The sequence below is a fragment of the Anabrus simplex genome, chromosome 2, assembly GCF_040414725.1.
Source record: "Anabrus simplex isolate iqAnaSimp1 chromosome 2, ASM4041472v1, whole genome shotgun sequence".
Lineage (NCBI taxonomy): Eukaryota > Metazoa > Arthropoda > Insecta > Orthoptera > Tettigoniidae > Anabrus > Anabrus simplex.
The window spans coordinates 761,958,572-762,030,660 of record NC_090266.1 but is presented as its reverse complement, the minus strand read 5'-3'; positions in this window follow the sequence as shown (position 1 = coordinate 762,030,660).

The window sequence follows — 72,089 nt, the reverse complement described above, 5'->3', positions numbered from 1 at the left end:
TTATTGATATGTAATTGACGGTTATTGTCCTTTTAGAACTACGGGATGATGATGATGATGATGATGATGATGATGGTTGTTGTTGTTGTTTTAAAGTATCTACCATCTTGGTCATTGGCCATCACTACTGGTATTGAAGGTTTTCTCTCGACCTCTACTTATTGGTTACTCCTATTTTAACTGGACGATTTTTATTCATTTTCGGTACCCTTTTAAAGTTAAAACATCGTGTATGTTCTCACGGGCTTTGCCAACAGAAACATTATACATTCACAATAGTCATCACTTGATAACAATACATCAATTTCCACGTTATTACTGACAGGCACGTAGAGCCTGCATATCGACATGTATAGAGCCTGTCACATGCAATAATTCTTCATTTGAATCCAATAAAATAAATTTCAACCCTATTATTAGTAAACTTTGCATGATTCGTGTTTTGATGTCACATGGATTTTAGCCCGTATATATCCAGACTCGCCAATCATTGTTAAAAGCTCCGACGGTGGAGGTATAAATTGTTGCTCGGATATTACAAATAAACAGCATCAATTTTTACTTTTTTTCACCCGCTACCAATTTTGCGATTACATCTCACTAAAAGTCATATACGAAGCATAGAAATTCGTAGCATTAATCAGTCTATATTTCCATGATATAGTTCCAGAGGGTGCCAAGAGTGGAAGGGGGCTAGGAATGGATCTGCAATACGCAGACGTTAAAATCTTGTACCGTCGTCATTGGTTCTCATTCTAGGGAAGGAGAAAACGGTTGCCATTTATCAGATTCATTCCGATCTAAATAGAAATCCTTACGTAGGCTACAACAGAAATTCTATATACCGATGTAGATTTTTCTTGTTTTAACAGTTGTTCCACTGGTGTGCATGCGGGATGCATTGCTGGGTCCTGCAGTTGTACGAGAACTCTGCAGTTTTAGCAAGCAATAAATGAGCTATTGCAGCTTATACGGAGTTGCTGGGAGCAAATGCCAGTTAAAACCCTTCATTCAGTCCTATCGACTTCCCCTTCTTACACACTGAAGGATTCTCTAAGCAGAGATATTAATAGATAGGTACATTTACTCACCGCCAACGACATTATTATGATAAAGCACCAAATCCAAAGATACTTCCGTGGCTGGGCAATATTCTAAGCGGGTAGTATGTACTGACTGGCTTTCCACTTCCTGGAGAAGTGAAAAGGTTCTGTCCACCCTGACGCATTTAATTATGCCTGCTCAAGATCCAGTTGATTTCCTAATGCTTAGTCATGGGAAAGACATTGATAACTTCGACCTTAATATCATGTTAAAAGTATTAGCAACCGTGTGAAGAAGGGCAGTAATAATTGCGTGTGGCCTCCGAAGAGGCCTGGAGCAGGTTGACACCTTATAGGTGACCTGCGCGTCTATGAGGATGAATTCTAATGATGAACAGGGCACAAACCCCCTACCCTAAGCCATCGGAATAAACCAATGAAGGTTAAAATTCCCCGACCCGGCCGGGAATCGAACCCGGGACCCTCCGGAAGAAGGCAATGAAAACCTGCTCTTTTGGGGGGTTCTATCGTTAGATCCTTGATATTCATAAATTGCGTAAGTCTAAAATAATTCTATTCCATGCGTTTCGCTCTACGGCAAAAGCAAAGGAAAGCCAAGCCATCTCTCTACAGACCATGAAGGCCTATGGAAGAAAGATAATGGCTTCCACTATCCGTAACCTCGGCACAAAGTGGGATAGCGTAATTATCTACATTCCCGTCCTCCTTTGCTCCCCGGGAATTAACCTGGTGATCATTTATGGCGTAGGCTGAGTGAACCTCAGGGTCATGTGCTTCTCGACAAATGGAAATCTCGTTTCCAGAGCTTTCGATATCGTGTCAAGGAATCAAAACCAGGATCATTCCGGGTAAAGAGAGCGCGCTTTTAACGCCTCGGATAAGCTGATCAGTGCTTTAGGACTCAAAATATTCGACTGATGGGCGATGACTGTTAGTGCTTAACTGTAGAAGCATTGTAAACAAAGGAATCGAATTAAGTAATTTAATAGATATATACTTACCAGATATTGTAATAGGAGTTGAATCATGACTGAGAAATGATATAATGGATGCAGAAATATTCTCACGGAACTGGAGTGTGTATCGTAGAGATAGGATAGGAATGGAAGGGGGAAGTATTCATTCTGGTGTAAGAAGAATTTTTAAGCTACGAAAAAGTTAAGGATGAAAAACATGAAATTCTGGGTGTAAGGCTCATCTCTAAAGATAATAGGCAACTTAATGTCTTTGGAGTGTATAGACCGGGAAAGGGTAGTGCTGATGCTGATTCAGAATTATTTGATAAGATAATCAGCTATGATGGAAATGGTATGGAAAGGAATGTGATAGTAGCAGGTGATCTCAATTTACCAAATGTCAATTGGGAAGGTAATGCGAACGACAGGAAGCATGAACAACAAATGGCAAATAAGTTAATATGGGAAGGGCAGTTGATTCAGAAAGTGATGGAACCAACTAGAGGGAAGAATATTTTGGATGTGGTGCTGATAAAACCAGATGAGCTCTATAGAGAAACCGAAGAAATATATGGTATTAGTGATCACGAAACTGTTTTTTTCGTAGTTAAAAATAAATGTGAAAGAAAGGAAGGTATTAAAATTAGGACTAATAGGCAGTACTATATGGCTGACAAAACAGGCATGCGGGAGTTTGAAAAAGTAACTATGTTCGCTGGAAAATGGTAAATAAAAATGTAAACAGACTCTGGGATGAGTTTAAAGCAATTGTTGAGGAATGTGATATGTTTGTACCTTTAAAGGTGGTAAGGAATGGTAAAGATCCACTATATTATAACAGAGAAGTAAAGAGATTAAGAAGGAGGTGCAGGTTGGAACGAAATAGTCAGAAATGGTTGTGGGAGTAAGGACAAATTGAAGGAACTTACTAGGAAACTGAATCTAGCAAAGAAGTCAGCTAAGGATAACATGATGGCAAGCATAATTGGCAGTCATACAAATTTTAGTGAAAAATGGAAGGGTATGTATAGGTATTTTAAGGCAGAAACAGGTTCAAAGAAGGACATTCCAGGAATCATTAATGAACAAGGGGAGTGGGTTTGCCAGGATCTTCAAAAGGCAGAAGTATTCAGTCAGTAGTATGTAAAGATTGTTGGTTACAAGGATAATGTCCAGATAGGGGAGATGAGTAATACTAAAGAAGTATTAAAATTTACTTATGATGACAATGACATTTACAGTAAGACACAAGCGTTGAAAACTAGAAAAGAAGCTGGAATTGATAAGATTTCTGGGGATATACTAAAGGCAATGGGTTGGGATATAGTACCATATCTGAAATATTTGATTATTGTTTGGTTGAAGGAGCTATACCAAATGAATGGAGAGTTGCTATAGTAGCCCCTATGTATAAAGGGAAGGGTGATAGACATAAAGCTGAAAATTACAGGCCAGTCAGTTTGAGATGCACAGCATGTAAGCTTCGGGAAAGCATTCTTTCTGATTATATTAGACATGTTTGCGAAATTAATAACTGGTTTGACAGAAGGCAGTTTGGGTTTAGGAAATATTATTCCACTGAAGCTCAGTTTGTAGGATTTCAGCAAGACATAGCAGGTAGCCTGGATTCAGGAGGCCAAATGGACTGTATTGCGATTGACCTATCTAAGCCATTTGATAGGGTAGATCATGGAAGACTACTGGCAAAAATGAGTGCTATTGGACTAGAAAAAAGAGTGACCGAATGGGTGGCTGTATTTCTAGAAAATAGAACTCTGAGAGTTAGAGTAGGTGAAGCTTTATCTGACCCTGTAATAATTAAGAGGAGAATTCCTCAAGGCAGTATTATTGGACCTTTATGTTTTCGTATATATATCAATGATATAAGAGAAAAGGCTGTTTGCAGATTGTTATTCCGTACAGAGTAATTAAAATTACAAAATTGTGAGCGGCTGCAAGGCGACCTCGATAGTGTTGTGAGATGCACGGTGGGCAATGGTATGGTGATAAACGGGGTTAAAAGTCAGGTTGTGAGTTTCACAAATAGGAAGAGTCCTCTCAGTTTTAATTACTGCGTTGATGGGTTGAAAGTTATTTTGGGGATCATTGTAAGTATCCCGGTGTTCATATAAGAAAAAAACCTTCATTGGGGTAATCACATAAATATGATTGTTAATAAAGGGTACAGATCTCTGCACATGGTTATGAAGGTATTTAGGGGTTGTAGTACGGATGTAAAGGAGAGGGCATATAAGTCTCTGGTAAGATCCCAACTAGAGTATAGTTCCAGTGTATGGGACCCTCACCTGGATTACTTGATTCAAGAACTGGAAAAAACCCAAAGAAAAGCAGCTCGATTTGTTCTGGGTGATTTCCGACAAAAGAGTAGCGTAACAAAAATGTTGCAAAGTTTGGGCTGGGAAAAACTGGGAGAATGTAGCGGAGCTGCTCGATTTAGTGGTATGTTCCGATCTGTCAGTGGAGAGATGGCATGGGAGGACATCAGTAGACGAATAAGTTTAAGTGGTGTCTTTAAAAGTAGGATAGATCACAATATGAAGATAAAGTTGGAATTCAAGAGGACAAACTGGGGGAAATATTCGTTTATAGGAAGGGGAGTTAGGGATTGAAATAACTTACCAAGGCAGATGTTCAATAATTTATTTGCGATCATTTAAGAAAAGGCTAGGAAAAGTACAGATAGGGAATCTGCCACCTGGGCGACTGCCCTAAATGCAGATCAGTAGTGATTGACCTAGAAGTTAGTCTCATTTCAACAACGAGCATCATAATCAGTTTTAGACAGAAAAAAGAACGACTTATGTGGATTTGGACCTATCTGCGTAACTGAGTGCGCTGCGGTATGAACCTTTAAGGAGTATGAAATTAAATTTGAACGTTTGCGTCGGGCTCAGTTGCTCAGATGGAAGAGGCTGGTCTGAGCTCGAGTTGGCGGATTCAATCGCGACTCAGTCTGGTGATATAAGAAGATGCTCAAATACACCAGCCTCGTACGATAGATTTACTGTCACGTGGAGGAACTTCTGCGGGACAAATTACCGGCACCTTGGCGTCCTGAAAACCGTAAAAGTGGTGAGTGGGAAGTAAAATAAATATTATTATTATTATTATTATTATTATTATTATTATTATTATTATTATTATTATTATTATTATTATTTACCTTTCCTTGAGAACATATAGCAGCTCATACTTTTATTTGCGCTGAAATATAGTTTTAAATTAATTCTGATTCTACGGGGATGAGTAGCACCGTTGTGATTACCAAATCAAAGACATTTAACCGTTTACATACGGTTCGTTTTACTGGAAACAAATGAGTGCTTTGTTTTGTGGATGCTCATGAAGTGAGGAGACAAATGAGTATTCGACAATTGTTGTTATGATCCAGTCCAGTTCTCGCATAATGAGGAGGGTGATCAATATAATATTATAGGCTATGACTACTGTACAGTTGACTACAATTTGCCTGCAGAAAAGAGCGCTACCCCAAAGATAAGAGCAGGATGTTCCCTCGTTTTTAATTACAATCATGATAATACTGTGAATTGGACACAAGGCTGATATGTTCGTAGGAGTACTTCAGTTGATACTTCAGCTTATTATCTAAACCTACGGCGTCAATTCTCAAACAAGCAGCTCCATTTTAGTATGAGGATGTCCTGGTAGTTATGAGATAAGCTTTTTTTCGGGTGTGTGATCGAGTATTCCATGCCCATTCAGCCTCTTTGAGGGGCATCGCATGTTGTGCTCACGTGCGACGTCCAGCTCCATGGTTGAGAAGTGAGCGTATTTTCCGTCGGCCCTTCGATCTCGGGTACGTTTCCCGCCCGAGTCCAGGGAATTTGATACTAAACGGTTAATTCCTTTATCACTACGAATGGGTGCTTGTGCTCTTCCCAGCATTCCTGCAACTCACACACTACATACAACATTATCCTCCACCACATTAACATGTAATATTTCACACCAGGCATATGCCACCCACCCTGGTCTTACAAAGGCTGCTTCTGGCTAGCAATAAACACACGAAATAACAATAATAATAATAATAATAATAATAATAATAATAATAATAATAATAATAATTGCCCACACAAGACTTCTCAGATCTTGACTTCGGAGCTCAGTTTTCGTCGTTTTACTCTACTAGATGGCAGAGAAACCAGAATTCTATTGGGCGAGCTACTGCTGAATTTTAATAACTTTTCTTGGTTAAACAACAAATGTGTCGCCAGACATGCAGCCGTCCTCTGACATGAGGTTGGAAATGCAAATTATTCTGCCCTTCGAGAGTCAGACTGCCTTTGCCGAGTTGGAATTCAGTGTCCTGGTAACCGGAGACCGGCTCTCCATCATTGATCGCGAACATCTACAAGCCTGTTTGCCTAGCGCTCTGAGGTGCGCCCGAGTTGGGAAGCAAGAGGGGGATAGCTATCGTTGAAAATAATTTTATGTTAAAAATGTTATATTTGGCTGTATTGAGATCCGTCTGTAGCCATTCACAACCATCTCGCTAGCAAATGGATCTCCCACGACGGAATACATTTATGCAATTCAGCATTATATTTTTATCGATACTAGATAGCCCTGCGTTTGCTGGCGAGACTTGGTGTTTACAGTGCACTACGTCTTCTGGTTTGAGCCAGAGAAATTTTGTTACTTTCATTGATCTGTCTCAGTCTTATCCTTGGCTTAGACAATATGAAAGTGACGGATGTATGAGCGATACTAGTAATGTCATTCGTTGATGATGATGATGATGATGCTTGTTGTTTAAAGAGGCCTAATATCATTCGTTATGCAGCCAGTCCCTGTTATGACTGGTATGAAAATGTTACTCACTAGGTCGGTTAGTGCATGCATTTCAGTGGGCTTGGCGGACCGATATGTAATAGCAACTTCTGGCTCAGTGAGGAAAGCAACGGGAAACTACCTCACTCCTCATTTCCCTAGTATGCCTCTTCAGCGATACCTAGGCCATCTCTGACAGGTAATGGTGGAGTTATTGAGGAGCCAGCCAGCCTTCGGGCTGATGACTGAGGAGAAAAACGGTAGATAGCATTAATGTCAAAATGTCTGAAGTTCAGCTCACTTTGTTCTTGGATGAGAACTGCAAGTTTAGGTTGTAGAGGTGTGTTCAGTACACCCGGATGGATATGAATTGGATTCCTCGTCAAGGTGTCGAAGATTTTAGATATGAGGCTACACTTCTGTGAAGGCACATGCTCCTCACGTTAACTCAACCTACTTCAGAAATAAGTACCAGCTTATTTCTTGGGGAAAAGGCAGTCGAATATGGAACTAACCAACATATTCCAATTAGGGCCAGAATTACAGATCAAGAAAGCCTTCACGTTCAACCAGTTACGTAAAACTAAAAAAGGAACCCCATGGCGCAACAGCCCCGAAGGGCCTCAGCCTACCAAGTGACCGCTGCTCAGCCCGAAGGTATCTTGTTGTCGACACAACGGATCTGTTCGGCCGTTATTCTTGGCTTTGTAGATCGGGGCCGCTATCTCACGGTCTCCTACGTTGTGATCACGTAGGCTGAATGGACCTCAAACCGGGTAAAAGTCCTGATCCGGCCTAAAATCGAACCTGGATCCTCCAGATAATGGTCAGGCGCGAAACAACTACACCGCGGAGCTGGATACGTAAGACTACGACCTTCAGATTTCAGTTCTCCAGTGACTTCTATGGCCTGTCCGAAAATGTTGCTGCTTTGTCTCTCTCACAATACAGTACGTAGTTTATCAAACACAGAGACTTTCACCTTCTTCCTGGATAACTGCATACTGTACAACATAAGGCACATATTGTTGTCACTCTGTAAAATGAAGCTCCTCTTCGGAGGAGTGGGTGGTCATTTCTCAGTAGCATTTAATAATTCAGTCTTTAAATGCATAATAATAATGTTATCCCTTCAAATGTATAGGGCCTATATTACACTATATTCTACATATTTGGTTCTAGAACCAACAACATGATCATATAAATTAATTGTAGGTTAAATCGTAATAAATTAGTGTATGAACACTCATGTTCATAAAAACCAGAACACCTTGAAAGACTAGAGGTAGGAAGTGCATATCACAGGACATATGCCTTAACATGTTCTGAAGAAATGATTATCATTTGAACCATGTGAGCCCTCAGGTTCAAGGACCACATCGATATCTCGGCGCACCACCACCGACTGGTAAAATGCGAGTGCGGTTCTCGTTGTCTCTATAAACCGAAGGTAATGGATCAGTGTGACATCAGCATACGTGCAAGGTACCTCGCAGACGTACGCGAGAACCGCACAGTGAAATGAGTGAGTTTGAAAGAGGGCGCATTTTTGACTTGAGAGAACGCGATGCATTCATCTGGGAAACTGCTGCTCGTATGGGACGAAGTGTGTCGGCAGTGCAATGGTTCACAGAAGGCCATAGAACACGACGAGATGGGTCTGGTCGCACCACACAGACCACCCCCCGGGAAGATCGACACCTCACCCGAATGGCGTTGCAGGACAGACGTGCGTCCTCCTCGCCTCTGGCGCAACAGTGGAACAGTGTGACACATCGTACACTGTCAGAAGTGACAGTCCGTCGACGTTCATAACGGTCTGGGTTACCGGCGCGTCGATCACTTCTCCGCCTACCTTTGACTAATGTGCATGAACATGCTTGACAGCAATGGTGTATGGAACGACGTCATCGAGGGCAGGATTGGCAGCAGATAGTGTTTTCGGACGAATCCAGGTTCTGTTTGTTTGAAAATAATGGCCGCATTTTGGTTCGCCGCAAACAGGGGGAGAGGCATCACATTGACTGCATTCGCACAAGACATACAGTGCCAGCTCAAGGCCTTACGGTGTGGGGTGCTATTTGTAAAACCACAAATCATAGCTGATGCGTGTTCAGGGCACTGTGACCAGTTTGACCTACGTGAATGACATCCTGTGACCCGTAGCCATACCTTTCCTGCACGACACCCCAGACGCCATATTGCAGTAGGGCAATCCACGACCATATGTTGTTGCACGAACGCGTGCCTTCTTGTTGTCACAGGATGTCAGACTGTTGCCGTGGTCCGTCCGATAACCGGACTTGTCGCCAATCGAAAATGTGTGGGATATGGTGAAACGATAGGTGTGGCTCTGTGACCCAATGCCAACCACCAAATATGAACTGGGGAACCAGGTGAATGCAGCATGCATGGCTATACCCCAGGAAGCTATTCGCGCCTTATACGCGTCGATGTCATCACGCATGGAACAAGTTATCAGTGCCCATGTAGGACCCAGTGCCTACGAGGCAACATGAAGCATGCTGAACCCAGGTGACTGAAGTGCTAATCGTTTCTGCAGAACATACTAATGAACATGTCCTGTGAATATGAACTTCCTATGTCTAGTCTCTCAAAGTGTTCAGTTTTTTTATGAATATGAGTGTAGTATTATGAATAAGCCTTCCATATATAAAGGTTCCAATTTTCATCCCCTCCTAATTAGACACTAAATTAAAAGGTTCTTGGACCTCAATGGAGTGTAAACAATCAATATATTCAGTTTATTCTTTACGTGCACCCCGAGCTGTGATTGTTTACCAGTACTGTCACACGAAATTACAAGTTTCGGCGTGCTTGGTACAGCGAATTTATTCCAGTAAATTTGTTCAGCATACGATGAGTCAAAGTGAAACCCATACACCGCTGTAACTAATATGTGTTTATGAATAGAAATGTGGACAGTAATTTATGTACGTTTTATATGTGTGGAACAATAAAGGTTTGTCTCGAATTATTAAGTCACCACAGGCTAGTTAGCGTATCCCTTGACTTAGCAAGAAATAACAGATTCTTTGTCTATATGTTGGTGGAGCACGTCAACATGAAACTCATACAGTCCTACATGGACAGATAAGAGGGCAGTAGAAATGCTGTTTGTGTTTCGACACCATATTCAGTTTGTTGTGGAGAGTCGTAAAGACAAGTTCCGGTGCTATCATGGGGCGTCGAAGAGGACAATCTTCGAAAGAAGAAAGAATTGATGATTTTTTACCATAGGAGAGGAAAATCACTTCGAGAAACTGGTAAACTTTTAAACAGGAGACATGCAACTGTAGAGTGCGTTATAAATAGATATAAAAGTACACGCAGCATTGAAAATAGACAAAGTAAGTGGAAGAAAAATTTACAACCCCAGGGAGGGACGTTGACAAGTGAAGAAATATCCTGCGATTAGTGCTCCGAAACTGGCTATGATGGTGTAGTAACATAGGAACAAGAGAGCACATCCAGAAACTATTCGACTTACCGTAAGGAAAATTAACAGGCATGGACGAATAGCTAGGAAAGAGACATTTGTTAGCAAGATCATTAGGAAGAAAAGGTTGAGATTTGTTAAGGAGTAAATAGAAAAAGATTTCAACATGTGAAAGGCCGTAATTTTTGCATATGAAAGCAAATACAATCCCTTCGGATCAAATGGAAAGTTTAATGTCTGGAGGAAACCAAATGAGGAGTTGAAACCTAGCAATCTACGTCCAAGTGTCGAACATGGTGGAGGTAGTGTAACTGGCTGGGGATGCATGTCATCTAGTGGACCAGGAGGGTTGACTTTTATTGATGGGACCATGGATAAACATGTGTATCTAAATACACTGAAAGAAAATTTACGACCTAGTGTTCAAAAGCTTGGAAAACTTGTTCATTTAAGTATTACCAAGATAACGACCCGAAGCAGAAAGCTCATCAAGTACGGATGTGACTGCTGTATAATTGCCCAAAGGTAGTCGAGACACCTCTACAGTCACCAGACTTAAATATGATATGAAATCTATGGCATTACTTGGAAGTAGCGATATGAAAACACCAGATTTCGAACAAAGATGGTCTCAAAATGGCCTTATATGATAAATGGAAGAATATAGATTCATGTTAATGCGAAAAGTTGGTACAATCTATGCCTAACCGTTTAAGAGCAGTGAAAAGTACTGAAGGGTATCCAACAAACTGTTGACTGTTAAAAATATTATGTTATTAGAGATCGCTCAGGAACTGCTTGAAGATGACCTGTTTCATGCATGTTTAAGAATAATGTATTAATTTTATTTGTAAGTATAAGAAATAAGAGTTGATTTACTTTGTACCTTAGCAGAGAAATGTGTATTTGTTAAACCAGAACCATGACTAAAATAAAGTAATGGTTATATTTTTTCGTAAGCTGCAAATAAACAAGGTTTACTCTAGTGTATGATTTTCATTTTGACTCACTGTATTTTGACACACTGAACTATTAAAATTTCACCAGAATGAAGAAAATGACTATCTTACATATTCCAAATTTTCTGAAAGCCTTTCCATTGAGCCCTGCTTTGATATACTAATTGGTATTACAGTGATATGCAGTCATTTCAGGACAGTTAAGTTTCAAGATTTATATGTTTTCTAACAAAACAGTTATCTAATATTACTTCCAAGTTCTACAGAAATAATGGGATTATTATTATTATTCCCCGTTTAAAGTAAATATCCTTCTCATTCATATGATTGTTGGATCTCTCAAACAATATGTGACCTTCTCATAGAGGAGTTTGCGTCTGCTGAAACATAGAATAAAATGGCGGATTTCAATTCATTGTAAATGAGACAAAAGCTGATATTGAAGGCGCTTGGAGATTTCAGGGTGAATGATCTCCCTCTCTCTACTCATCCCCTTCTTCTACCCTTTCTCTCCATTCCGTTGCTTTTAGTAGAAAATAATCCGGTTATACAACGCTTTTGAGGTACGAGAGCTTCTCCAAGGAGAACAGAGGACCACTTGAAGGTTCAGACGCTGCAGCTAAATTTAGTCTGACATATTGTCTTTCACTCCGTTGTTCATTTCATTATAAGATACTTCCTCTCTTGCCCTAAGCCTCTGCCAGGTTGTACTTATCGGCTTAGCCACATCGAAGACTGGTTTTCTAGAATGTATTTAATTTTAATAAGCAGTGAATTGCCGGAGTATTGATGTACGTCGTAGGTATGATTGCTATCACTTACCTAATTTTTACATTTTTAATGATAAGTTTCAAAATATCGTGACGAAGTAAACAAATAAACGAATCCTTCATGTTTGGCTCCATGTACGGAGATTATAATAGCACAGTCAACAGATCTGTCTAGTTAGTGTCCGTGTGAAATAAATTTGTAAACCTCTTATTCTGATATTTCTACAGTTGTATGTATTTTTAACTAATTGGAGCTAGAACTGGGAAATGTGTGGCCCCATTCTACAAATTGTACACCATCCCAATGTTTGCCTGTATTTGAAGTGAGAAACCACGGAAAATTGCTCCTCGATTAGACGAGGGTGCAAGTTTATTTCCTCTGTTTGGTCAATTAAATTAAATATGACCCGTTCCACACCCTCAAACACTCCTAAATTTGTGACAAACCCGGGAATCGAATCCGGATAATCAGGAGGGAAGCTACCATGCTAATTCCTTGACCACGATAGTAAGCAAGGATATTTCTCATTAATGTCATGAATCACTAATACTTTTCACAGTAGGGGTTTTCTGTGTTCGTCCAAGATGAGTGTAAAGTGATATTCGTTGCCACTCACCCAGCGATTCTTGGTCCTCTAATGCTACGTGAATCGCAAAACAGATCCTGGAAAACGAATATGAGGGATTAGATCGTCATGAAAAGTGACTAAATTCTAGGTCCTCTGATGGTATGTGTCTTGGAAAGTAATTAATCTGGAAAGCATAAATAAAGTGATAATATTCAGGACTGTGGAAACTTCCTAGATACCAAGTCCTCTAAACGAACATGGAAAATATATTTGGGAAGACTACATAGAGAGATTACATCCCGGACTATAGAAACTTCCTAGATTCCAAGTTCACGGAAGTTATATGAATGCGAAGACAAATTTGAAAAGCTTAAATGGAGTGATTAGATCCCAGGGCACGGAATTTTTTAATACCGATCATGAGTGTGTGTTTCTTCCAGATATTCACTCCAGAAAAATGCTGCGATGACTCCTTATTTAAATTTCCAGTTGTATTCCCGTAACGCCCAGCTAGTTACTGATATACTGTATGACCCTGTATGAGCATTACAATTACACTGAGTTCATATGTGACAAATGGATGAGACCAATTAACACAAGTTCATAGGCTAATGAAGTCGTCCATGTAGATCCTAGCAAGTCTGTAAACAGAACATGTCGTGTAGCGAGGAAATGAATAGTTAAATTACAAATTCCTAAGTGAATTCGATTTGTGGGTGTACAAGTCAACTTTTTAGTTTCCTATTGGTCTGAATGGCGAGTTTAATGTGATAATATATATTTTCAATGGTTCTCTCTCAGACTCGCATTTCTAGCAGAATATCGTTCGTATCTCCAGAATCATCCAGATGGGTGTAAGTGATGTCCAGACCGCATCACTTCATTTGCTGCCTGGCTGGTAATGGAATAAACAGAATTTGATATAGACTACAGTTGGCGATCATACTTGGAAATAATGTCTACTTTCGTATATACCTCCAGTTGTAAACTTAGGGTACTCATGCACGACGGAATGGGGCTCAAATATTTCTTACTAAAAGTGATGTTACCTGAACCTGGTTTCATATGTAGACAGATGAGTCTGATTGAGGTATGGTATAATGGAAGCCATTCCTCTTCATTTTATACTTAATTAACTTAAAACTGCGAGTTTCTTCAGTCTGCTGAAGCTAATTCAGGACAACTTAAATTTAAAAAATGCCTGAAAATGAAAAAATTAATAACAGGTTATATCTGAAGAAAGATAGTTAATACATGTTATTTTTTCATTTATTTTTTACTGAATTAGATTCTATAGACTGGGGAACCTAACATTTATAAATTAATCCTAATTCGTACTAATTCTAACTGATTTAATTTCGTTGTAGTAGTTCTGTGCACAACGAACTGTTTTATTTTTCAGTGGTAAGAAATAACAACGAACGCGCGTTAACCGAGCCTGCCATTCTCATGTTATCAACAGCGCTTTCTGACATGCCCCGAATAGTTGATATGTAGAAGTGGAAAGAATAAATGTGACAGCAGTTCTTGAAGCATACATAATTGATGATGTTTTGAGTGACGTGGAACTTGCCTGTTTGTACAGACACATGGAGCCAACGCAACAGCAAAATACACTCAAGGTTTGCGCTACTTTTTACTATTGTCTTAATTTTCATTCCTGCCTCTCATCAGACACTTCTCAGTAACCAAAACGTCAACGTGTCAGCCTTCTGACTTCAGGAACAAAGGTTTGATGTTCTGTGGCAATGCAAGTTGGGGATTTTATCGCTGAAGTTTACATTGCAGCAATTTTACTAATTTACTATGGCAACCAAATGTAGTTATGCGAAGATTCCATCTATCAGGCGATCGAGGAGTTGAGCTGATCATGTTACCTGTATTTTGTGCACCGAAGATCAAAAGACCTCTTTGGTAAACAAGCCGGAGGGACTGCATTGCCTTTACCTCGTGGAAGGTTTTGTTTTAAGTAAAACTTTAATAAAAGGCGTTTTCAACCGTATATACGTACCTTTCTGAAAACGAGGTACTGTCATTTCACCTTCTTCAACAAACTGTCAAGAGCATGAGACATTTCGCGTCGGTTGCTCTACCAATTGAGCTATGGTGGCCTAGCATGAGACATTTGAACATATCGTCGTTAGAACTACAACTCTGGAAACTGCTGAAATGTTAGATTTGTGGTGTTTGTACACTAAATTCCTAACTTGATGAAGAAATGCTGAATGTTTCTCTCTGTCGGTCGACGAAGTCCTATTTCTGCAGCTTGAGTTTCTCAGAGCACTCCAAGCCAGTGCGCTAATTAATATCCCTCTAACAAAGCTTTCACCTCACTACGCGAAAGTAAAGTTGGTACTCGGCACGTTCTAGTTCTACAGCATTTGTCTCTTCACGCGCAAATGAAGTAATATTATATTATATTATATTATATTATATTATATTATATTATATTATATTATATTATATTATATTATTTTATATTATTTTATTTTATTTTATTTTATTTTATTTTATTTTATTTTATTTTATTTTATTTTATTTTATTTTTATTTTATTTTATTTTATTATTGCCGGCCCCGTGGTGAAGGGGTAGTGTGCGTGCCTCTTACCCGGAGGCCCCGGGTTCGATTCCCGGCCATGTCAGGGATTTTTACCTGACCCGAGGGCTGGTTCGTGGTCCACTCAGCCTACTTGATTAGAATTGAGGAGCTATCTGACGGTGAGATAGCGGCCCCGGTCTAGAAAGTCAAGAATTACGGCCGAGAGGATTCGTCGTGCTGACCACACGACACCCCGTAATCTGCAGGCCTTCGGGCTAAGCAGCGGTCGCTTGGTAGGCCAAGGCCCTTCAAGGGCTCTAATGCCATGGGGTTTGGTTTGGGTGTGGTATATTCTATTCTATTTTATTCTATTCTATTCTATTCTATTCTATTCTGTTCTATTCTATTCTATTCTTTTTTGTTATTTGCTTAACGTCGCACCGACACAGATAGGTCTTATGGTGACGATGGGATAGGAAAGGCCTGGGAATGGGAAGGTATTTGCCTGGTATGAAAAGGGAAACCACGGAAAGCCAACTTCTGGGCTGCCGAGAGTGGGGTTCGAACCCAATATCTCCCGATTACTGGATACGGCCGCACTTAAGCCACAGCAGCTATCGAGCTCGGTCTATTCTGCTTTATTATATTTTATTTGTTTGAAATAACTCGGAAACATTGTTAGTATTTACGTACAAAGGTGACTGAACCCCAAACAATGAGACTGAGGTTTTTAAATGAATATTCGTGCACTTACGGACAGTATTCCAGCTAAAACTCACAGCTGACAGACTGTGATGCTGGTCTGCGCGTACGGGTCTGCAAGAGTCGAACCCGGTAATCTTGTCGCGTATTATCTTCGATAGAATTTTCGTCGTACTTGTGAAAATTGTATAGCATTATGGAACTTAGATAATTTCCAGTGCTTCGAGACGAACGTAAACATCTTACGGTGCTATTTCAGAACCTATAATATTTCTGAGATTCACAAACTTAGTGTTTTTTGTGCTGGAAAGTAAACAAATTCACTTAACTTAGTCATGTGCTAATACTCAAACGTGATTTACTTTGAACTCTTACAGTGAATAACTGAGTGAACATTAAGGCTGTTGTAAGACAATTTAGCTGAATACTAAATTTATTCAGTGGAAATAATCCATAATATCTCTTTAATTGGTGTGCGACGAATACTTGGGAAAATTTGAACTAAACCAGACTTGTGTCGCGAGTGAACTACATTTTACACTTCGCAGCACGATAGTCATTTGAACTCGGTGTGTACATAGTATAAACTGTGTACGATAAACTGTGTTTCGAACTCTGCTTCCAATTAGTCAAGCAATAATTACTTTCTGCTAGTGACTTGCCAACGGCCGTAGCCGTGTTGAAACACCGGGTCCCCTGAGATCTCCGAAGTTAAGCAACATTGGGCGTGGTCAGGAGTTGGATAGGTTGCCACGCGTTGGTGGGGGGTAAGGGAATGGAGGAGCGGAAAGGAACTGGCCACCCTACCCCACGTAAACTCAGGCTCAGGAACACCTCTGCGGAGGTTCGGACCTGCCTTCGGGCAGAATAACCCTTACCTGCTAGTGACTTAACATTTTTGCACTTAGTTAAAACGTGCCAATTTGACACCCGTAACCCATACCATCAGTTGAACTTTCTCTTGTTCGCGAACTGGGGCAAATATTCATTTATAATAAAGAGAGTTTGGGATTGGGATAACTTACCAAGGGAGATGTTCAATAAATTTCCAATTTCGTTGAAATCATTTAAGAAAAGGCTAGGAAAACAACAGATAGGGAATTTGCCACCTGGGCGACTGCCCTAAATGCAGATCAGTATTTATTGATTTATTGAATTCATTAGTGACACCAGAAACCCTGACAGAGTGCCTTTTTCACCCTATAAACCTGATGTTCAAGTCAACGTGGGACTTGTGCTACATCGTGAGATTTAACGTGGTACATCGCTGGAGATGGTATATGGTGAACATCACGACATCCGTTGCAAAGGAGTTCCAAATGCAGTTCGCTGAACCGCATTTTCCAGTTCCAGTTTCAAGACTAATCAGGTGATATAAGTGCGTTTACCAACAATCTTACAAGAGAATCAACTTTTTCTCGAAGATTGAACTGTAAGACAGTGATTTCTTCATTTTCGACGAACTATCATTGCTGATTGGAAGTCACATAATTCACAAAAAATCTCCAAGTGTTGAACAGTACTGATAAAATTTAACACAACACTAGGCTTTGCAAGACGATTAACTTTACGTTCTTTTGAATTCTCATGTGTTAACTTTATAGAAAGACTTTAGGAATTTTGAAATTATAACATTTTAGAGAGACTATAGGATTATTCATTCTCAATATGAAGTGATATTTATTTTCACATAATATTTTACGTTTTTACCAAGACGAACTCTATAAACCTGATGAAAGGTATTATTAATTTTGCATTTCATTTATTAAAAATATTCATTGAAAATTTACGATATTGCTGGAGTCGGGCAACATTAAATTCATCAGAAGATCTTTAAATTTGATTTTATAGTTTCAAATTCAAAATAATAGAGTAATTATTCATGCTATCTACAATTTGTATAAACTTAAAATTTTAAGGTACCATCTATTACTTCGCACTGCCCTTAAGAACTGAACACCCTTTAGTTAAGTCGCATGCCCCTTTTCCTTTTACTTCTCCTGGTACAATATATATAAATAAATAAGGCGTGTGACCTCCGAAGAGGCCTTGAGGACTTTCAAGTTGACCCCGTACAGGCGACCTGAGCGTATATGAGCATGGATGGGTGGGTGGATGGATGGACGGACGGATACTACTTATTATAATGATGAAAACGGCACACACGTACACATTCCCCCCAGCCATTGTACTGAATCAATAACGGTTAAAAACACCTGGCCGGAAATAGAACCCGGGACCCCTTGGACGAAAGGCCAGCACGCTAACCATTCAACCATCGAGCCGGGCTGATTTACAAATTAGTTCACGCTACACGAGACAACTCGAAAGAAACTTGGGGTTATTACGTGACATTATCTGAAAGGGAATATTTAAGTGGCAGTCCGTAAATTGTGTGTGAATTCCTGTGGGAATGCGTTCGAATTGTTATGTTACGCCGGTTGTAATTGAATTGTAATTGACTTGTAATTGAGTAATATCCTGTAAATCTATGGTGAATCCCCCCGTGATGTGGAGAATTTATTACGTTTCACTACTTGTACTGGAATACTTGCAGTTTCCCTTAAATTTCTTCTGAATTCCCACGCGGTTGCTTGTAATCCTTGCTACACGACTTCCAAGTAATTTTTCTTTCACTATAATGTAATTTGTTATTTTGATATAACTTCTTATAATATTTAGTTTTCAATTACTTTTGTTGTTTTGCATGTATTATTATTATTATTATTATTATTATTATTATTATTATTATTATTATTATTATTATTATTATTATTATTATTATTACAGCAAAGAAAAACAGAGACTTGGCATGATATCCGAGAAAATATGGCACACACTGCAAAAGAATTTGCGCCCTTACGAAGGAGGCGTAAGCATTCATGGTGGACTGAAGACTGTGATACGGCAGTCGACTAAAGAGCAATGGCCTTTAAAATATGGTACGCAGACAAAATAGAAGATAAGCTCTCCGAATACAAAGAAGTGCTGAAGCAGGCTGAAAACCTTCCGTAATGAAAAAGAGCCCAAATCACAGAAGAAATCGAGAACATTGGCTCAGATTTCGAAAGAAACAGCGGAAATTTGTACAGAATCTTCAAGCAGCATGCAAATTGCTATCAACTACCAAGTTAGAACTTCAAGAGAGACGATGGGAAACTGGCTGTTAACAATAAAGAAAACTTGGAGATCCTAGCCAAGTACTTCAAGACACTGCTTAACTGCGAGGATCCCAGAGAAAAATGGCCTAGAATAATTCTAGAACACAGAAACAACATGTGTAACAAAGCTGCCGGGGAAGACTCAACCACAGCAGAAATGTTGAAAAGTGGAGGAGAAATTACCATTAATGCCCTAAGTCAAGAGTTGGAAAACATCTGGGAAACTGGAATAATTTCTAGTGATTAGACAACAGCACTGCTACGTCCTCTATACAAAAAAGGTGATAGAACTGACTTCAACAATTATTATCGTGGCATTTCTATCATACCTCATACTTAATAGGTACTCTCCAAATCACTGCAGGCCAGGCTAGCAGAGCAAGTATATCATCAAAATTGCGAATATCAAGGTGGATTCAGGAAAGGGGGGTGCTGCGTTGAGCAGATTTAGCGCGTGAAAAGGCTTTAGAAAATTACGTCCCTAAGGACCTGGTACTGGTCTTCGTTGACTTTAAGAAAGCCTATCATTCGGTTGATCGGGAAGTATTGTTTGAAATCTTGATATAATTTGGAGTGGACTGTAAAACAGTGGAAATTATCGAGCAAACTCTAACACACACATTTAAAAGTGAAATTACTACGAGAGCTATCCAAAGAGTATTTGATTAAAACTGGCGTCATACAACGTGATGAACTGTCCCCAGTTCTCGTCATTTGCATGTTAGAAAAAGTCATCCTAGAATAGGAAAAGGACTTAGCCGGAAAAGGGTTACTGAACAAGGTTCACATTGGAAGCTCAAAGACCGGCGAGAGTAAACTGCCTTGCCTTCGCCGATGACCTGGGAATCCTGTCAAGGAACGGAGAGAAGGCTGTGGAACAAGTAAACATGCTGAAAGAGCAGGCAGAGAAAGCTGGCCTCCACATTTCTTTCGAGAAAAGAAATTACATAACCAATATCCAAACAGCACCTCAACACCTAACAGCGTACGGTAAAATAGAAAAAAGTGGATAGTTCCCTATATCTTGGTGATATAGTCCAGATGAAAACTAGTGAGAAATAAGCTAACAACAGCAGGTGAGAGAAGATGGCCACAGATTTTCGTCGGACGCACGTCCTGTACAAGAAAAAAGCAATCTCGAGGAAAGCTAAACTCAGGCACAGTAACACAGTGATCAAAGCCGAATGTCTGTACGCAAGTGAATGCCTCAGAATGACAGGGAAGGCTGGACTGAGAAAAGCAGAGAAGTATGAGCGCAAGATCCTTCGCAAAATAATGGGTCCTACGATAACAGACTCCGAGGAAGAGACGATTTATACAGGGGTAATAAACGGCTGATGGCGTCCATAAGGAAACGACGATAGAAGTACTACAGACATCTGTTCAGGATGGATGCAACTCGACTAACGAAACAGATTTTTAATGTGTTGAACAACAGATGTAACGTCTAGGATAAATCGTTCAAGGAAGTAAGGAAGGACCTCAGCAGCATGGGAGGACATCTCTAATCGATCAAAATAGAGTTCAGTGATCAACAACTTTAATGGCTTCCACGATGAGCAAAAGCAGAACAGCGGTTGGACTGAAGAGAGAAAACAAGCGGCCAGAGAAAGAATGCAACGGTTTTAGGCTGCAAAAAGGCTTCCAGAAGTGCCTTACAGTTCCTTAACGTGGTTTCTAATGGCCCTAACTGAGAATAATAATAATAATAATAATAATAATAATAATAATAATAATCATAATAATATATAATAATAATAATAATAATAATAATAATAATATTGTAAATGTTTATCCACCAACCCCGACGGAAGTAGCAAGGGATAGATGCACTTACGGCATAGGAAAGAAGTAAAGTAGATGGTCAGTTACTGGACCACGACAAGTGTTGGTGAACATATTGTGTTTGATTTCATTATATTTTCCCTGTCCAATACATAACTAATATTATGATTAGGTTATTGCGAATTTGTGAACTTGTTTCCGAATTTTAGCTATACATAATTTAAAAATGCCCCTTAAATTCCACACCACACAAGTAAATATTCAACAGATTTTTTATTTATGTAAAATACACTGAGTGGTTGTACCATGGCACAGAGAAGAGAACGTGCTTCTCTTGCGTAATTAGACCCGTTTGAGAGGACAGATACCTGGGATTCCGAGATATTCGTGTATGCTGTCGGAGAACTACTACACGTTGGAATTTGCTTTTCAAAAGTACTGTACTTTTATATTGGAAACTGTACTCGATTAAATATTCCTACCCTCTTAAGTCTAGTACACACCAAGCGACAAAGTTGGGGAATATGTGTATCGCGACAAGTTCCAGGGATGTCCTGCGTCATTTTTTTTTTTTTTTTGTGTTTGGGACTGTCGCGATACAAAAGTTGCATGTCGCAGGTCTCCCATTCGAAATGGGATACATAATACAAATGTTGCGCAACATGATGTAGTCTGGACGTGTAGCGAGACAAAGTCCCGTGACACGCCGATGCCAGTCTGCAGGTAGCCGCCACGTGTTGGTGTTGTGTTTCGTGTTCTGTTGTTTTGCGATGGAAACTACTCTAAAAATCATTGAGGATTTACACACCCTCCCTTGTCTTTGGGATGTTATGTCTACCGAGTATTAAAAACAGAGACAAAAGGAGGGAAGCAGTGGAGTCTCTGGCTAAAAAGTTCACTATGTCCATTCACGAGGTGGAGAAAAAGATTCACAACATTAAAAGCACATAAAGCAATTTCTTGCGCCATTTCGCACCGATTCCTGTGGTGCAACTGGCTCTATAGATGTGGACGCGGGACATTGTATCGCAAAAGTCTTGGGACAGTGTCTCGCAACTGCCCCCATACAATGCCCCACGACTTTGTTGCTAGGTGTGTACTAGCCTTTAGCTCAGGTTGTGAACAATGTATAACTTATTACAGGTGCCTGCCAGAACCGACACATTGTTAGAGTAGCTGTGAGATCGCACAACTTCCACTAGTTAAATCAAAGTTAACTTCACGGATCAAGTGAAAACGCGGACTATTGGACGACTTACTCGTAGCAAGACTGAGAGAATGTATGCCTCTTACTATGTAGTCTTCCCTTTGCACTGCATCACCATCTTCTACTTCTCCAATGGTAGCAAAAGGATCAAATAGCACTCTGTTTTTTTTTCAAGTTACTTCACGTCGCACCGACACAGATAGGTCTTATGGCGACGATGAGACAGGAAAGGGCTAGGAATGGGGAGTGGCCATGGCCTTAATTAAGGTACAGCCCCAGCATTTTCGTGGTGTGAAAATGGGGAATCCACGGTAAACCATCATTTTGGCTGCCGACAGTGGGGTTCGAACCCACTATCTCCCGAATAGTGGATACTGGCCGCACTTAAGCGTCTGCAGATATCGAACCCGGTACTCTAATGTTTAGTGTTTACAATAAATTCAAATTTCATTCAAGAGGTAACTGACTATGTATCCGACGTAGACATGGTGAGTAACACCCTCCAGATTGTGTCCAATCCCTAGGCCCAAATCCCTGGAATGAAGATGTAGGAAGCAACACGTTACAACACTCGTTCCCCTTTGGTGTTTTATTGGGTTAACATTGATCAGTGCCAGGTACGTATAAAGCATTGTGCAGCCTGTTCCACGAGCACGCTTGCTGCATGATGAAGACGTACAACTGCAGCAGGAATATGTCCTAGCATATGTTTGTTATTGTGCATGCTCCAGTTCAACAATTTTCCTGCCAACAAAATCGTCTGATGTCTCTCGCATTGAACATACGCGGGGGTCTAAAAATACACTGCTGTTTGGAGAAAGCGAAACAGTCAGAAGCAGTGGTCTGAAATCGGAGGGCATGTAGAACAGTGGAACCGTAATAAGTTCCTTAAATTGTAGAAAGATGGCGTGCACGTAGGCCCAGCTGTGTCGTCCTGTGTGCGACCGGCCAAGTCAGTGTTACGCAACGCTTAGCAGGTGTGGAGACGTCGTACGAAGTGGAAACTAGTACCCAAGTGCCATTATACCGCGACGACATCGCTGGGTGGAATATCAGCATGTGAGTGCGTTCGAACGAGGCAGAATGATTGGGCTCCGGGAGGTGGGTCCTTCATTCCGTTACATTGCGGCTCGTACAGGGCATGCTGCTTCACAGAAAGACGTATGGTAACCAGTGGGGATAAAATGGCCGTACATAGCGCCGACAGGGTACTGGACTACACAATGTGACCACAGCACGAGATGACCGCTATCTTGTCCTCTTGGCCGTAATGGACAGAACAGCTCCATCCACAGTGTTCGCTTGACGTTGGAGCAGTGCAACCGGTGTGGACATGTCTGCATCGACGGTTCAGCGCCCTGTTCTGAAGGCTGGACTGGTGGCACGTATGCCTTTGCGTCGGCTTCTAATGGCCAGCAACCACCAACGCCGCAGACTGCAATGGGCATGTGAACACCGACAATGGCGTGCTGAGTGGCAAAATGTAGTATTTTCGGACAAGTCGCTCTTCAACTTGTCCTACAGTGTTGGCTGCATACGCGCTAGGCGTCGCCATCGTGAATGCAATCGGACAGACTGTATTGTTGAACGGCATAGCGGACAAACGCCAGGTGCGATGGTTTGGAGCACCTCACCTCCCACGTCTTGAGGGCAATATGAACAGCTACCGCTACATCAGCGATACTTTACAGCCCGAGGCACTGCCCCTGCTGAAGTCCGTTCCACAGGTCATATGCCTGCAGGACAATGTCTGGCCGCATGTGGCGAGGAAGGTGCAAGCCCTCGAAGAACGATGGGTACCACTGTTTCCCTTCGTGATTTGTGGAAGCGCCTACAAACCTATTGGCAGAGTAAAACCCAGCAGCACATTCAGGCGCTCTTTAATTCCATGCCACGACGTCTAGTAGCTCTGATTGTAGTGCGTGTTGGCGCTATGCCGTACTGAAGTTCCACAGTCACCGTGCATGTTCAGGTCTGTAATTGTAATCATTTGTGTCTCCTCATGTGCCTAATCTATGGAATAAATTGCATTGTGATCACAGCTCTCGGTCTTGGTGTTTCACTTTCTTCAAACTGGAGTGTACCGTATATACACACTTGGACTTGAAAAAAAGATGCACAATATCGCTCTGGAATTTTTGTTACTAGATGTGTGTAGATATTCAAGGTATTTTTGATTACTTCGATTACTGCAGATGCTCAAAATGTCTACCATTAACTTGCAGATACTTATTACAAATACTTCTGATTTCGACGAAGCAATTTCTTCCAGTGATCCAGGCAATGTGGCTGACTTTCATTTGTACACCACATCCCTCAAGGTTCCCCACGCAGGTAGAGGACAAGGAGTGTTAAGTCATGGAAAAGTGGCGAGGATTTAGCAAAACCTCTTCGTCCTATCCATTGTCCTGGTAGCATGTCATCAAAAAAGACTCTCACGTCACGACGGTAGTGTGGTAATGGGCGATCATGCCGGAAGTAAAATTGCACATCCACACAATGTACATAAATGATCGGTATACCTGTGCAAGTTTCTTCGACTATCTTGACGGTGAAATGAAATGGCGTATGGCTTTTAGTGCCGGGAGTGTCCGAGGACAAGGTCGGCTCGCCAGATGCAGGTCTTTTGATTTGACTCCCGTAGGCGACCTGCGCGTCGTGATGAGAATGAGATGATGATGATGATGAAGAAGACGACACTTACACCCCGCCCCCGTGCCAGCGAAATTAACCGATTAAGGTTAAAATTCCCAACTCTGCCGGGAATCGAACCCGGGACCCCTGTGGCCAAAAGCCAGCACGCTCACCATTTAGCCATGGAGCCGGACATCTTGACGGTTACAAGGTGGTGTATAGACTACAGCCCTCTTTAGGGACAACCAAATAATACACTCTCTCACCATAATTAATTTCGTATTTTAAAAACTTAAATAAATAACGGTCATAGGAATGTGTGTACATTTTTGGACCCCTCTGTATATGAGACGAGATTTGTCGACGTCAGACGCATTTTTACAGATCACGAAGAAATCTTGTGGAATTACGTCGACAGGTAAAAAGTGTCGGATGTTCATAAGATATATAATCGCCTGCATGCTGAATTACAGGAAATTACTGATGCCAGGCAATATACACAGCATTTTGCCATAATGAGTAAATGGTGGTAACCCGAACATGTGATGCTGCATTTTCCTGTAAAGCAATTAATCGAGAAAATCGTTCCTGACTTGTATGAATGAATGAATGAATGAATGAATGAATGAATGGATGAATGAATGAATGAACGAATGGCTAATATAGAAATTTACTGTAAACCACCTATGTTACCTGTAAGTGTAATATAGAATAATTGAAAAAAACATGTTCAAGGTGCTGGACTTCTTTTGGTAGTGTACATAAAGTTCTTTGTATGGTCTGACATGAGATAATTTTGCATCGCGAGATAACTACACATAATTCCCCAGACTCCATAATAATATGGATTATTATGTCATTTGCAATCCAACTGACACAAGAACCAAGAGGCTGACTTTAAAGTGTAATCTTAGTACAAAAAGACGAAATAAAAAACTTAATCTCGTTACAGATATTCTTCGCCACGGTTTCCAGACTTAGGTATACTTACGTCTATACTTATGATGAATATAATTTAGGTATCAGAAATACATATTGAAATATTATATTCAAATGGTCAAGGTATAGTTATTGAATATCACTTTACGTAGACCGTATCTGGGAGCACATTACATCACTCATCCCCTCATCTCACACCCCATTACTGACTATTTGTGTGACCATAGAGGCGCCTTGGATAATGTAAGCCATATATTCTTTAAATGTATCATCTGCCCCTGAGTTTCCCTTCTACAATATTCACATTCACTTCATCCTTTCCTTAAAAGCAACTCTTGTGTTGAGTCAGATACTCCTTTACGGACATCAGTGTGAAGTGGGACGTCAACTGAACTTATGTGTTCCTGTTCTTGTTCTTATTTTATTGCTGATTTTCATTATGGGCCAGGTATATATTGTCACCTGCCACGTATACCAGTATTTAAACGATCTGTCTGACAACCTCCATTAAATGGGACTGAATGATGGTAGCTTGAATTTTAAAAATAGCAATATCTAGGTCATAACTCCAATTGAGGAAAGTGATCTCATCCTTTCAAATATTGAGAATTTCATAAAAACAAGATGGAAGTTCATGAAAAGTGAAATGAGAGGTGAAAAACATGGTCGGAATAGAAAGTACGAAAAATGAACGTACCAATAGAAAATATTTCAGGATATCATTTAGACAAGCACCAGGAACACGGCGTATGCAAGTGTAATATTTTTTGGGACGATGGAATGCAATATCTGTCCTGATATTGGAAATACATGCACTAAAGTACCATTCCGATATATGCCTGCAATGCATGTAGAAAAACATGGAGATAAATTCAAATTTTATTATTTCGCTGGATTTCGATCTTCGAAGGATGAAGCAGTATGATAATGGTTGCCAAATTCAGGTTTTCTGTATGCATCTGTCAACAGGATTTCAAGAGAATAAGGTGATTCTATGATCACATGGAAGTTTTAGAGAATTTGAGCCACAAATACTGAAATAAATCATAAATTCTTAATGTTTTACTCATTTGGTATTCACATTCCGTCAATTCGCTCCCTTCAGACACAGCGTATGTCATAGGAATCGAGATATGATCATCAATACTGCACACACGACAGTTCTCTAAAAAGTGAAAGCTGGATATATTCTTCCAAAAATGTTACTAGGAGTTCCCTCGTGTCACTAATGCTATTTCAAAAAATGGCTAAATGGTTAGCGTGCTGGCTTTTGGCCACAGGGGTCCCGGGTTCGATTCCCGGCAGGGCCGGGGATTTTAACCATAATTGGTTAATTCCGCTGGTCCGGGGGCTGGGTGCATGTGTCGTCTTCATCATCATTTCATCCTCATCACGACGCGCAGGTCACTTACGGGTGTCAAATCAAAAGACCTGCATCTGGCGAGCCGAACTTGTCTTTGGACACTCCCGGCACTAAACGCCATACGCCATTTCATTTTACTGACTACACAGGAATTTAGATAATGGCTTATTGTTTTTTCTTTTATATGAAACTACAATAAAGGAAAGTAGCCTGGTACTATTTCTTAATTTTAGTAATTTCAAGTTTCAAAAATAATAACATTTTATATCCACACACTAAAACAAGATACTGTATTCGAGTGTACTATTTGGTGCTTCCAAACCCAGGATAAAAGTGGACTCCCTTCGCCGGAAAGACATACACCTTAACGGAGAGAGAACATCTGCAGCTGACATTTCCATTCTTCAAGAAGCTTCACTGAATGAAACATTGGCAGAGGGCATGCGTTTGTTTTAGAATTCCTACGCTTTACCGTGCTTTTACAGAGGCAAAGCGTTTGAATTCTGAAACGAAATATGCCCAAATTCTTCTCTGAGAAGAATGAAGAAGACTACCAACACCTTAACTGGAATGATCTTCATTGTTTGCTCCTATAATATGAACTCTCTAGAAATGCGTTACTGAAACTGTTCATAAACAACGACGTCTCCACCGAAATTTAACCAAATACAAATATCTACACTTAGTACATTTTAAATTTCATGCAACCTAATGTTTACCCATGGTGAGGAATTTTAACCGAGTTAAATCGAATTTAGCTGGGCTGAGTGACTTAGATGTTTGAGGCGTTGGCCTTCTGACGCCACATTTGCAGGCTCGATCCTGGCTCAGTCCGGTGGTATTTGAAGGTGCTCAAATACGTCAGCCTCATGTCGGTAGATTTACTGGCACGTTAGGAAACTCCTGCAGGACTAAATTCCGGCACCTCTACATCTCCGAAAACCGTAAAAGTAGTTAGTGAGACGTAAAGCCAATAACATTATTATTATTCATTATTATTATTATTATTATTATTATTATTATTAGCACTGTGTCTTCCGGCATGGACTAGAATAAATGTAATACTTTCAGTGACCTTTGTCAGTCTCATCCAATATGAAAGTAAGTGAGGTATGTGTGATGCAAGTAATGTTATTCCTTATGCAGCCAGTTCCTGCTATGAATGGTGTGAAAATGTCTTGTCATTTTTTATGTACCCAGAATTTACAGTAACGTATAACTGCAAGATTGATTGATTGATTGATTGATTGATTGATTGATTGATCGATTGATTGATTGATTGATTGATTTAATATTTCCTCCTTAATTCTAATGGAATATAATTCTTCACGCCTCTCGTATTCTTACGTACGATATATTTTCGCACATCCATCTCTGATCAGATACAATTGACGCACTTATTAATTTGCTTATTTTCAGTCTCATCCTCGGTCTTGATAATGTGAAAGTAGCAGAGGTATGAGCGATTCCGGAAACGCCATTCCTTCAGAGGCCAGCCCTAGTGATGAAATAAGAAATTGCTATCCATAAGGTTGGCTCGTACATGCTTTTCGGTCTCCTTTGCAGACGGATGCACATTTTAACAGCACCCTCTGGTTCTCTTAGGAAGGCAACGGGAAATTATCTCACTCCTCATTTTTCTAGCACATCTATGGCAGTTAATAGCATACCTATCGCGGATCCTGGCAGCCTCCTAATTGAAGACTCAACATATCCATATAATTTAAATCACTTAGTAATATTTCAAATATATGTTTCAAATCGTTACAAAGACATGTTTTACGTTTAGGATATACTGTATATAGTTTTAAGTAAATAACGTTTTTATTTTGGTTGAATTGTATGGAAAATTATTCAACACTTTCTTAAGTTAACCGAAGAATGAATTGTACACTAGCGAATATTGAGGAATCCACAACGTGGAATGAGAGCAGAGAGGAGAGAAAAGGAGGGTGAGGAGGGGGAGTAAAAAAATCTCATTTCTAGAAGATTACGGAAAGTTGTTACCCTAGAATACGTGCGTGTAGGTTGTTCGTTTCCACAATCCCAAGGGAAGTGAGAGGAGCCAGTTTACTCGCATTCAGCGACACTGCGGAATTCACAAATGCACTTAAACATAATTGCATTGGAATATCTTATCTTGTATATTATATATATACTAGAGTTCCCTGACTATCATTGTAAGCAAGATCAACGTCTGTATTTCGATTTAATGACCGTTATCTTGTTTAAAATAGGGCTTTAAGTGCGGCCAGTATCCAGTAATCGGGAGATAGTGGGTTCGAGCCCCACTGTCGGCAGCCCTGAAGATGGTTTTCAGTGGTTTCCCATTTTCACACCAGGCAAATACCGGGACTGTACCTTAAGGCCACGGCCGCTTCCTTCACCCCCTAGCCCTTTCCTGTCCCATCGTCGCCGTAAGACATATCTGTGTCGGCGCGGCGTAAAGCAAATAGCAAAAAAAAAAAAAAAAAATTAGGGCGTGTATTCAGCTAATATCAGTTTAATCGTAAGTGGTACGACATTCACCAGAACAGGCGAGACAAGGACGAGTGGTTCGTATTCAGCTTAGTGATAAATGTAATACTTTGTAACCTGTGTCAGTCTCATCCAATATGAAAGTAAGTGAGGTATGAGTGATGCAAGTAATGTTATTCCTTATGCAGCCAGTTCCTGCTATGAATGGTGTTGTTTTTATTGTGACTTCGTCTAATTTCACTCCAGTCATATTATGTGATGGTGCCATGCATCAAGTCCAGGTGTATTCATTCGAACCGTATAGACTTGTGGACTTCTGGTCAATCTGAATAAAGTATTTCATGTTATCCCAATTCACTATCCGCTAAAGTTTGGAACATTATCTCTCTTCAATATCAAGACGGTTTTCTTCTCAGTTCTATCAACAATTAGAGATGCACACACCATAAAAGTTAAGCAGGTAAAAATTTATAATGCATTGAGTACAACAGAGCTATTGAAATCAACGTTGCATATCGTTATAATTAAGCCAACATTGTACACTTCTACGATAGGTGACATATTAATTAGTTGCTTACTTACATAATGAGAACATAGGTTCAGCACAAACATTCCACATTAACAGCTACATGGGACTAAATAAAATATTCAGAGCATATAAATGATGTAACAACAATATTAAATCACCAAGCCACACCAAATTCCATGGAACTACAGCCCTGATGGGCCTTTACCTACCAGGTGACTGCTGCTCATGACGAAAGCCTGTAGATTACGAGATTACGCGTGGTGTGGTCAGCGCAACGAATCCTCTCGGCCATTATTCCAGGCCTCCTGGACCGGGGCCCCTAAATCACAGTCACATAGCTCATTAATTGTTATCTTTCAGGCTGAATGGGCCTAAAAAAGCCCTGAGTTATAGGTAAAATTTCCTAACCTGACCGGGAATCGAACGTGAAGCCTCCGTAAGAGGCATGCTCAGTACACCTAGACCGTGGGCCCAGCTATATTACAGTACAACGCCACAAAATTGTTTTTCTATTCCGTATCACGAGTGGCAGTCTTGTAAACTGAGTCAGCGTGGTGTAATATTAAAGTTGGTATCTATAATTGTTTGCAACATTAGAAATAAACAGCTAGTAGAATAGCACTGAATAGAATACTCCCATCCCCTAGTTCCTTCCAGATCGTCTGAAACTGAGAAAAGAGCATTCATTTATTGCAATCGTTGTATTTGTTATATGCATTAAATTAACTTTCTAACAATTATTTGACAATTTCTGCATTAAATATTATACCTAAAGCTAATCATGTTCATATTCTTTCCACAAATTATCCTCCCGTTTTTCTTTTCTTTTAACTTCCCGTTTGTCTTAGATGTCGTACATAAACAACCATAGAGCATTGTCTTGGATGTTTTGAAACATAGGACCAAGCAGTGGTAGGGATAGGTGCAGAAATGGCCGTCAACCGGGATTGAACCATTGGACTCTTGTTAGCTTCTTACTCCTCTAGAGGTCCTGGATGTTGGGAAGTAGATCTATAGGCACTATATTCATTGACCAGTATAAACATGGCTACTTCAATTTATTGTGCTCTGCTTCTTCCTATTTTCTTTTCAAAATGTTCTAGCTAGATCGAAGGACAATATCGTCGCTCGACCGGTAAAAGGTTGTATCCCACAATACTGTTGATATCCATTATTCTCCTTAAGACTGGTCACGCCTCCCAGCCACATATGGATACGCAGTCCATCAGAACAATGTCCGTTGTGTTCGTTTTCCTATGTCGACGATTAAACGAAAATGAACCTTACATGCATTGTACACTAGGAGTGTGTAAATACGTAATGCAAACGTACATTCCTACAGTACGGTACTGTAAGGTTCATTTTCCTTTACACATGGGCATGGGAAAATGAACACAACAAAATTTGTTCTGATGGACTGCATATCCATACGTGGCTGGGAGGCGTGACCAGTCTTAAGGAGAATAATTGATAGGAAGAGCTTTGTGGAATACAACCTTTTACCGGTCGAGCGACGATATTATGAATTGTGTACCAAGCTCATCAATCGTAAGTGTGGAGTTTTGGATGATCTAGAATTGCTTTCCCAACATGTTTAGGTTGTTGTCTGCCATTTTGGATGATACGCTCGTGTTGGTTACCAAACTGTTGAATGGCAAGTACAGGAGTTGGTTTCACAGTAAACAACATTTTCCCTTACTATTTTAACAGACCAAGGACCGTTGTTACAGAAACACAAATTCTCCATTCCTCCAGTACTGTATCACCTAGAACTGAGGAGAAATCATTCATCTATTGACATTCAACTTGTTTTTAATATATGCATTTAATTACCCATATTACAATTAGTTTATATATTTATTATATATTTTTGTTCTAGATGTAAAACCGTGTTATGTATTCTAGAACAAACATACTCACCCTTTATTATTTACATTAGTACTTTTTCACATAGTTTTTAAATACAGAACTGTCTTTATGTCCTTTCCGTTGCGATCCACCCTTTGTTTCATAATTTTACAAATGTATGGGTTTCTGTCTCTTTCCGCTTTTGCCGCAGATTCACTAACCTGATATTTCATCCTATATACTCTCAAAAGATGTGCCTCTTCTATTTTTCTCCACATAACAAACTATGGTTATTTTTATGTTAGAAACGAATTTAATTCCCCGGGTTCCGAGGTAGCATGAATAAATTTTACATTAAAATTAACTAGGTCTAAAATTATGCTTAGAGTAAATCATGGATGGTAAAAACTCAAAACAGGCGTGTTGCAAGAACGAATATCTAGTTATAACCTCTCAATCACTTCTCCAAATAACCGTCTTTCACATTTGAAGAGTATGATTCCGGAATTCGTTCAGTCCATTTTCAAGTATACTCAGGAATATCAATAATAAAGTACAGGCAAAGCTGGATGCTTATCTCAGTTTGAATGATACCATGTATGCTGTCTACTTGAATACAAACAATAGTAGCTATAAAAATGAAATCCTCTAATGCTTTTCATTGAATTACAAGGGCTCAGATTATAGAATATACGCCAAAACTAGTTTAGCCCACGGACTTAACAATTTTTCACACGCACACCACATACAAAGGAAGAATAAAGCATTATACTGCTATTACTTTTTAATACCTGTACATATAATATGGTTTTGTGTTGAACTTATAATAAACATACGCCGTAAAAAGAATTTCATATATCTAGGATACGATGCAATAATAGAGTTACAGGACTCTTCTTATTTTACCACAACCACAACTTGAAAATAAACTTTAAAATCTCAAAGTGTTTCTTCCAATATCGATCTGAAACGAACTAATAATGAAACGGTTACAATTTGTGGGTATTTTGTTTTCTTTTCTGAAGGTTCTCTCTTCTTCACTCCGCCGTAGTACCCTATATGGCTTCCTCTGACACTGTTCAGATGTATGACACACTGTAGCATGCTTGCGATCAGTACATTGACGTCATCTTGAGGAACAAGGTTCCATTCCATCTTGGCAACACTAATGAAGTCTGAGAGTGTCTGTGGATGTTGTGGACGATCGAAAACAGCGATTTTGACCTGCCCCATGCATGCTCAATGCAGTTCTTGTCCGGTGAATTAGCTGCCCAATTCATAAGATTCATATCTATCTCTCTCATGAAGTTCCTCATTGGTGCACCTCGATGAGACTGAGCTTTGTCATCGAAAAAACTGAATTAAACACCGTATTTATCCCTAAAAGTTTATACATATGGTCGAAGATGTTCATCGGTATACCACTGGGAAGTTTACGTCCTTCGAATTTGTATCAGGTGCACGATGACCATTCATCACCACAGCCCAAAACATTACAACACAAACTCCAAATGCATGCACCTCTTGAGAATGCTGGTAGTTTCCACTGCGTCTCCACACCCTTTGTCGTCGTGTATCTGTCCGAAGTGGTATCAGTGTTTCATCTGCAAACATGACATTACGCCATTCACGCAACTCACAATTTAGATGTTCGCTCTCACCGCGATGCCGATTCTCTAGTGGAACACGAGGAATTGGTCGAAATGACCTTTATTTGGCATTATGCAGCCCATTGCGTAGTTTGTGAAGACACACAGACGACGGTTGCGCACAAGAAGTCATCCCGTTCTGTAACTGTTGAGCAGTTGGTCTCCTTTGCGCTGTTACGCAGCTATATCGATCTTGACGCGGCGTTGTCAGACACATCATTGGTCTCACGGTACCTTTTCCACTACACTTGACACTTGACACTACACTTTCAGTAACCTCTAAAATGCATGATACTGCTGCTTGAGTATGCCCACATGAATCATTGCCACAATTCGGGCTCGGTCAAACTGGGAAATACGCATTGCACATAAAACGTAAACACCAGCTTATGGTCGTACTGCACGGTATACACTACTTCTAGTCTTTACCTGAAATGGAAGAGTTCACCCTAGGCCCAACGCAGACCGTAGACAGTGATTTCTGCTGTATTGTGCTCTCTACACTTACAGCAGGACCACGCATGCCGAACCATGTAACTTACCTAATCCCACAATATTCCAATCTCTTTTTAGGTGTGTATAATGAATGCTTTTCAGAACTCCTGATTCACTATACCACTGGTTATTGACATGAATGTATGGAATTAACTCTATTAGGACTTATGGGAGGCACGTATACTGATGGTCCATTTGCATGGTAAAATACTGTGTTGCTATCCTCCTTAACACAGTGAACAAAATCAGGTACAGTTTAGTAAAATCTATCTGCACCATGTGGCACCAGGAAGTAATTCAAAAGATCTTTAACATCTTCAGCTAATGGGAATCCTTTGCATACAGAAGGTTATCACATTCTGTTCTGATATTTTTTATGTTTTACCTTCAATTTGCTACGGTTTTCTAGTACTTCACTATTCAATCAGTCTCGCATTTTAATACCCTTCCATGCCGTTTAATTATACCATAATAGTCAGCTGGAGATAGTACAAAAAACGAGCGCTACGAATGTGCAATTGTCTTAACAAGTTCTGAATTCTCCTTCTCTATTGAGTGAGTGACTTACGAAGTTCAGATATCTGATTTTTAACATCGGTCAAAAGTTGACATTCATAGACAGTCATATGCAGGTCTCACGAATTCTGTCCCAAGACGACTCCTTGCAGTGTGTATCCACATAATTAGTAGAAGGAAACGCGAAAAACTTAGCTTGTTTTTGGAATCATACTCTTCAACAGTCTCTTTTAGGCCTGGTTTTATAATTGCTCCATAATTTTATGTAAGTATTGCACTTAATTTTCTTGAGTATGTCTGTCAATTGAAATATGTTGGGCTGTGGAGCGTAACACTGTCCATTTAATTTGTTGTGAAAAGATCCACAGCAATTAGTGGTTCGTTCTAACGAACTTGAAAATTCCACCCAGACTGCAGGTAGGTATTGGCTGCATGCAGCAATACAAGTGTCGAAGAAAAAGTCAACCATTTCATCTAACCTTAAATGCATGAGTTCGAGGTCCTCGACAAAACACGATGCAGTTTCTTCCTTTGGCAAGGGATAAATTCCAAATAAGAATGTTTACAGATGACCGATTTCTGATTCTTTATGTATTCAGTAGTTAACTCAAGAGATTAAATTATTATCCGAAAAGGAATGTCCAGCATATAATTTTAACACGAGGGAATACTTCGAAGCGAGAACATTCGCTCTCTTCGTGAATACAGAGTTATAATGCTTAAATTTCCACGCTGGAAGTAGCTGCAAGGAATTATGCACGGTAAATATACCCTACCACTTAGAGCAGTGTTTGTTCAAACCCTCCTCCATTCACGCCTTTAATTATTTACATTTCGTTCTCGGATAGACATCCATTCCGAAGACTTGTCTTTTCTGAAGTCTCAGATATCCTAATAAGAAAGTTATAATAAATAAAGTAGACATAATACATATCGCCGTGTTAGTACCGACAACGGACAAACGAATTGAATATACCACTATCAATATTATGCTGGACTCATTCAACCAAGTAGAAAATGGTTGCAACTCTCTTGACTTAAGAGAGGCATGACATTTCAGCACACAGTGGTCTTGGCAGCAAGTAAAACCCTGTCAGTACATTCGAATCATAGTTCTGTATAGAAAACCACTAGGTATTAGAGTGACGAGTTCGTAGATATATTTTTCTACGCAGAACCAAGGCGTAATACATCGAAAGAATTGCGCTGATACCAAAAACGATTCCTTTGACGAAGACTACCAACTGGGGATGTGGTTTGAAGGCCTGAAACACATCTGAGTGGAACGATGTCCGTGGGAAGGGAATCACCTCTTCGGGGTACTCCAGTAGTGATGAAGAAGCTGTGGACAATGCAGTTGAGAGCAACCCCTATACCATTTTACAAGCCATAGCCATAGAAGAGTACGCCGAATGTGATCAAATTTACCATCGATCTATCTTTATTGTTGTTGCTGCTACCACGAGATAGATATAAATGCATAGAAACATTCTGCGAACACCGAGTTTGAACCCCCGAACACAGAACTCAGCGCTGGTCATTAACCATTCAAGAGATTGTTCCTATCCCATAACATTTTAGCGTCAACCTAGCTTCCAATCAGCACGGGGCGTTCCTTTAATATGCGAAAAATGCTTTTATGTGTTCATTCATTACCTCCTTTTTGTTGTTTTATCAGCAATTAATATTTATTTATTTATTTATTTATTTATTTATTTATTTATTTATTTATTTATTTATTTATTTATTTATTTATTTATTTATTTCAAACCATGTACCTATGCAATAACTTGTCAGGTGACAGGGATACATTTTGACGTTAGATTATAAACTGCGGGTTGCATAAATCCGAAGAAAATTGGGCTGCTGATCCAACGGTATATTATTTCGCATTTTGTAATGTCCACGGAAGTTTAAGTATGACAATCGTCAATTTCCATTGGACTACTTAAAAATGTAAGTGACAGAGTTCTCGTGAATATGGTCAACTTTGCTTTCTGTTCAGATATGTGATGGATCAAGCTTAACCCGACACTTCCAACTTATCTTAACTCACGAATATCTTTCCACGCGACCACATAAAGTTTTGTGGAACCTGAACTTGAGACCAGCAAGTACAGTGAGTAAAATTCATGTTACACGAGCCTGAAATTGTAAATGTATGGACCATTTTATGTTAGATACATTGTCTCCGCTTGAAAATAGGCCTGATATGATTTACAGAGTTAAAATACTGTTTCCGAACAATGCATCCTTCAAATGCGTGTGAACGTATGTGCTATATGAGTTTACGTAAATTAAGGCTAAACAGATAAAACTGATAGAATAACTGTATTGATTATTGTTACTTTGTTTTGGAGTGTCACCTGGATTGTTGCGTATTTTCAACTGTATTTCAGTGGGCTTACGTTGCAGTGAACTCGTCCGCTGCACCAATCTTTCAATCCCCCCCCCCCCTTTTCACCTTTGATTAAGTTTTTCCTATGCTTGCAGACAGAAAAATATTACTGTGTGATGGCACTCTGGATATTCTTGTTCTTGTTTTTCTATTAAAGAAACCTCGAAATAGGTCTTCTGTAGTATGCATTTGAAGTCACTCCATTCAAGAATCCAGCGAAAATATAGGGAAATATCACTACTGTCTAATATGATGATTATTATCAGTTCTTGCTCTAAATGATGTTCAAATCCCAAAATTAACTGAATAAACTCGATCTCCGAAGTTCGACTTTGGGAGGAACTCGCGAAATCCGCTGTACGGCGGCCAGGCTGAGTAAAATTCCACTAAGTTTTGCCGGTTCAGACTTTTAAATTCTTGGCACAGCCAGGAATGGAACTCTCGGATCCTTGGTCAGCAAGAGATAACAATAATCCTTAAATAGTGAGAATTAACATTTGAGTCGCCTAAAAGCAAAACGGATAAAGTCCACTTTTTACAAAAAATTAGATAATGGTAGAAATATATCGGTAAAAGATGTGTCTACTGAAGCATGAAATAATATACTAGCAAAATCCATAACATCCTTAAGTATTTCCCCTTTAAAAGCTCAGGTTAGATGCAAAACGGATAAAGTCCACTGCGTTTTAAAAGCAAAATGAGTAAAGGGCACTTCAACCAACCAGAACCTGACTTCTATGGCATGTGACAACAACATATAACATAGCTACGATTATGCTAAAGCTGCATGCTTTCTACTAGTGCTTTATTCCTAGTTTTATATCAGAGATTGCCTGATTTCCATTTTTGAAAATGGAAGTATCACCTTCTGTAGTGTCTCCATCAAAGGTGAGAAAGAAAAGAGTCAATCTCAGTGCGACTAAGAGAGCTTTCGTACAAGAGAACACACTAATGTTGACGAGAGGACGATGATAGCTATGCTCCGAAGGTGACTTCTGTAAGCACCAAGAGACGTAGAGGAGGTACAGTTAATTTTTCCAGTAAGAGGTCATTCCTTCATTCCCCCTGATCGGGTATTCGGTCTCTCTGAAAAAAATTCAAGAAGAGAGAAGAATCGAAGATTCACAAACCTACATTAACATCATTGAAAGATTTTTAACCATTCGTCAACCAGGGATTGACATGAATATATTTAACTGGAAACAAGAGGCAACAGAGCACATGAAACCTATTCAACAATAGCACTTTAAATGCATGCCTTGCAAGTGCTACTTTTTCAGACGATTAAAAACGTCTCATCACATGGTCCTTGTGGATGGGGAGCCGTTTTACTATCATAGAACTGGAACCTACAGATCCCTGGTGAAAAGTAAGAAGAATGTGTTGGCTATAAACCATTCACCTGTTATAAAGAACACTACTTCAGGCAACAAGAATAAAGTGTCAGATGTGAAAAGGTTTCTTGAATTGCACTTTGGCTCTGACTGGAAGTTGAGCCCATCACTGAAATTATACGTTGACTTCTTCGACTCTTGGGAGTGTCATCAGCCGTCAACGAAAATGCTGCTAATGAACTTTGCAGTGCAAAAGAGGAAGCTCCTGAACTGTGTGTTTAAATATCTACCCAGGTCACTCTTAAACCATAGTGAATTAAACATGGATATTATGTCTTCTTGTATTTTGTGCTTTTAATAAATAATAGCAAAACGAGTAAAATCCATACTGCTAACATGCAAAATGAATAAAGTCCACTTCTTAGAAGCAAAATCAATAAAGTCCACTTTTAAAACAACAATAACAGTCTAAATAATAATACTACGAGTATTATTACTTGCTCTAATAATCAGTGATTTTTTTTGTGATTTTATGCTTAATTTTTGTAAGCAACTGCCTTAATGGAAGGTGGTAGTGGTTTTTTGCCATTTTCTCAAAATGTGCTGGAGTGGACTTTATCCGTTTTGCTTTTAGGCGACTCATTTATTGAAAGTCTCAGTGAGCAAGTTGTTCGTGCGGTTAGGGTCACGCAGCTGTTTGCTTGCATTCAGGAAGTAGTGGATTCGAACCCCATTGCCCGCACGCAGCCTTGTAAATGGTATTCCGTTATTTCCCATTTTCACACCAGACAAATGTTGGAGCTGTACCTTAGTTAATGCTGGTTCCTTCCTACGTCCAGCCTATCCTATCCTATCCTATCCTATCCTATCCTATCCTATCCTATCCTACAGTCGCTATAAGACCTATCTGTGTGAGTGCGGCGTAAAGCAAAATGTAAAAAATGAAATGTCACCAAATAAGTTGGCGACATGATAAGGATCTTGTAGCTGTGAGCGTGCATTCGGGAGATGTTCGCTCGAACCCCTCCGCCAGCAATACTCAAGATGTTAGTTTGTGGTCTACCATTTTCACATTAGGTGTATTTAAGCCATGGCTGCTACCTATTCAGACTTTTCACATCGATGCGTTGCGTATAACCTCCATGAGTTAATACAATATTAAACATCAGCTAAAAAACGAATAAAGATAGTTGCTTCTTATGTTTTAATGGAGATAGATTTAGGAAAACTTCTTCATAGAGGGGACATGTTTTCAGCAATTCATTTCCCTTCACACGTTTTGTTTAAACGAATGGTTTCTATTAACAATAAATGAATTAATGCGCCTTCCGTCGGTGATAAATTTACTTACCGCACTTTCTTTTGACTACCTGTCTTGTGAATAAATGTCTCATTCGTCACTACCTACAAATTTGACGGCACATCTGAGCACATATTGGTAACTACTGTATCTTCAGATTCATATCTAGAATGTGATCTGGAACTTTTAAGAACATTATTTGTTCACGCATTCTCCATGTGCCACCCTCACTCACAGAGTTCCGGGACGATTGAAACGAGGCCAACGGCCGTATGAAGGCTAGTTTCGATTCGCATATAAAGTATCAGGGCCTGCGTCATCAACATGGCGATGCTAGGAATGCTCGTTTATTCGTGTCACATTTCCGTTTCCGTTACACGCCCCATGCATTCGAGGGAAAATCATCTCGTTCCCCATCCTGCTCCTTCTTTCTTCCCTCACTTTTTGAAGAATAAGATGTACTGAAATAGAAATAAGAAAGTATATGAAATGCATGCTAACGTACTTCTCCCGACGTTTCAAGATCTTTCATTTACACTGCATTGTGTGAGACGTACCGGTACTTATTAACTTCTATGAATTAAACAAGGATTATCTCTTTTTCCTAAAGAGTTCATGATTTTTGTAATCGTTACAATATTGGCATGATCATCACTGGGGTTACTTTGATACTCGCCTTCCTCCTGCTGAGTAAATACAACACACGTTATCATGCTCTTGGGGGTCTCTCTGAACTCCAATGAACTTTTCGTTTTTGCTAGTGGCTTTACGTAGCACCGACACAGGTGTTAGAAGGAAGCGGCCGTGTCCTTAATTAAGATACAGCCCCAGCATTTGCCTGGTGTAAAAATGGGAAACCACGGAAAACCATCTTCAGGGCTGCCGACAGTGGGATTCGAACCCACTATCTCCCAGATGCAACCTCACAGCCACGCGCCTCTAACCGCACGGCCAACTCGCCCGTTCAGTGAACTTTTGACCTCACTTCTATTAAGTATGAAGAGCAAATGGATATTGTGATGACTCACTGCAACTCCTGTCATTACGAGGAACGTCTGCAGAACTATAGAGATAAAGATCACCGTGATCTTCTCCATCCATGAATGCAGACTGTAATTTATATTCAGTGAAGTCAAACAACAAATTAACCGACAGTTCGAGAGCCCTTACACATATTGTTACAGCAGTATTTACAGTATGCCGCTGAAGAGAATTAATGTGCAACTACTACGTATGTAGTTTTGGTGTTCAGCATGATTTGCAAGATAGCTCAAGATCTTCCATACTAATCACGTATAAGTGTATGTAAGAGTGATTTTATTTTCTCTGATGTTTTGTCTTCCAGAAATAATTTGTCTTCGCTATGGTTTGGGGGCTATCGTAGTATCTTTTCGGATCAGATACAAATTTAACACTAAACGTAAATGATACACTAGTTACTCACTGATCCCTTCCATCTAAATATCAAATAATAATGTCTAATTATTTACAACACACAATGTACCGTCTAAGTCTTATCGTGAATCCCATAAAATTGGAACAACATTAAATCCGAATAAAATTATTCCAAGAAGACGTTATTCAACATTCGCTCAATGGTGAACAAATCCATCTACAACTCAAACAAATACTATTGTGGATCCGAATTACCTCAAGTCCACGGTTACTAAAGAAATTTTAAACAATCCATAATCTTACTAATTATTACTATCAAAATCCAAACTGAGAACTTACAATCTGCTGAATGCAGTTTCGAAGTGCATCACCCCTCACAGAAGTCTGCTAACCTTGACTCACTCCCTTGGGGACGTGTAACGTCAGACACCCGGTTTATAAACGAAAAAGTAAATTAAACATGGAAATAATTTTAAACAAGCATTGAGTTGTACCTTAACATTCGTAATGAATTAATTCCTTCTGTGCTTAACAGTATCTAATTCTTTGAGATCCTATAGCATTCTAGGCGTTAAGAGCTTGAATTGAAACGATATGATGACCATCGGCCAAATACAGTTTCACATAACATCCGAACCATTGTCGTTTCCCCAAATAGCACTTCAGGCATTTCAGTAAATCCACGGGGCATTCCAGTTCTTCCCGGACACAATTCTACCGTCCACACGGCATCCCTAAGCACGTCACAGGGGCCTTGACATCGCAGCTCCTGGATAATTAATTATTTCATCGGAACCTAATACATTTCCCTGCATTCCCCTCTTCGTGGTTTGTTCTCTCTTCATGATTGAACTCTGTCGACTGCAAAATATTTACCATTGATATCAAATCACCTTGAGCTTCCGTGGCTCAGACGGCAGCGCGTCGGCCTCTCACCGCTGGATACCGTGGTTCAAATCCCGGTCTCTCCATGTGAGATTTGTGCTGGACAAAGCGGAGGCGGGACAGGTTTTTCTCCGGGTACTCCGGTTTTCTCTGTCATCTTTCATTCCAGCAACACTCTCCATTCTCATTTCATAGCATCTATCAGTCATTAATAAATCACTTTGGGAGTGGCGACCCCATCGTACTAATAGCCTATATCTGCATCATTCATTCCATCCCTGACCCGGTCAAAGACTGGAAAACAGGTTGTAGGTGTTCATTTCATTTTCATTTTCATCAAATCATCTTAATCATCATATAATCATAAATCATCATATCTCAATGACATTTATAATTAAGATTTATTCATTTCTTTCTTTTTTGGTAGCTGTTGGTGACTATGCCTCACGGCATCGCCGACTCACCGTGTTTTTACTAAACCTCATCTTGCTTAACATGATTACGATCATAATTGTCCCTCTGAGATTTCCAAGTCGTATTTTCATTATTTCATCACTGACGTACTAACATGATTTCACTTCTTACAGATTAACTCCTAACATATTCTGATGTGCAACTCATACTGAATATCTCTGCATGGACAAATATATCTTTGTTTCACAAGTTATCACTCGCGACCGTATGTTTCACTTTTACCGGCGACAATGAAGCTGGCGACCGTCTACTTCCGTAAAAGCTTCCCAGTCTTATAACCGCACCTGGACGTAGAAAAAGCAAAATATCAGATAGAAAAGGGTAATGATCTGTTCGTTGATTAATATATAATTTATACGCGTTCTTCCTTCTACCTGGACAGTTATGCCAGTCCACTGCGACACACAAACTACAACTTAATTGGGTTTATATTTAAAATCTTAACCCATATCCAGGTTAAGTCTCTACAGTTACCTCGACGGATATTTTAACCTGCCACAATCTAGGTTAGTACCACCATATTTGCTCATTTCCTCGTCCGATTGGTTATGCAAATGCCTTTCTGGTCCGCAAAGTTCAAAACTATCGGGCATAACGAATTTTCTGGTCCCATAATTTTCACAATCTCCAAAAGGCCTTAATGACAAAAGTATCGCATGGATGAAAGTGTCACACTATTTCTGATGTAATACCGTGACACTCATCTCGATAAAGTATCCACGATCCTATTGAGACTTCTCCAAACTTACAATTTAAATAACTTAATACGAGTAGAAGTAGTTACATATTATTTGGCATCGCACCGTGTTAATTTTTCTTAAAAACGTTCAATTCATCACATTATTTCCAGAAACATTCCCAGGCACATTTGAAAGTTTCCAAAACATGTCGGATGACTCTCCCCTCAGATATACCATATAGCTGACTTGGAGAAATTCTCTGTTGCTCAAAATGATTGTAAGAACAACTTCTTTCTCACATAGTGTATAGAAAACGAATAAGAAATGGCATATTATTAATCACTTGGTGACAGGGTATTTGCCAAGTTGTGTAGTTAATGGCGCACTATTTCCGTGCGGCCTAGTCATTATGGAATAATTATAATGGGTTTAATAGCAAGAAAACCCACGACAACAAAAGGAGAATAAATGGAAGTACATTAAATCAAGTAACAAGACAAAACCTGACAATTAAAAATGACTTACGAGTAGCGTAAAAACAAGTAAAATCACTCGCAAAGACATGAACGTAAAATTTGCCTAAAATAACTTTAAACATTTCATTACATGCAGCGTAAGAAAATGACAACGCAGTCACTTCAGAAATTACCCGAAATACACAAAATATTTCATTAGAATCAGTATATAACGATAATAGTTTCAAGGCAATCTCATATAAATTCTTACATAACTGAAATATGTCAGTGTCTTAATACTACAACTCACAGTAGATTTATCATCTTCAAATAATATCAAACTAAATCAGAATTGAACCCACCAACTTGGGGTCTGAAGGGCAACGCCTTTCCGTCTCAGCTTTTCAGACCGCCAAGATACAGCAGCACCCTTTATGCCTACTGATGGACAACTTGCTCACAGACTCATCAGTGTGTTCTTTGCTGGCGTTAAATGTAAAAATGAGTGAGATAACCTCTCGTTCTGGCCCTTAATGAGATTGAAGGTTTCAATTGGGTCACTGTCAAGTAGAATTTTGAATAATTTACGGGTTGACCACCTCACACGCCTGGATAAAGCAATGTTACATAGTTAATCGAAGAGATTAACAGAATCGATTACTTCAATGTCTTAAGTGAAATAATCATTCATCCTCATAATCCTTAATATAACATCATCAAATACTAAGACTTCTAGCTTAAGTTAGTCTGAGAGTTACCAGATGGCCAGAATTATTGCCTGGAAAGGGACTTTTCGAAGTGACGTTAAAGGTACCGACATTTTTCTTTCTAATTTAACCTCTGAAGTTTTTCCAGTTATGTCTCACATTATCATGTTCCTTGAAGGAGCACATTACATAGGGTTATTCACCTAACGTGTTACACGCAAATAACTTATAAACCATTAAAGATATCAGCATTCTGTTTTCATATTCGTAAATGGTACGCAAGGTCTTGTAAAATAACGTGCTACTTAGTCTTATGGTATGATTAACAACCGAGATATTGATACTAACTCCATATTTTTAAATGGAACGCCACAAATTTATACAGATGATTAAAAGTTCATCTGCGTACAAGTTCAAATATGTAAGTATTTTCAAAATCGGACAATTACTTTTTGAGATATAAATAAGAATATCGTGCGCGGTTTTGCATGCCGCATCTGACGGCGTGAATTCGGGCAAGGACATATTGAGACGCAAGCTGCTTCCTGGCCGTGATTCCAGCCACAGAACGGATACCAGGCATGTACTGTAAACATAATGTGATGTACCGTAACATACCCTGGCTGTGCTACGTTATTGTATGACTGGCGAACACACAACGGAGAAGGGAGATTAAAGTTGTATTGTTTTGTTTTGACATGTAATAGGCTGTGCTCAGTTTAGCGTTTTTTCTGACGAATGGGAATGGGAAGGATTTGAAAGAAAGTCGGCCGTGGCCTATCACAAAGGTACCTATCCGGTATTTGCCTGGTGTTGAACATGGGACACCATGAAAATCAATGTCAGGTTGGGCGAGGCAGGACTCGAACCTACGCTCTCCCGAATGCACGCTACTACAGTCGCGCTGGAGCTCTGCGGAGATTAATGCGTGTAAAATAAAACATAAATAATGATGTTGCTGCCATCTCACTACGATCAGCTCTGAACATTTTCATTCCTAGAAGGAGCTCTTCCGGTGTTTTGTGTTATGTTTATTTCTCAACTCATAGAGTGGTATGAACTGTACACTAAAACCAGTGACAATTATAGCTTTCTTTATGTTCCTTTCAAGGCAAAGTACCTATTTTAATCGTTTTAAACACATCAACCCTTTCTGTCCTGTAATGTGTTCGCCTGTCATACACACTTTGCAAACCCATCACATGTGTACGAGGTGCTTACATGCCTGGTACCTATTCTGTGGCATGTCCTTGCCCGACTTCACGCCGTCTGATGCGGCATGCAAAACAGCGCATGCTGTTCTTATATCTCAAAAAGTAATTGTCCGATTTTGAAAATACTTACATATTTGAACTTGTACGCAGATGAACCTTTAAATCAGCTGTATAATTTTGTGCCATTCCATTGAAAAATATGGAGTTAGTATCAGTATCTCGGTTGTTAATCATCCCATGAGACTGAGTAGCACGTTATTTTACAAGACCCTGCGTACCATTTACGAATATGAAAACAGAATGCTGATATCTTTAACGGTATAGAAGTTATTTGCGTGTAACATGTTAGGTGAATAACCCTATACTCTGTGGTATACTGCTAATCTATAATAATAATAATAATAATAATAATAATAATAATAATAATGGAATACTACTGGTTTTACGTCCAACTAACTACCGTTATGATTTATAGAGACAACGAGGTGCTGATACTCTATTCCCACATGAGTTCTGTTACGTGCCGGTAAACATAAGGACAGGAGTCTGGAATATTTGAGCACCTTCAGATAACACCGGACAGGACTAAACCAGGATCGAACCCGTTAACGTAAGCGCAGAACCGTAGGCTCTACCGTCTGAGCCACAGAACCCGGCACTCTACGGCTAGTCTCCTGATAACTTTTTTGTGAAATAGTGTTCTTAAACCATACTTTTATCACCAACAATATTGTTTCTATCCTCCGATTAAAATTCCGGTGCCTTATGTCTGGGGTCCGGATTTTAGGTTTTAACCTATTTTTACCTCACTATTTAAAAAATTTCAATATATTCGTTCGTTTCACACTTCCTGGAGCAGAACGTGTGAATTTCATTGCACCAAAAAGATCTAAATTAGGGGTTAATACCTAAAATAACCTAATTAGCTGTTTTTACCTTCTTTAGAATGTTATTTGCCCATTGAAATGCATTGTAAAACTATTTCCACCGTGATTATAAGCAGTAGGACGGAAATAGTTCAGGTTACTACCATTAAATGCAGCACGCCCCATGCTTCCCACTGCACATGTGACATCTTGTGGCTCCTTGATGCACCTGATAGAAGGTCAGGGGGAACGTAAACAGTTTCGTCTCCAGTCGTCCACAGGGAGTAAAGCCAGCAGAGTGCGTGGTGAATGGTTCATGCAGTATTTTCTAACCGTAATTGTATAGCGAAACAATGCCTAAATCGCACTTATTGAAAAAATGGATTGCTACAGGTTGACACTTCAATACGGACGATCGATTACTCATCTGCCAGACATGCCCGAAAGATCTATGTTTCCCCTAACTGACCTAAAACGTCCAGCAGCAACAGTAAGCACACGTTTATTTCTTCCACAGTTGGCAGGCCTGAAGATAACTAACTTTCGCCTATGTCAGGCGTTGGTGTCTGCAAACGTGCTGGGAGACAACAGTGGCCGCACTATACTAACGAATCCTCTTTAAGGAAGAACTATTTGGATCCCGTTTACCAGAAGACATTAGACGAAATAAGAGAAGATATAGGCGAGTATTATATTTGGTGCTCTGTCGATGAAACATCTGACGGTTGCGGTCGCTTCATTGTGAATGTGGTAGTAGTTAAGCTGGATCAAAATGACCCACGTAAACCTCATCAAATTCTTTGTAAAGAAATAGAACAAACGATCAACAGCACAATAGCCTGCGCAGTGAGGGATGCTTTACGCATATTGTGGCCAGCAGAGAATCAAGATATTAAGTTTCTTTCGTTAGTAACCGACAGTGATGCTTACATGTTGAAGGCAGGGCAGGTTCCACAATCCTTCTACCCCAGCATGCTACACGTTACGTGCTTGGCCCACGGCCTGCACCGCCTTGAGGAAGAGATTAGAAGCAACTTCAGTGACGTGAACAGCGTGGTTTCTTCAGTCAAGAAAGGTTTCTTCAAAGCCCCAACACTTATACAGTTGTTCAAAGAGAAACTACCAACACCACTTCCACTGGAGCCGATACTTTCCCGCTGGTGAACTTGGCTGTCTGTTGCTATTTACTATGCTGAGCACCTAGAAGGTATTATAAATGTCATCAATGATTTGGATGAAACAGAAACTTCCTGCATCGCCAAGGCTAAGAAATCGCTCGAATGCCCAACCCTTGTCGCTTCCCTAGCATACATTACGACATATTTTTGTTTTATACCAGAAGCTATTCTGCAGTTGGAAAGTGCAACCTTGCCACTCAAAGATTCCCTGTATATCAATGGCAATGTTTCCAGAAGAGAAATACCTGGGCCATTGGGAGGGGCATTTTCTTCGAAGCTGCAGAAGATTCTTCAACGCAATCCTGGTTTTGAAGATATGAAAGTCTTCAATTCTATATTACAGGGAGAAAAGTGTTCAGGAAAGTTACCCCTATAACCTGCTGCATTAGCATCCATGTTCTAGCCCCAGTGACGTCATGTTCAGTTGAAAGAACTTTCTCGTCATATAAGAATGTGTTACGTGACAACAGGGAATCATTTTTTTCTTTGCTAGGTGCTTTACGTCGCACCGACACAAGGCAATCATTTACGTTATAGGGTATGTACGTTATTTGCTGCAATGCCAAAATAGAACGTACAAAGGAAACGGTGTGTTTTTATGAATATGACAATGTAAAATTTTGTGAAATAAGTACATAAATAAATTTTACAAAACTACGAAAACAAAATTATTGCTGCCTGTATTGATACTGGAGGCAAAACCTAAAATAACCCATTTAAAAAAGACAAGAAACCTAAACTGAAGGTATATGCCACCTAAAAATCCGGGCCCTACTTATATCGTACTTCATTGTTCATTATAACAAGAGCTGCATAGACGTAATAATCCGCAAAAGTGACAAGAACACACTCATAGCTACCCATTTAAATTATTCTACTGTAAATTTAACTAAATCGCTTGGTGTTAAATCTGTAACAGTTACGCTCTCTGGGTTAGAACAGAGGAAACGTAGTCACACGACAGCATCATTGTCCTGGTAGAGGAGCCGTTGTTCATGTACTGGTTGGTGGCGCTTTCCGGTGTGTTAGTGCACACCACACAGTAATACGCTTTACTGCATAACAATTGGCTGCATTGTATTGTGTCTAGTCACCTGATATTTAAATGCCTAGTCTACTGATTCGCGCGTTTATTTCTCCTACCCTCCCCTGGTATTTTGACGCTAAAATGATCCCCATACATTCCTCTCTTTATTGTCCTTCTTTACATTCTGGCGTAGATAAAGTGAAAATATTGCATTATAAACAATTGGTTTATTGAGTATTAACGTAAAGATCATTTCGCTAGATGATACAAACCGTGGTGACTGAAAATGTAACTGGAATACAAAGGAGAATTTTGAACCTCGATTCATGAAAATAATCAGAAAAATGAGAGCGTTGGCTGAAGGTGATAATATATTTTACTGCAGCCAATGGCCAAAAGAAATTTATATTAGTCACACAACATTAGTCATCTTTGAAGAAGGCTGTTAGCGATTCGTGCCGACAAGTACAAATCATAGCATGACAATGTTCATAACTCTTACCACAATGTTCACATACACAATCCGTGTCTGGTTGATGGAATTTCTTAGTTTTACACAACTTATAATGAAATTCGCGTATTGCAAATCGTCTAAGTGTCTGAGCTCATATCCTCCTCCTTGCCAGCCTTTGTAAATTATTGGTCTGTCGAGTAAAATTCGCTCCATATGTCTCTCTTCTTTGCTCTTAATTTCCTCTACGAACTGTAGATATGTTGGTGTAGTTGGTAGTGATAGGTGCTAACGGAGATCCTCTACGTAGAAAGGTTCACGGGTTAACTCATACACAAGACTTGAAGGCGTATACTTCGAGACGCATAGTGCCCTTTTCAGAAAAGTAGCTTTCACTTTTTCTAGTTGCTAAAACTCTTTCATTTTTATATGTGGCCATACAATTTATAAACCATACGTGATCGCGGGTGAGACTTTGAGGTCAAATAATTTCAGGGCTGTTTTAATAGACAACTTATTCAAATTCTGTATGTCGTTGACGGCTCTGATAGCTCCATTTTTCCTGTCATTGATGTGGGTAGAGAAAACATTACCTCTAGTTTGTAATGTGACTCCCAAATACTTGAAGTTCGATACATTCTTTAGAGGTATCCCATGTATATGGAACTCTGATGCTTTACCTTCCTTCCTAAATGTCATTGATACTGTCTCTTCCTCGTTTAATTGGAGTTTATTCTCTTGTGTCCACTTCACCAACGCGTCAAGTGTCTCTTGCTGTTCCTCACAGTAAAATTAAAGACATTATGTATATTGAATCTGGGATTCCTTTGGTGCAAATCCTTACACAGGTATATACACTGAAGTGGCCAAACGTCACGGCATCTGCCACAGACACTAGTGTCGAGAAGATGGGAACACGTCGCGAGTTAACCGACTTAAAACCTGGGAAGATCATCGGCGCACGGCGCATGGGACATGACATTTTGGAAATTACACGAGAATTCCGGTTTTCGAGGTCAACAGTGTCGATGGTGGATCTTCAATATCGCATTGATAATGTTACCACCCGCGTGAACCGCCGCACGGGAAGAACAGAGGTGTTTAAGGAACGAACATAACGTCGCCCTGCAGAAGCATACTGGGCGCTCGATGGGCTACTGTGAGTCAGATAACCACCCAGTTGAATGTTGGAAGTCAGGAACCCATTTCTACCAGGACTGCAAGGAAGCCAACTGCACCGCATAGGCTTCACCAGCCGACGACCAACTCGTGTCCCTTTGCTGACACCTCGAAAGAGAGCTCAACGACGACAATGGACCATGGAACAGTGGTGGCGTGTGGTATGGTCCGATGAATTGTGGTTCCAGTTGTATCGAACTGATGGGCGCGCGAGAATGTGGCGTATGCCCAATAAAGTTACGGATCCTGCGTATCAACAAGGTTGTGTCCAGGCGGGAGGTGGCTCAGTTCTGATTTAAGCGGCGTTTTCATGGTCGCAATGAGGCTCCATTATCCGCCTGCAGTGAACGCTGACTGGTGCACGTTATGTGGACATTCTTTCAGACCATCTGCATCCAATTCTGGCCCTAGAGTACCCTGATGGAGGTGCCATGTTTCAACAGGACTATGCGCCATGCTCTGTGGTGGCACGCATGTGGTTGGAGGAGCACTCCAGTGAAGTTATAATCATGGATTGGCCTTTCAGATCCCCCGATCTTAATGCAATCGAACATTTATAGGATGCTGGTGTACGCTCCATGAACCCCGCACCAACTACACAAGAACATCTGTGGGTAGCATGGGTCCAGATCCCTCCAGAACGATACCAACATCTTGTAGAGTCGATGACTCGCCGTATTGCTGCCGTTTTGAGGGCTTGCGGAGGAGTAACTCGTTATTAACATCACATTCAGTGCCTTCCCATGACTTTTGGCCACTCGGTGCATATGCCACTTAGTTCCACGATCTGGACTTAACATATCAAATGTGCTATGAACTCCTGTAAAAAAGAAATCTGGTACTTCAGAATGTTAATTCGCGTCGCATTTTCTGCCCTAGTCTTAGAGACAGAGACAAGATAGAAAGGTGACAGACTTGTTAGCGTAGTTGGTATGCAGCTCAGCTTCTCTAATAATGGTTTCGAGATCGAAACCCGTCACAAACTTTTGACATTGAGCACTCACAGACCTTATTTTTTTCATATAGAAACGATAATTTTTAATGAGCTCGGTCTCCTAAAAGGACATAATATCACACAACCCATGCAGAAAATGTTTACTTCAATGGCATTCATAGCGCATCACTTAAGTCTAGTTTTATACCAAAAGTACATTACATACAGTAAAATTATATATTGCATTAATTTAAATAACATTTATTTACGTACTCATAAAATCGAAAACCGGGATTGTCTTATTTGGTAGGTGCTTAGTTATATTCATTCTTCTACTTTTATAATAACGTTATTTCCTTTACATCCTACTAACTAATTTTACGGTTTGCAGAGACGCCGAGGTGCCGTAATTTAGTCCCGCAGGGTATGTACCGGTAGATCTACCGACATGAGGCTGACGTATTCGAGCACCTTGAAATACCACCGGACTGAGCCAGGATCGAACCTGCCATATTGGGTTCAGAAGGCCAACGCCTCAACCGTCTGAGCCACTCAGTCCGGCCCCCTCTTCTACTTTATCAAATCATCATTGTTGCCTAAATCGGAAGAAAACAAATCCATTAACATGTACTGAATGAGGTGAAAGTTTAAAAAATGATGTGAAGAGCTTTTTACATGAACGTGGACACTGGGCCTAAATGGGTTGCGAGTTATTAAATGGGTGATTTTCCGTGTCTACATATTCACTAATATTTTCGAGAACCAATATCTGCTTCGCTTGTTAACATCTAATAATATTAGTGGTTTTACGTGGCGCTGATCACTAACCCGACAACTTGGGCTTAGAAGACCAGAGTCTTAAGAATTGGTGTTGAAAGGACGTTAAAGACGTAATACCAATATTACTAATATACGAGAAATATAGTTTCAATGAGTAATTGCCCGGCTGAGTGGCTCAGACGTTTGAGGCGCTGGCCTTCTGACCCCAACTTGGCATGTTTGATCCTGGCTCAGTACGGTAGTATTTGAAGGTGCTCAAATACGTCAGCCTCGCGTCCGTAGATTTCCTGGCACATAAAAGAACTCCTGTGGGGAAAAATTCCGGCACCTCAGCATTTCATAAAACCGTAAAAGTAGTTAGTGGGACGTAAAGCCAATAACATTATTATCAATGAGTAATTCTGATCTGAACATACCATAATTCCCTCTGCCTTTTTCCGAAACGGCTTGGGAATTAACTAACACAAGGTTAAGTCTGGAAAATAATGACCTTATGCCTAGAAATTAATAGGTTAATATCCTGTCCGAGTAACTCAGTTTCAAATTCCGACTTTGCCACAGATAATTTAAATTCTGCTGCGAGAGATGTTTGCAGCGGATGTGTTCAGCCTTTTGAGGAGAAATGATTTTTTTATGTGCTTGCCGCTAGCCCATGGAGCTTTTCGGGATAGGAAAAGGCAAATACTGGAATGCTCCGATATGGGGCTGGCAACCATACTGAGATGGGATCAACCCGCAAACTTAGAACTTGGGCTGAGCCGTTCCCGGCAGCTAAATACTAACTACAGATCTCCGGGTTCAGTATAATGGGAGAGAAATTATAAGGTTTCTTCGTTTTGGAACAACGTTACGCGACGCCGGCTATACAAGTATCGCAGGCTTACGTAGCTAGCATACACTCTTGACACACACTTGGTGCCCTTTTCTTACATATCCCAAGTTACAAGATTGAAGGAACAGCCTGTCAGGACATATGAGATGTATATATGTTTGAGAGACACGTTGAAACACCTGCTAGTACTTAACTAATCTTTCGTTTCACCCTCTTTGGGGTACGATGAATCAATAATTTCTGTGTTTTTTCTTTCCTTAGTTCCCAGTATTTCTTATCTTCCTCCTTCCTTTCGTCTTCCGAGAGAATAGGTTTGCCTTTTAATGTAGATTTGTCTTGGGACCATATATCTACGTCTTTATTACTTACTTTATCTGTTCGACCGAATAATGAATTTTCTGTGATTTTTAATTCTACTAGGTTTTTTTTTAGTTTCTTTAAACCAGTTTGGTTTTATTTTGCGGTCACGGAAGAAGTCAAAGATGTGTTTTGTTAATCTCTCAGATTTCATTCTCAGAAGATGACCGTAAAAATGTATCCTTATGTTTCTTACAGTATCTGAGAGTTTTGCAATTTTCATATACAGTCGTGTGTTTCATTCTTGATGCACTGTATAATATCTTATTATCCCGAAATGTTGGTTTTAAAATCTTTCCTAAAATATTCCTCTCCTTTAGCGCGAGTTTCTCCATCTGGCCTTTGAACTTCATGTTTAGTGTTTATGCTGCTTATAGTGCTTCTGGTTTAATCACTGTTTTGTAATGTTTAATTTTGGACCCCCATAAAACGGATGTGTTTTTATATGTATATTTTATTAGTTGGAAGGCCAGTTCAAGTTTACTTTTTTCCTGAATTCCATTTCTGTGTATTCCACAGCATTCCCACCAATCCATTGTACGAGATATTTGAATTCTTTTACTCTTTCTGACTTCTTCTCTTGGACTTCAAGGTATTTATGTGGGTATTTGTTGTTTGTAATTATTTCGTGTTTTTTCGAAGGAGATTTGAAGACCTATCTTATCTGTTTGTTTCTCTAGTTCAAGGATTTGCTCCCTTGCTTCCAGCATTGTTTGAGCTAACAAGGTCATATCATCTGCAAAATCAATGCAATTGATTTTAAAGTTCTTCTTCTTTCAACCTAGTCTAATTCCACTGTTTATATTGCTGTTCCAAGCGCACAGTTGAACAACAACGGTGAGAGCCCATCCCACTGTTTTACTCGCGTTCTTATTTCGAAGGAATCTGATAGTTCCCCTATGAATTTAACTTTCAAAAACGTATTTGTGATGGTCGCTTTCATGATATTAGTTGTTTTCTTATCCAAACACATTTCTTCCAGGACTGATAAAAGGGGTTCTCTATCAGTCGAATCATATGCCTTTTTGAAATCAGTGAAGGAGGTTACGTACGACTTCGTCCTTGGTTTTTGGTACGCCATAATGATTTTGTGGTTTAGTATTTGTTCAGAGAATGACCTACACTTTCTAAAACCTCACTGCTATTCCCCAAGTTATGGGTCCGACTCATTGGCTGAATGGTTAGCGTTGAGGCCTTCGGTTTAGAGGGTCCGGGTTCGATTCCCGGCCGGGTTAGGGATTTTAACCGCCTCTGATTAAGTTTTCTGGCCAGGGGACAATGTGTTTGTGTTTGTCCCAACACATTCCTCTTCATATTCAAATAACATACTACACTACCAACCACCACAGAAACACGCAATAGTGATTACATCTCTCCATATATGGTTGGCGTAGGAAGGGTATCCGGCAGTAAAACAGGGTCAAATCCACATGCACAGCACAGTTAGCACACGCGACCCAACAGGTTTGGGAAAAGCGGTAGAAAAAGAAAGAAATAATTCCCCAAGTTTTGGGTCCAATTGCGGCTCTGCGTTGTTTAAAAGGACTGTAGAAAGAATCGTGCAAGTTAACTAATCAGTGTATTGCTGATAGTTTCTTTTTATTTCCCTTAGTGTCTCTGAGATGCCTGCTGATGGACTTGCCAAGTGCCCGCAGCCATACACCTTACGCGACATATTGGGATATCGCTGTCATTGTCTTTTAGTCGCTGTCTACTACCGACGTCAAAATCCCGTCTTGTTCTTAATATGACTTCTTCCTTTAGAGAGACCCATTTTACAAAGGTACTGTCTCCATCTAATATCCTTGTCGGGCTTGGCATCTTCTACCACAAAGGGCACTCTCTGCTTACCATGCGACGCAGCCCACATCTTAAGGCTATACGAAGCTAAAGGAGAAAGACTAAGATTTTATTTATTGGGCTCTTACGATCAACCTTTAATATCAGTTGTACGATATAACATATGCAAGATGTATTAAAAAATTATTACCCGTCTCTGGAGAGAATATTTCACACCGATACTAATGTTCTGCACGCGCTACGAAATAAGTCTAGAACACGTCGATATTAGTTTCCTAGAATCGACCACAAGGGTGTAGCCACTTGCTGTAGTCGTGTCAATTGATATTGAGATTCTAGTCAGAATTGTTTAACCAAGGAGCTGCTACGTTGTCACGTTATCCCACCCGCTCAGCGCGTTGCATTCCATGGGAAATTTCACTGTGTTAAATATCACTTGCCAGACCAAAATATTTTAACTGCTTAACATTGACCGCAACTGAAACATCTTACTATTTTGAAACGAACTACAGTCGTTGTTCTCTGGTCTTACAAGTGTTAGTTCTATCCTGACTGAAATCGGTGATATTTTATGGGGGTTAGATGAACAGCTTCAACTCCAAGTATTTCTGCGGGACAAATTATTGATAACCGGGCTGTTCTTCCAATCTATAGCAATTGAAGAAAAGTTGAAAATGAATAGCATTAATGTTAAGAGGGAGGTACGTACACTGACGGAAAAAATATCCGAACACCACGAGGTAAGGAATGTAGAATACAGAAATTTTATAAATACATTAATCGAATTAACGTATTTTATTGATTAAACGTACAAGAATATAAAGGGTGCAAACGTGCATGCATTGTGCCGTACAGGTGCCGGATGTCAGCTTGTGGGACGGAGTTCCATGCCTGTTGCATTTGGTCAGTCATTATACAGGGACGGTTAATGCCGGTTGTAGATGATGCGTGAGTTATCGTCCAATAACGTCCAATACGTGCTCGATTGGTGACATATCGGGGGATCGAGCAGGCCAAGGCAACATTTCGACACGCTGTAGAGCAGGCTGGGTTACAACAGAGGCATGGGGACGTGCATTATCCTGTTGGAAAACACCCCCGGGAATGCTGTTAATGAATGGCAGCACAACAGGTCGAATTACCAAACGGACGTACACATCTTCAGTCAGGGTGCGTGGGATAACCACGAAAATGCTCTTGCTGTCATAGGAAATTGCTCCCCAGACGAGAATTTCCGGTATAGGTCCAGTGCGTTGACACCACAGACAGGTGGAATGCAGGTGCTTACCTGGCCTCCTCCTAACCAACACAAGGCCATCACTGGCAATAAGGTAGAACCGGCTTTCATCGGAAAACACAACGGACCTCCATTCCATCCTCCAAAGAGCTCTCGCTTGGCACCACTGAACTGGCAGACGGCGGTGGGTTGGGATAAGTGGAATGCACGGTGCAGGTCGTCTGGCTCGGAACCGTCCTTCAAGTAACACATTTCGAATAGTTCGTTGAGTCACTGTGGTGCCAACTGCCGCTCGAATTGCTGCTGCAGACGCAGTCCACTGCGCCACAGCCATACGCCGAATACGGCGGTCCTCCTTCTCGGTGATGCCACGTGGATGTCCGGAGTCCGGTCTTCTTGTGAGCATACCTTCTCGTGACCACTTCTGCCAGCATGCATGCACAGTGGAGACATTCCTGCCAAGTCGTTCCGCAATAGCAGGGAAGGAAAATCCGCCTTCACGTAGCCTTATTATACGGCCTCGTTCAACAGCTATGAGCTGTTGATACTGGCCCTTTCGTCGTCGTAAAGGCGTTCCTGACCCACTCACAGGTCACTCCGTCCAATCTCACAGGTAACTAAAGCTCTCGCACAGTACGGCACGTATTTAAAGCAAACGTCATGGGGCCTCAACTAGTGCCACGCTAATGCGTTGCGGGAAATTTGAATCAACGTCATCTTTCAGGCGTGTAAACATGCCTACCGACGTTCGTTAATCCAGCACAACCCCTTCTTGGTGTTTGGATATTTTTTCAGCCAGTGTATTTCCTTATTTTAAATTTAACACTTTTCCAAATTTTATCGCTCAACAACTGTAAATACAACTTAAACAAAGCTGTATTTCGTAGCTAAAGGGGGTTTGCACAATATATAGGCTATTATGATTCACTGAATATTTGCAGTTCAGGCCATGCTGCTGTTAGTTCGCCTTCGGAGGATGGTGAGGTAAAACCCCCATTAAAGCAGCCCTGAATACAGATTTCTGTATTTCCCCATTTTACATAAGCCAGTGCTCGGACTGAACACTATTTTAGGCCACGGTCACTTCCTTCTTCGTCCTTTCCTATCAGTCGTCTTCGGAAACCTAACTGCGTTCGTGCGATGTTAAACAACTAACGAACAGATTCTAAGAATTTTCTTCAGAATATGTTCTTGAAATCGCTACCTTATTTTTGCACTATTAATTCTTTAGTGAAAATAAAGAAAAGCTACCTCCAAATAGGTCATACAGGTCTTTGGAGGAGTGGAAGCTAAAGGCTTCGACCTATCTTAATCTCGGCATTAAATCGGATAGAGTGGTTAGCTATACACTCGGCCGTCTTTGCCCCCAGAAATTAACCTACTACTCATTTTTAGTGTAGGCTGAGTAAACCTCAGGGCGTTTTGCCGCTCCAGGGTTGGAAAATTCGTTTCTTAAATTTTTCAACTTCCTGACGGGGAATGAAACTCACGTCCCTCCAGGTAAACCGAACACGCTTTTGTCGCCAAGGCTAGGCAGCGCGTATTGATTATTTGGCATAAGTTAAATATCCGAGTCAAAGATAAGAGCTTATATAATTTTGTTAGTATAAATTAGATACACCCCCTTGCAAATCATACTAATATCGGCAATAGCTTTTGAATTAGGACTTGGATGAAAATCAAGTTTATAAACGAAATTTATGGAAAATAAACAACAAAAATGACCGAATGGGGCACAGCATATTACATTTACGGACATATGTTTTGAGGTATTGAAGATAATTTCACACCAGATTTGACGTAGTCATTGTTGACGCAGCTAAGGAACAAACGATGAAACTGCAGCGAGCTTTGAACTGATGCCCCAGATTCCATTTTAACTTGAGATATGATGTGCATATAACTTCTTACTATCAAGAATTTCACTGGGCAACACCTGACGAATGATTTAAATATTACATACCTGTATTAATACATAAACTCGTATATAGCAGCTCACCTCGGTACATTCCTCTAAAATTCACTCTGTCTCGTACTTTCATAACTGCAACGCTCGCGCCGGCTCTACCCCTGCAATTCTTCTTCACTATTATTTTCTACGTATAACAATTTTTCTACTGTGACCGATTCCAGACAATGGAATTCCTTACCAGGGACAGTGATTCATTAACAAAATCCAGATTACATGTTGAAAGCTACCAACTGACGTGTGCACGGTACAGGTGCGTGTGTGAATGGCGATAGACTGTTTCTCTTGTATGTGCACACCTAGTTGATAATATTGTTATATCTGTGTTTATTATATGTGTGTGTTTTGTGTTTAATATTATTTCATATTGGTTAATGCACAGTACGGTATATTATTTTATACATGCGGAGTGTTAGCATAATATAACTCTGCTTAATTATGTTTATGTACCTGCAGAAAAGTGTTGAAAATGTGGTTAACTGTAAAAGAAGATCACGCGCCCTAACTTTGCCATTTGAAACAAGCCGAATAAATAAATAGATAAATAAGAAAGTATTCTTACAAATAAAGAATAAATTGAAATAAGAAATGATATAGGATTTGTGGGCTTATGCCGTGCCGAGAAAATAAGGTGAAATTCTTTAGGTTTCGCAGAGAAATTTGCTCTGCTCTGTTTATAAATATGGGCCATGAAAGTATCAACGGTAACAAGTTGAAATGAGTTTATCCTTACCAATAAAAGTATAAATTTTTTGTTGAGCGATTACCGAGTGGTTGACTTCATTGTGGCCTTACAGCCAGCCATGTTTAGGAACGAGAAGAGGAAGACTACGTCCCATTATCTCCTCTAACGTTTTCTAGAGATACCGAAGTGCCGGAATTATGTCACACTCAAATTCTTTTGCGTGCAGGTAAATATACCGACATGATGCTGTCGTATTTCAGCACTTTCAAATACCACCACTTGCATTATAAAAAGAACTTCTGAAGAACTTTTTACAATTTGCTTTCAACACAGATAGGTCTTATAGCGATGATACGATAGGAAAGGGCTACGAGTGGGAAGGAAGCGGCCGTGGCCTTAATTAACGTACAGCCCCACATTTGCCTGCTGTGAAAACTGGAAACCACGGAAAACCATATTCAGAGCTGCCGACAGTGGGGTTCGAATACACTATCTACCGGATACAAGCTCACAGCTGCGCGGCCCTAACCGCACGGCCAGCTCGCCCGGTATTTGAAGATCTAAAAACCATACTCACTATGGAATATATGTAGAGTCATGAATGCCACGAACGCGAAACATTTCGACATTTTATATCCCTATAAATGTTTCAGAGAATCCACATCAGGTTGTAAATATGAAAATAAACAGTACAGAATGCTATTAAGTATGAAAATGGCTAGGAGTTGTGATATTAGGTCAACTACTCTTTAAAAAGCAATTCGATAAAAGCCTTTCAACCACAACATTGTGAGCTACCTCTTTTACTTCATTTGCCCGTTAAGTGTAATTACTGTGATGACGCAGTTGTAAGTTTAGGGATTGCTTAATGTACCATGCATGAAATGTATCAGGTGGAAGTAGTGTGCGAAGTCTACGTGGCTCTTAGTACCGGTACTAGTATCAGTGTTTATGTTTGTAATTCACACAAAAACAGACTAACTCGGGGAACTCCAGTCACATACGCTGGCGACGGTGAATATCTGATAATCATGTATTCATACACTGGGCTTCCAACACCATGGACGTGGATTTTAGCAAATTAATTTAGTCACTAAAGTACTTATCACGCATTGATTTAAGATGGATACAAAGGGTTTGCACAAACCTTAATGAAGAAGTTCTAAAATCATCCCGAGCACTCCTATTTGGTTTGGAAGTGCCCGAAGAGCGTTTAAAACTGAAAAAATAGGGATCTCTTTAATGACACAGTTATCCTAAGGGGAGCACGTACACGTTATCTCCCTACGTTGTGTTCATCTAGGTTTTTTATGTTTTTATTTCAAACTTGCTTTACATCGCACCGACACAGATAGGTCTTATGGCTACCATGGAATAGGAAAGGGCTAGGAGTGGGAAGGAAGTGACGGTGGCCTTAATTAAGGCACAGCCCCCACATATGCCTCCTGTAAAATAGGAAACCACGGAAAACCATTTTAGGGCTGCCGTCATTGGGATTCGGAACCCACTGTTTCCCGAACGCAAGTGTTTGTCTAGTAATGAGAATTTCCTTTTACAGATGAGCACAGTTTTTGATTCTACAGTATATATCGCCCATCATTGCTCTCAGATTTTCTCCGTGTAGCCTTTCTAGCATAAGGAAAACGTAATAAAATTACCAGCAACCATTTCATCGATTTTCTGAAATAACATTGAGTATAAGGTATATTAAAAAGTAAATTTTATGAAAATGTGGACGACTGCTTGTTACTTTAATTCATAATATAACTTTTTTAAATCTGTTCCTTTTAACTGCGTTGAAAGTTCCCTTTTAAACATATTTTATGAAAGGTATAAAGTTTGAAACGTGACACGAAAATGGTTGAATGTGTTAGTAATGGAAGTTGCTAGTAATTGGAGTTCGTCGGTGTTATAAACGAAAGCAGGTGTGTTTGTAACGAACAGAAGTACTTCCATAATCATGTACTTTTATTCAATGGCGTACAAGGTCTTGTGGGACTGATGAAAGTGCTTTGGTGAGGAGCACACTCACTCGCATATTTTGATGCCACATGTTTCTGCCTCAGTTCTTGCTTCCTTCCGCTGAGCAGTTTGAAACGTTTATAGAACGTACATCCTCTGAAGTTTTGACTAGAGTTTGGTCTACACGGATGGAGTACGGCAAGTGCAAACTCGGCACCGTATTACTTTTTCTTTATTTGGAATATTTGATGGGAATTTCTTTAGTAAATTAAGGAAGGAATATTATATTTTATTACGACGGGAAGGTACACTTGATCAGTGCCTGGCATGTGCCTTCATAACTGTGCGTACCAGAACAAGACCACCAAACTAATGGTGCACGATTAGAACCCGAGCCTCAATGAATATTCAAAATGTGACTTAACATCGGATTTCCAGTACTCTTCGAAGTTGTACTTCAAGTAATATCGTACTGTTCATAAATGAAGACTCAGACTATGACTCAATGGACACCCTGGTAAAACAGGTTATCAGGCAAATATCACGTGCAGGCGAGGTTGATGACATAAATGTCCCTTTCATCTAAATTCAACTGCAACAGCAACAACAATCAATAATAATAATAATAATAATAATAATAATAATAATAATAATAATAATAATAATAATAATAATAATATCAAAAACAATAACCACCACCGAGCGACTTGGTTTCATGGTTTGGGTTACGCAGCGTGTAGTCGTGAGATAGCGGGTCTGAAACCCTCTGTCGGCAGCCCTGGTTTCCCATTTTCACACCAGATAAATACTGGGGCTGTACCTTAATTAAGGCAACGGCTGTTTCCCTCCCACTCCTAGACCTTTCCTATACCATCGTTACGATAAGACCTATCTGTGTCGGTTCGACGTAAAGCAAATTGTAAAAAAAAAAAACTGATAATAATTCTGGAGTTCAAGTTATTCGAATAAAGTACATTTTTGTTATAGACCATTACGCCACAGAATAGGAAGCATACAGAAAGGGAACTTCTGCTCCAATTCATACACCAAATACCGAGCGAGTACCGAGCTCGATAGCTGCAGTCGCTTAAGTGCGGCCAGTATCCAGTATTCGGGAGATAGTGGGTTCGAACCCCACTGTCGGCAGCCGTGAAGATGGTTTTCCGTGGTTTCCCATTTTCACACCAGGCAAATGCTGGGGCTGTACCTTAATTAAGGCCACGGCCGCTTCCTTCCCACTCCCAGCACTTCCCTCTCCCGTCGTCGCCATATGACCTATCTGTGTCGGTGCGACGTAAAGCAACTAGCAATACCGAGCGAGTTAGACGTGCAATTAGGGCCGCGCAACTATGAGCTTTCGTTGGGGAGTTAGTGGGTTCGAACCCCATTGTCGGCAGCCCTGAAGACTGTTTTCCGTGGTTTCCTCACTTTCACACCAGGCAAAATCAGGGTCTGTACCTTAGGTAAGGCCACGGCCGCTTCACTCCTATTCCGTCGTTGTACTCTATGCCTACCCTTGTCCTCTTTTCCTGATCCGGTGTCGAAGAATTTGCAAAGCAGTCACTGAATCCCGATTAAGAGTTCTATGAGGCTCACTGCAAGAAACTGGTGAGAGGACGACGCCCATCATTATCCCTCATTCCTTGATATGACGATTCCCTTCTGATGAAAGGAGCAAAGTGAGGAAAAGTACAGGAACTTCCTTCTCTGATTCCAGTACATCATGGATTTTACAATGATTTGCTTCTTCCCAGATATTCAACTTCAAATGTTGCTACAAGAAATATAAGGGGCACAGCGTGAAGTGCACAAGTATCTGCGCGAGCAGGAAGTACTGGTGTTAGAATGGGAGACTTCAAATTATGCAAGTTGCTTTACGTCGCACCGACACAGATAGGTCTTGTGGCGACGATGGGACAGGAAAGAGCTAGGAGTGGGAAGGAAGCGACCGTGGCCTTAATTAAGGTACAGCCCCAGCATTTGCCTTGTGTGAAAATGGGAAACCACGGAAAACCATCTTCAGGGCTGTCGACAGTGGGGTTCGAACCTACTATCTCCCGTATACTGGATACTGGCCGCACTTAAGCGACTGCAGCTATCGAGCTCGGTTCAAATTATGAGACCATATAATAAGATTCTACGTAGTTCTGATAATGACTCGTTTCTTTTTCTTTTTTTGCGATTTGTTTTACGTCGCACCGACACAGATAAGTCTTACGGCAGCGACGGGATAGGAAAGTGCTAAGAGTAGGAAGGAAGCGACTGTGTCCATAGTGTACCAGCATTTTCCTTGTGTTAAATTGGGAACCACAGAAAACCATCTTCAGGGCTGCTGACATAGGGGTTCGAACCTATCATATCCCGAATACAAGCTGACAGCCTCTAAGAACACATTCGAGCTTAGCTGATTGCTGTATTGATAACAATTTAGCTCTGAGAAACTTCATAATTATACAAGATTCTTAGTGGGTACCGTAAGACTCAACTGAAATTGGAGGAAGATCTTAACATGAATGAACACGATCCGCCATTACTCATCGATGGTGACTCTGGCGGCGTGAACAGTAACCAAGAGCGAGAAGAAATTCACAAGCATGCCATCTGCCGTAATGTTTTGGTGATATCTTTATTTTTGCTGGTACGGAAGATGAAAGAGACGGTAAATGGCCGTTCACTGCATGTTATATCCTAGGTCTCATAAAATAACTATTAACATTTTATAAATTCTACCACTATTTTACTAAGAGCATCATTTGTTCACTGTCGTAGGTAAAGTTCACCATCTTGGTAGCCATGTAGCCTATATTGTGCATATGATGTGTCTCCAAGGAGAACACATACTTGAGTGCCAACGTATGAAGGGATATTCCATGCCGCAGAGCAACCCATCAATAGTTCGCTGAAATTTTACGTGTCACACGAGGAAGTTAGGGGCCGATGATCTAGATGTTAGTCTCTTTTAAACAACAAGAATCATCATCGTCGTCGTCATCATCATCATAATCATCGTGAGTCAGTAAAACGGAACGTAATAGAGACATGTACAGTACATTGATATGTTTTCTCCTGCCCAGACCTCTACTCGTAAATATTTCACGCATGATTTATGCGAATATTATTTAAATCGTATTCCATACTCAGTCCAGGTTTGCAGAGATGCGACAAATCAAGCCTGTGTGATTTTGACGCGTAGCTGATTTTTATGTATGTATTCTAGAACCTACTTTCCCTTTCAAAGTTATACTGATGGTGTGGAAGATGAAGTTGTAAGGTAATAAAATTAAGGGAAATGAACCTTATATACATCATACTCGAAGAATATGTAAATATGTCATGCAAACATATATTCTTACAGTGCGGGACGATAAGGTTCATTTTTGTTTACACGTCAGCATAGGAAGATGAACACAATGCAAGTTGTTCTGATGGACTGCATACCCATATTTGGCTGGGAGGCGAGATCAGTCTTAAGGGAAATAGTGGACAGGACCGAGCTCGATAGCTGCAGTCGCTTAAGTGCAGCCAATATCCAGTATTCGGGAGATAGTGGGTTCGAACCCCACTGTCGGAAGCCCTGAAAATGGTTTTCCGTGGTTCCCCAGGTAAATGCTGGGGCTGTACCTTAATTAAGGCCACGGCCGCTTCCTTCCCATTCCTAGCTCTTTCCTGTCCCATCGTCGCCATAAGACCTATCTGTGTCGGTGCGACGTAAAGCAAATAGCAAAGAAAGAAAAAGTGGACAGAAAGGGCATTCTCACATTCGCAGTTTTGGTACAACAGAGGTGATATTTGAAAGAGGCCGACATCTAGCATTTGAAAAACTTAATTTATTTCTTTGAGTTGAACCTTCCACTGTGTGTAGAATTTCTGCATGTGTCGTCGTTCTATGTACATTATATACAAGTATCCGATTCATTGCTATATATTTTCCAGCAGGCGACCGATAAACGCCTACTCGATCCGATGTGATCAATCTCAGTAGTCTATTTTAGCTGTCTGGGGAGTTTGATCACCTTGAATCGAGTAGGAGTATAATATACTGCATTTTCACCATCTTAATAAAGAATACTGCAAAGTATTCGAAAACTTGGCAGCAATACGGTTCAGTTCAGTTGAAGATTGTACTGATTATATTTTTACTCTCCTGGAAATTTACTGTCTTCAACACAGATTTACCGAGCTCGATAGCTGCAGTCGCTTAAGTGCAGCCAGTATCCAATATTCGGGAGATAGTGGGTTCGAACCCCACTGTCGGAAGCCCTTAAGATGGTTTTCCGTGGTTTACTATTTTAACACCAAGCAAATGCTGGGGTTGTACCTAATTAAGGCCAAAGACGCTTCCTTCCCACTCCTAGCCCTTTCCTGTCCCATCGTCGCCGTAAGACCTATCTGTGTCGGTGCGATGTAAAGCAACTTGCAACTTAGATTTGAAATACTAGGTCCTTTATATAAAAGGGAAGTCGTGAAGTATTTGGTTAGGATAAAATCGTAATTGTAATAACACTAATACATCGACGACTTTCGCCTTGTGCCCGGTAAGGTTTCCGGAATTAATGTGCTCTTTTTTGTTATGCTTCAAGCTCTTAGTTATGCCCTTTAGTTCGCAGTCCCAATTGTTTCTGAACGAAATAATCAATTTGCTTGTAAGAGTGACGCTACACGGCTAAAAATGTATTTCCAGTCTACTGGGGCGTGCTCTGCTTGCTGCTTTGTATTGTGAAAGAGAAATTACTGAACCTTCTAAAACATTAACTAAGACCCTAATATATAATGCTTTTTTATTTGGCCATTATGAAGCCATGTATTATAACAACACAACTGTTTAAAAATCTTAACAATTTTTCTTCTACGTCACACCGACACAGACAGGTCTCATGACAACCATGGAAAATAAAAGAGATAGTAGTGGGAAAGAAGCGGCCGTGACCTCAATTAAGGTACATCCCCAGCATTTGCCTGGCGTGAAAATGGAAAACCATACTCAGGGCTGCCGACAGTGGGGTTCGAATCCACTATCTCCCGAATGCAAGCTGACTGCTACCTGACCCAAACTACGCGGTCACTGTCACGGTAATAATAATAATAATAATAATAATAATAATAATAATAATAATAATAATAATAATAATAATTCCATTGGTTTTATATCTTAACTACTTTTACGATTTTGGGAGAATTGGAGGACCCAGCATTTGATCACGCAGGAGGTCCTTAAATATATTTTTAAATGATGCCTGAAGTACGAGTAAGGGTATGAGTGGATGATGGTTATGATCAACAGCACATGGTGGAGCATCGAATAGAAATTGAATATGGTGACGTGATATTTTCATTTAGTTATTTCTTCAATAACAGTTTTGCTTGTTAGTTTAAGAGTTGGGGTCTTCAGACAGGTATTATGGTAAGAATTACTATCCATACTACTCCGTGTCAGTAGTTTTACCAGCACATTTAAGGACCTCCTGCGTGATCAAATGCTGGGTCCTCCAATTATCCCAAAATCGTAAAAGTAGTTAAGATATAAAACCAATGGAATTATTATTATTATTATTATTATTATTATTATTATTATTATTATTACCGTGACAGTGACCGCGTAGTTTGGGTCAGGTAGCAGTCAGCTTGCATTCGGGAGATAGTGGATTCGAACCCCACTGTCGGCAGCCCTGAGTATGGTTTTCCATTTTCACGCCAGGCAAATGCTGGGGATGTACCTTAATTGAGGTCCTTAAATAATAATAATAATAATAATAATAATAATAATAATAATAATAATAATAATAATAATAATAATAATAATAATAATATTTATTTAATGTGTACTAGAGATAGTTACAAGTTCAGTTTATTAATATGTTAACAATAATACTACTACTTCTGTAATATATGTGGTTTAGTTACAAGATTAATTTTTCTCGAGTAATAATGTTATTAGAAGAATTATGCATATAAGAAACAGAGTCCTGTAAATATGTAAACAACATAACGAGTGAATAAATACTACTACTACCAAAAAAATCAGGAACGGCATTGCCTTAGGATGTTTGTAAGAAATATGAGGCACATTTGACCCCGATCTTTGATAGTCACACGATTGAGGCCGTAGAAATTGTTGGAAATCCTGACATTCGAGTTTGAATATTGGGTTCTTAACCCTGTGTACATTACGTTATACCGTCGAATGTACTTGATAAAACTGAACTCTTCATAATACAAGTGATAAAAACAAGACGAGCGGCTCAGTATGGATTTCTGTACTCGTACGTAATCCTTTTAAAGGAAAAGATTTGGAACTGTATAATATTGTTCAGTATATCACCATGTTGCTTTAGTGGGCGAGGGTGTAACCGAAAATCGTTAAAGTAGTTAATGGGACGAAAAATCCGATATCATCAGTGGGGTAGATCAGGGTATTTATAGACGAAAAGTTGTGTGAAAGATACACAAGTCGTGGTTTATATAAATTGACGCATTATTTTAAGTATATATGCAATTTAAATTTACGCAGTAGGGCAGGGCTGATGTTAGTTTCAAAAAGTTAATCAAATCCTGAAAATGTTACGAAATATTCCAAATCACATTAAATTGACTAATCCTGAAATAATCAACCCACTGATAACGAAACTGCTCAAACAACACTCATAGCAGACCTGTCCAACTTGATTTGTGGTGTAATATACTGTTTTTCGTTAAGTTCATCCGCAAGCTGCCACGTCAATGTTTACCCTCTTCTCAGTACCAGAAATACGAAAAGGAAATTTTACCGTGAGTTTTCACCCGAAGTCACAAATAACGATTATGGTGATTATTCATTAATAACAGTTTGACACCAGAAAATTATGCCCCAAAGGACGTGAATCCCCACATTGTTGTTCCTGTGGTGTTCAATTAACAACATGTTGAAAACTCTTTCATACTGCCAAGACGTTTAATGAAGCAGGCTGCTTCTGAATTGACTTTTAATTGATTTTCAACTCTTTAGCATCGGTGTTGCAAAATATAACCTGGATCATTCATTTTCGCGTAGAATCACGAGCAATTTTATCTAATCACGTCCAAGATCAGAACAAAACCTATGTTTCATACTTGAGGAATTTATATTGCAAAATTTGGAGCAAGAACATTCGTGTTTGCTAATGGGTGGCAGACCGTAATGGTTTTCGGACAGGTGTATACATTTTTTGTTTATTGTTGCTAATACTAGTTAGGAAGACGATGAGGTCTGGGTATTGCACTTGCTATTAAATTAAAAAATGTGGAAAAGTCACTTGTGGAGTGGTTGAGAGTGGAATGGTTAATCCGCTTTTCTTCAGATATGTGTAGACCTATACCTCATTTCTGAAACGAGTTATAAGTCTTTGATTGACCCAAGAATCAAAATGAATCAACCGGGCGAGAAGCTACTATTTTGACCCTCAAGATACAACCGTGCATAATTGTAAAATACTGCCATATTCCTGTGAGCATGATTAAGTTTTGGTTGGCAGGTTGTAAGTTGTGTGCTTTGAAAGGAGGGAATAGAAATCTAAGCCTCGAGTTGCTGTTAGCACTGGGATCAAACGTTACCAGAAGAATAACCTTGGAGTATATCGATAAAAAGTAGCCACTGAAAGACGATGTAATCTATGTTCTTGAATTCCCTGTACTGTGTGTGCATCCATCTATATAATACGCCCTTTTGTATTATTGTGTTGCTACTAGTGTAGGCAACTGCATTTAACTGGATAGTACTTGGGTAGACACCAACATATCTCGGATAATATTGCAGATATAGTGAATTTGGAATCAATCCGAGAATATCATCAGTAAGCCACTCAAAATCACTGTGGCGCGAAACCTTTTCTATCAACCTGGCTAACACATATAGCTAATGTCAAAAGTTATTTAAAGTAAACCAAAGCAGGCTTATTGTTTCACGTGACTGTTGATATTGTGAACATGGGCACAGGACCTCCAATGTTATATGGAATACAAACCAGAGAGACGTGACTTTTCATTGAAACATTCCCACATTCAGGATCGAGATTCAAACCGCGGTCGCTTTCGTGAGAAGCCAGTGATGATTCTACTCGTCTGTCACGCCCTAAGTAGTTATAGTACATTTCCTATGCTGAGTTTGAGCTTGTATAGTACGCCAGATAATCGGTTTACTGGTTTAGGTTTAAGTTTGTGATATTTCACTCCCGAGCAAATTGGCTGAGCAGTACGCGCCGCATAGCTGTAAGTCTGCATTCGGGAGATAGTGGATTCGAATCCCACCGTTGGTAGCCTGGAAGATGATTGTCAGTGGTTTCGCATTTTCTCACTGGGCAAATGCTGCGGCTGTATTTTAATGAAGCCCACGGCCGCTGCGTTCCCCAAAAAAAAAAAAAAAAAAACTTCAATTTTTTTGTACGATGTTAAGTGACTTGCAAAAACATTATTTAACGCTGGGTATTTTAATTTCTTTTGGATTATTTTGACTTACATCACAGCATGTGATACAACAACTCCCGAAAAGAACAATCACTAAATTCAATGCTGATCTTATACCTGAGAAGTGTAGTCTGAAATCTATCTTGGTGTTTTAGATGTCTTATATTGCGGTTGCTATTGGAGATATCAAATCCTCCTTCGGTTCGACGCAGCAGGGGTCTTGTAAACAACACACTTCATTTGGACCCATGCGAAATAGGCGGTTGGAGTCAAGTCTACTAGTGCTTATATCACGCCACTGGGCCAAGTTGGCCAATAAATTTCCACCTGCCCCTCCAAAACATACGTTATAGTGGACTTGGTGTGTAAGTGAGATGTGAACCAACTCTAGGTGGACAGATTTTATATTTCCCAGCATTAAGATTGAAAAGGAAGGTTCCTGAAAGTCATGGCAGATTGTGGCGTCTATTCCATACAAAGTTATAAACTTAGCAAGAATATCACAAACTAATGGCAAATATGCATATCATAAGTAAATCCTCCACAATCCATACGTTATCAAATAGATCTAACACGCTTAAGTAACGTTACTCGGAGCTGATGACAGAAATGGACCGAAAAAAATAAAATTCATAAGTAAATGTATTAACAGGAAACCTCTCAATGGAATAAATATTACTTGAAGTTTGGAGGTTTTTTTCTCTTACATCAAGGATATGACGCTGAAGCGCATGTATGTTAACTGTTGCTCTCAAGTAGAAGGTATTCACTTTCCTCGGCGGGGATGCAACATGCACCGATGTAAATCTCATTACCTCAGATGTGTAGTGCAATCTGTCATTTTAAATGACGCCTTGAACGAATGGAAGACCTGTTGTACCTCCCACCAGTGAACTACATGTACTGTACATAGCCAGTGTTGACTCATTCCTACTATAAAATGGTAAATAGATGTACAGCCTGCTGTACAACCGTTTGCCGGATATTGATGTTCCAGGTGAATAAACTGAATCGCTGCACGAGATGGTTATCGGTGATCAATACCATCCTTTGCTTTTTGTACCAATAACAAAGTTAATCGTTAACGGGAGAAGGATGAGAGGAAACAGAGGGTGACTGGCGGAGGCTGCAGGCTTTTTAAATCTCCGTCAAAAATGTTGTTCGTTGTTAGAATTTAATTCTAAACGTGGATAGGTAACGTCGCACGTACCATGGTATTTGCTGATATACATATAAACCAGTGCCTTTCCTCTTTGTCTCACTCGTTAAAAATTGAATGTAGTTACATCTCACCCATTTGATTGTCAAAGTTTACTCTGGATAAAGCTGACTGGATGGTCTAAGGTACAGAGGAGCTCTTTTAGAAGATCCCTCCACTCATCTTAATCGCAAATTTCAGTGAACATAGAACGATAAATATTGAACAGTGCCAATAAATTATAATACAGAAGAAATTAACAGTCATGCTATTCGTTATTTTCCTGAAATTGTTTATTTGAAATTGATCGTAAATTCTGGCAGTCTGTAGCGTCATGCTGAACGGAGACCTTTTCCTATAGAAACCATTCTCCTGCTACTAATATCATCATCATAGAATGCATTTACTGCTCTCATTTTATACGGAATTGTGTTGTTTACTTGTAAAATACAGAATAAAAATCGATGGCTATTTCTCGAATTACCATGAGGCGGTAAATGTATTTAATTTGAAATAAAACTGTTTGCGATTTAATTCAAATAATATTGTTACAATACTCATGCCTGACAAAGGGGACCATTTCATGAGAAACAGGAAATAGTTTAGACCTGAGTGTCTGAACACATGATTTCCTGTCAAGTAATGTCGTATAAGACACTAAGACACCGAAGATTTTCGGTAACAGTAGGATGGGTAGCGCCATTCCCTTAATTAAGGACACTCTCAGCATTTGTAAATGAAATGTCGTATGGCTTTTAGTGCCGGGATATCCCAGAACGGGTTCGGCTCGCCAGGTGCAGGTCCTTCTATTTGACACCCGTAGACGACCTGCGCGTCGTGATGAGGATGAAATGATGATGAAGACAACACAAACACCCAGCCCCCGTGCCATTGGAATTAACCAATTAAGGTTAAAATCCCCGACCCGGCCGGGAATCGAACCCGGGACCCTCTGAACCGAAAGCCAGTACGCTGACCGTTCAGCCAACGAGTCGGACTGCTTGCTGTAAAAGTGGAGAAACTACGGAAAACCAACTTTAGCTCTGCTGACGGTGGGATTCGAATTCACCATCTCTCGAATGAAAGCTCACAGCTAGGTGACCCTAACCTCATGGCGAACTCGCTCGGGCAAGGCATTATTATTATTATTATTATTATGATTATTATTATTATTATTATTATTATTATTATTATTATTATTATTATTATTATTATTTGTGGATTGCAGAGCAGTAAGAAAGCGCGGGCGTTAATGGGCGGACAGAGAAAAGATGAGAGCATCATTTAAAACACGAAAATTTGAAATTTTCTTTCTTTCCTTTCCTTTTTCTGACTTTAGACTTGATAAATAATCTGAATGAGCAATAACAAATAACAGTCAAGTGGAAAATGATGAGCTCGTAAGATCCGATCACAGGAAAGACTTGGGAAACAATGATGTAGAAAATTAGCTTGTAGCTCCAAAGTTACACTATTCCAAAAAGCACCTTTGCCCCACTCAATTTACACTCCAGGAGACTGAGCTCCAAAATTTACTACAATCAGGCCTCTCAAAGGCACAAGTTTCTAATACAACTTTTACATTACATCACTTTGAGAACAATATTTGCTCTCTATTTCCCCTCGACAGTCTGATTCACAATTGACTATGAACGGATCGAAATTAAACAGGGACAATAATTGCCCATACTAAATGGCCAACGTGTACAGAAAGAAAAGTTTTAATAAAATCGGCCGTGAACAAAATTCTAGGAGGCGAAGCACAAATGCACTTGATATACACATTGAAAAACAGCTAAAATCCTATATGGGCTTATGGCCCGAAACTACAGATGATGACTAGATGGCTAAAAATATTATGTTCCAAAATAGTGTTAAAAATTTAGAAATTTAGAAAGACAGTCACCCCCATGCCAAGATAAGTTGAATGGGAATTAA